At 45.8% G+C, this 60,948-nt stretch overlaps 2 protein-coding genes across 4 annotated transcripts in view; one reads left to right on the top strand and one right to left on the bottom strand.

Moving 5' to 3' along the window:
* Positions 1-5,852: 5,852 nt before the first annotated feature.
* Positions 5,853-29,195, top strand: sicily (NADH dehydrogenase (ubiquinone) complex I, assembly factor 6 homolog sicily). 3 transcript variants are annotated; one of them, XM_055062665.2, is made up of 10 exons: positions 5,864-5,931; positions 6,002-6,097; positions 6,167-6,266; positions 6,365-6,445; positions 6,505-6,603; positions 7,822-7,924; positions 19,312-19,445; positions 21,679-21,774; positions 24,430-24,486; positions 28,989-29,195. In XM_055062665.2, the coding sequence occupies exons 2-10, from the start codon at positions 6,024-6,026 to the stop codon at positions 29,115-29,117; spliced, it is 873 nt and encodes a 290-aa protein (XP_054918640.2). In that variant the 5' UTR covers positions 5,864-5,931; positions 6,002-6,023; the 3' UTR covers positions 29,118-29,195. The 3 variants fall into 3 exon arrangements, 2 of the variants coding, with proteins under 2 accessions (XP_050051301.2, XP_054918640.2); XR_008608958.2 differs by lacking the exon at positions 28,989-29,195 and adding an exon at positions 22,557-22,647 and having other exon boundaries at positions 5,853-6,097; XM_050195344.3 differs by having other exon boundaries at positions 5,856-6,097.
* A 29,791-nt stretch (positions 29,196-58,986) lies between these two features.
* The window catches only part of Ac76E (adenylate cyclase type 2 Ac76E), an 875,452-nt gene continuing 873,490 nt past the window's right edge, over positions 58,987-60,948 (bottom strand). The window contains exon 23 of the mRNA XM_050195342.3: positions 58,987-59,666. Within this exon, the coding sequence (XP_050051299.2) occupies positions 59,532-59,666 (135 nt within the window). The 3' untranslated portion in view covers positions 58,987-59,531. The remainder of the gene's footprint in view (positions 59,667-60,948) is intronic.

Below are 60,948 nucleotides of genomic sequence, written 5' to 3'. Positions count from 1 at the left end.
CTCGAAAGATATGCAGGACACCCACAAGACTTGCCAACAGGTCCACTGTTTGTAAAGTATTCTCTGCTAAGAGCTGATGAAATTTATTGCTTCAAGCTATTGCAGTATGTACAAAAACATAAACTACACGCATTTAGCAATCCCGCTGAAACACACACGCTCGCCCTTCGAAGGCAAGAGCGCAGAAAGCCTCGAACACGCACGAATTATGGAAAACAACATTTAAACTACCAAATTCCGGTGCTTCTAAATAAACTTCCAGATGATGTCGACCTCAACAAATCGATTAAGAAAAAAACATTCAAAACAATGGTTATCGAGAAAGAAATTCGCTACCAGTGACATCTCATTTAAAACCATATGTAGCGTTTGTCTGTAAAACAGTGCTCTTTTACTGTGTGTTGGATGTCGCCTTTTTTCTCTTTTTTCATATGTTCGCTACGATGATTGACATTTTGCATTTGCGTTCATATGTTTTTTTTTTTTTTTTTTTTTTTTTCCCGTTCTGTCACATCTATGACAAGAAATCTGTTTTATATATTTGTGTGCAGTGATATGAACTAGATCCTCTATGACATAGAACTGTGTAGAGTGTAACTACAAATGTGTGTGCTGTTTTTCTCAAATCTCTTTTGTAATATTGTCGAAACTGTATGCGGAGGGAGGGCCTCGTCAGGCTAGTAGCCTTTAGCTCTCCCTTCGCTTTTTCCTTGTATTGGAAAGAAACCAATAAACAAACAAACAAACAAACTCTTCAGGAGACCAATGCACCGATCTCCCTACCGGGTTACACGGCCTACCACAATCCAAGTATTACACACCGGTCCCGAAGGCGAACCAATGATGATCCGATTAGTTATCCTACAATGACGGTGACACTGGTGGCGAATCAACATACGGCCTTACACGAGGACCTCAGTCATATGAACAACGGGGAAGAGGAAAGCGTATTGGTTAAATGCCGCTTCTTCAAACGATACGACTTAACCATTATTAACACCTACCGTACTCCTAAAGGAGGGGCTTATCGCAAAGCATGGACGAGCTTGCTCAAAGAGCATGGCAAGAAGGACTTGCTATGGGTAGGCGACTTTAACAGCCACCATGAGGCGTGGGGCTACAATCATAGTACGCCAAATGGAAGGCAGCTCCTACGAAATGCAAGTGATGCCCACCTATCGCTTCTGAATGACATAGAAACTCCCACTCGTATGGAAAATTCAGTGGAAAGAGACACAAACCCAGACCTGACCTGGGGCCGGACAGCTAAGGAAGTGGAGTGGAAAAACACCAGGGAAACGTTGGGTAGTGATCACAGCATCATAGAAATAATCATTCCCGTACCACAGAAGCAATGCACGACTAAAGCAAATCGCACTACAGCCACAAATATCACAGACTGGGATGCTTTCAGGAGTCTTCTCCAAGGAGCGCGTTCTGATAACCCGGAAGAATGGGCGAAAACAATACGCACCGTGCACAAGGGCACAACCAAGACAGTACAAAGAACTGAAGACCACCCGCAAATAGACAGACACTTACTTAATCTATGGGGCAATAGGCACAAGCTACTTAGAAAATGGCGAAAGAACAAGCTGAACAAGCGCTTAAAATGCCGTATAGATAGCATCACCAAGGAGGCGCAAGAATACGCCGACAAACTCGCAACTGACAACTGGATGCAGATATGCGAGCAAGCCGGAAACAACATGCACACAAGCCGAGCCTGGTCGCTCTTTCGGGTGCTTCTTGGGCAACCCAGGAGAAAGAACCACCTGGAGGCAATCCAACTAAGGGAGGTAATCGGAGCGCACGATCTCGCAGAACAAATAGCCAACCATTTCTTCCCTTCGGCCACCTTACAGAAAGATCAGCGACAACTACCATCCACACAAGATTGCGGCGAGGTACCTGCAGACCAGCCATTTACAATTGGGGAGCTTAAAGCAGCCATCAATGCAAGCAAAAGACACACGACACCTGGAGCGGATGGCATCACAAACAAGATGCTACGCAATATGCCAGACACACAACTGGAACAGCTCCTGGCTATCATAAACCAAGCTTGGGAAAGCGGTGACATACCGGAGACCTGGAAAATGGCTACTGTGATCCCAATACCAAAGCCCAATAAGACCCCAAGCGCCATCGGCCACCTGCGCCCCATTTATTTAACATCATGTCCGGGAAAGATTATGGAACGAATGGCCCTAACACGACTCCTATGGCAGCAGGAAAGTTGCACTTCTATCGATCCTCGAGTCATTGGTTTTCGAAAGCACATGTGCACACAGGATGCGATGCTTGCCATACAAGAAATATACAGAGCACAGAGCAGCAGCCAACTCAGAGCCGTAGTGGGGTTGGATATCAAAGGAGCATTTGATAACGTTACCCATGAAGCGGTACTCGAAGGACTGCAAACCATACAACCAGGTCAAAAGCTTTACAACTACGTAAAAGGGTTTCTTACAAACCGCACAGTTACCGTGAAGGTAAACGAAGAAGAGTCCGAAAAAAGGTACCTGACAAGAGGTGTACCCCAAGGGTCGATTCTTTCACCCACACTATTCTCGCTAGCATTAAGCAAGCTGCCAACTCTCTTGAGGCGTGTAGAAGACCTTCACTTTACAATTTATGCGGACAACATTACGCTCTGGGCCAGCAGAGGATCTCCAGCTGAAATTCAAGAGACACTGCAAACAGGTATTAATGTCACGGCGCTATACCTTCAAGAAAGGGGCCTCGCCCTGTCCAGTGCCAAGTGCGAGCACATAGTGGTAACCAACCAAAGAGAACCGCAGGCAGAAGAGGAACGAAAACTAATAACACTACAAGTGAACCAAGATATTGTCCCGAGAAAAACGTATATCAAGGTCCTGGGCTTTTGGCTGCAGGACAATGGTAAGGCCGACGTTTGGGTGCGGCAAACAATTCGGCAGCTCCATGAAGTCAAGAGGCTACTTACAAGAACAACACAAAGGGTGAGAGGTATCAAAGAGCACCAGCTCAGAAGACTCACCATGGCCCTGGCTATACCTCGAATAATGTACCAATATCCATACTTACAAGTCACCAAAACACAAAAAGGCAAACTTGAAACCATGCTCCGGCAGATAACGAGAGTTATTCTAGGCACCCCTGCATATTCGCCATCCAACCGAGTTGATGAGACGGCAGTGCTGCCTAAACTGGATGAGCTGAAACAACTCCACCAAGAGGCACAATTTAGTCGCCTGAAGCTATCTAGACAGGGACGGGCATTTATGCGTGATCTAGGCTACGATGTCCCACAATGCCCAGACAGGGAACAACAATATCCCCCGTGGGACACGCTAGACCATATTACCGTCGACCCAATACCTCGAAATATGGGGGCAGACACACAACCAGAAAGACGACAAAGTCGAGCACTACACCTCAAGGACGACACCGACGACTGGATCCTATACACGGACGCCTCTCCAAATAATCGAGGCTTCTGCACAGGGGTGGCAACCGACTCTACACCTTTATCATGGGGCCTACACTGCAATATTACGTCACAACATCAAGCGGAACTTACAGCTATCGTGGAAGCCGCGACCATGCCAAATCCACACGAACGAAATCTGCTCATTCGAACAGATAGCCAGGCTGCATGCAGGGCACTCGCCGCCAGAAACGTTTCCGCGGCACTACACTCAGCATTAACAACGCACCTCAACGCACACCCTAACATTAGAGTGCGGATTCAGTGAATTCCGAGTCACACAGGGATCAGAGGGAACGAAGTGGCACATGCCACATCCCGCGCAAATCTCCCGGGCCCTCCTCTGTGGTGGCCGGACCCACTGAGTCTGAATGAGCAATATGCCTTCGCGCGGGCGGAAAGGCGCGAAAAACTTGATGATTTACTAAACAACTCCATGAAGTATCCACAAGCGGATACACACATGAATCGAAGAGAGGCGGTACTATGGAGGCGTGCACAGACGCACTCTCTCTTGTCCCCACACTTCCAACACTACATACAAGGTTTGCCTGGTAAACCTGCTTGCATGGCATGTGGCGGCTTCCCGGATAATGCTCACATTCTGTGGGATTGTCCGGGGAGCCGTCTCGCTATACAGGCTAGCCTTGCCAAACTCTCACCCATCCGTAGACCTACGACGCTTGAGGAGTGGCTGGCGGACTCCTCCCCCGACTACGTACGTGCCATGATCGAGCTCATCACGACGCTCGGCTTGGCAGAAAACTAGAACAAAGCGGGCGAACCCGGACCGGGGTTCTTGAATAAAGTTTATTCTCTCTCTCTCTCTCTCTCTGTATAGGTGTTCTGTGGTATTAATTCATAACACAAGCGCTAGCATGACCATATGTGGGCGCATGCTCTGCTGGCCTTGCTGGGACTACACCGATTCTAATAAACCTCAGTTGATAGTCCAGTCGTTGTGGTGTGAACCTCTCCTCTTGTCCTTTGTGTTTTTGACTGGTTTTTTTCGTTCGTTTAAAAAAAAGAATTGACTTTCGTTTGCACTATTGGCGGCGAGGAGTTGCGGAGTCGCCACCTGTCGGAAGCGCCTCGCTGGCGTAGTATGAGGGATCACGCGGCCCGCTTCTCATAGGTTTTTCTGTCAGTGCTCACTGAAATTTAAACACCACGCGCGAGCTCTCCCGGACATTTATGTAAGTACTTATGAAACGAGAGAAGTTTTTTACTGTCTAAATAATAATCTTGGGCAAACTGAAAGCACAGAATCGTTTACAGACGCTATCTCTTTACCGAATACGTACAGTGAACGCCACTGCGCGCGGTCACCGCGATGGAGTCTCCCGAACCGGCTTCTTGCGTGAAAGATAGGTAAACGCTGAGAGCAAACTATGTGAAATATGTTCTTATAGTGTTTCTATAACTAAATGGAGCGTAATAGAATGAAGCCTCAATGCAGCGATCGCACAGATTCGCAGCGACCGACTGCGCGTCTGCATGCTTGTCCGCGCACTGTTTCGCTTTCGCGTTTTCGCACCGTGCCATGAGCTTTAGGCCGCAGAATATGAGCATTTGACAGTATACAAGCAACCATTGTTGCGTGGGCGCTGTCAGAGCTGTTCAAAAATAATTTCATTGTAGAGACTTCGACGCCTGTGATGTGCCGTCGCGACGATTCAATCTTTTTTTTTTCTAAATTCTTGGACGTTTCAATATTATTTCTCGAGTTGCGTCGCACTGTATGTTTATCAGTGTTCTCAAGGCGCGATTTCCCGCTGCTTCTTTTTTGTAATGCAGTGTATTAATTCATAACACAAGCGCTAGCATGACCATATGTCATGCTTTTTTTTAATGTGCTTCTTACCGCTCCCTTTCCACTCCAGTGAATTTGCCAGTGCATCGACAAGTTCATAGACCAAACCGTCATGAGATTAGTCGGGCAAGCGTGGCAGTGCGCGTTTTCCGAACATCGCAGACCCGGCGCCGTAGCAGAAATCTTCCTCGCGTTTGTGCTTGCTGCATACCCGAGTTGTAGCCGATGACTGCTTGCCGGTTTTATGTTTCGCGAGCCAAGCTTCACGCAGCTTCTTGTCCTGCGGCTACGTGTGAATAAGCTAGGCTGACACCGGGCTCCGTTGCGTACGTCCGGCACTGCGGCACTGAGCAGTAGCCTACCATGTTGCGCGCCTTCAAAGGCAGCCACTACCTATTGTAGTGCTTTCAAGCGCTGTAAAGGAGACACTCGAAGCGGGAAAATCTCGCCACTAAATGAGGACCGCAGCGTACGAGGGAATTTAAACTCGTTTTCAGCTCGCTTCGGCGCTCCCGAAGCAGCCGACGCGGCCGCTATGGCCACGTGATCCCTAATAGCACGTCACGCCGACGGTGGCGCCAGCTTTTCCAGCAGAACAGCTCAGGGTCCTGCACATTTTATGGCAGTTGCATTGAACATTTAAGCAGTATGTTTCGGAACAGTTTAAGAACCACAGCTCAATATGGGAGCTTACAAGATAAATGTATTTATTATAGGTCACGTGTGAAGTGCACACCAATGTCCAAACTATTCAAGTCGTCTATAGCGGAGCGAGGGACATCTCCGGCTGCTTACTGTATGGATCAGGTGAAGTAGGTATCGGTAGCAATGCATTTTGGCCTGCTTTTCGTGGAACATTAAATGTGAGCATTATATTACAGGCAGTACGACTATGAGAATTATCTCTGCTCTCTTCTTTTGCCGGCTGGCCTGCGAAGGAGTGCCTTCGCTATCCGGGCGTTCAACGTTGAGCTCGCTCAGGTGATCGTGTCGCATTACATGTTGGCTTGTTGCAGAAGTGTTTGTTTACTGGAATATGCTCCCTAACCTTCAGCTGTTTCACTCCTTTCTGTACGCAGATTAGAGACATTGTTTCAAGAGCCGACATAGGTTTGATGAGGATCCGTTTTTGGAAAGATGCTGTCGAAAGGGTTTACAAGGTGGCACCTCCTCTTGCGAGTTTTGTGGCTTGAACTGGACATTGTATTTAAATTTACAGGGAAACCCTCCCGAACATCCAGTTGCGCAGGAGCTGAGCATGATGATTCAGTCAAAACAGCTGTCACGACATTGGATCAGCAGAATGATTGAATCAAGGGTGCGTAGCATATCTAATCTGCTATAACCCCGTGTTGATTACAACGAAAACTAAGCTGCTATACGCACAACACTCGTGAAACTTAAGTTTGCTTTATACGAGCCATCGGATACATTGTCAGAATTTACATATACACTGTGCACGCGAGGTATTTGAAAATAAAATGACGATTTCCGAAAAAGAAACTATTTCAGGCAATATTAGATGTACTTGAAATAAATTTTGTGGACGTGTTTCACTGCAGTTTTTTAGAACTGTTCAGTAAAACCACCTTCAGCCTCAATAATTGACTGAATGTTGCATCGGAAACGGTGGCATGCTCGCGTATCAGAAGATGCATGTTAATGTTGAACACGTCTTCCATAGTAGTGCAACTTTCAGCGAGTATTTCGTATTGCGTGGGGCAGCTCTATGGTCTTGTTAGTAGGTCATGTTAGTCTGCCTCTCAGTGACACTTCAGACACAGTTGTCTTGCAGGTTTACATCTGTTAACTGGAAGGTCATCATGGATGTGATATAGAATTTCACAAATAGCCACTATTGGGTCCCGCTGGTCATATCTAAGGTTGCAAGTTTATCTGTCATCACATAGGACTCCTTCCTAATGATTATGTGCATAGAAAGCCTGACTGTTGACTGCCACCTGGAGTGGCTTGGCAATGGCTATCATTGGCTCTCCATTGCTCACAATGGCCTGCACCTGCTAGACATACTCGACCGTCTAGAAGGCATCTGACCACTGGCTGTGCTTCTTTTTGTCACACATGACATGTTACTGTTCGAAGCCATGAGCTCTATTCTGACCTCCAAAACAAAGGGCTGTGTCATATTCAAAAAGGTGATCTCCAAGTCCCTGTGGATGGCAAATAAAACTGCATGCATTTTTATATCATGTGTCAGAAAATGGTACCTACTACCAAGAAACAAGTCAGCCATATAAGTGACAGAGGGGTTGATGAAAGCGAAGGAAAGCACCCAGTGCGATTTGCCAGAAGTGCTAATTTTTGTGGCAATCCAAAACTGCATTCTCAAATACTTCGCACACTTGTTACATGTCATTGGAACCAGTAGGAAACAGGTGTACTGGTTGTGTCTCATTGTATATCAGAAATATCTATTTTTCCTGACTGGATGATTGACTCTACCCTGTGCTGGTTTGATGTGCCTGGGAAGCATATAATGTTGCAATTATGTGAGCACTGCTTTTCTGTTTTTCAGGAAAGTATCCTTAGTGATAAGCCACATAGCACTGTTAATGAGCTTGAAGAATATGCTGAAAAAAGTGTGTCATCCACGCTGTATTTTATCCTGCAAGCCATGGGTGAGTGTCCTTGTGTTCTTATTTCTTTTTAAGAAAACTTCAAGTGTCTGTCTGTGCTTTAGGATAAATCCAATATTTGCATGGTTTTAGGTTTGTAAATATACTTAATGGAAGCCTTTCACTTTTCTTCCCTCGATGCTTGCATTCATGCACGAACTTGCAACATCAGGTGCCTTTCGAGAGCCACAGCTTGTTTCATTCGCAGGCAAACAAGATACACTGTTTACTGCTCAAAACATTGCATGTACTGAAGTGAGTAACGCAATTTTGCTGCAGAAAAATTATGGCAGATCCCACACACTGTGGGAATCATTGTTATGTCAAGCATCTTGCAGGTAGCTTGCTATTTAGCATCATTATGTGTTCCACGTAGTGATACTAGATGCTGCTACATGTCCATGTCCACAGTGTGTCTGATGTGAGTGAATGTGTGACAATTGCAGCTTGACTGCACGGCAATGACAGTGGCATGACAAGTGATTTATTGTGCCCTAGTGAACATCATACAACCTGTTCATATAGTTCAAGTTATCATTTTTAGAAATAATATTCCACACAAAATGTTTTCTGTGGCTTTTCAGTTCTGGTCACTGTGCTGCCATTCCATTCATTGTGAATGCAGTGCTGCTTGTAAACTTCATGTTATGCATTAAAAAAAGCAAAAATGTATATAAGATATAGTGAATGCTTTCTTATACAAAAAGCATTGTGCACTTAACAGCTAACTTACACGCAACAATTCGTCAACATTAGTATCCAAACTTTGCAGTAATGTGTCGTGGCATGCAGCTTTACACGACCTTCTATGCCAATTTAAAATTATAATTTTCCTTAATATCTAACATCCTGTTTGATGCTAGCAATATAAAACACATTGTTTTACTTTCCACCATAATCTTATGACATGTTTTAGTCATTTGTCAGTCCCTTCAACACTGCTGGAATATTTATATGCGCTGTACCATTTTTTTCCCTAGCTATTAATTTTCTAAGTCTAAACCAATATTTGTTGTGTTGCATATAAATATACAAGTCAAGAAGAATACCTGTGATGAGTGGTGGCTCAGTGGCTATGGTATTCTGCTGCCTGTGCTGCTGTTATTGGGCCTGGGGCCTTTTAACATGTACCCAACGCACGGTGCATGAATGTTCTTGCAGCCTGTCCCATAGTGTGTAGTTAACATGGCCATGTGAACCAAACCCGCGTTGCCATACTCAGTAGCAGAATGCCGTAGCCACAGAGCCACCGTAATGAGTAATACCATTAAAACAAATTTTTCTAGTAAGGCAATATCGTATACACTTGTGTAAGGGCCGAATTTTTTTTTGCTTTTGGCGATCTTGATGAGGTGCGGCGTTTACAAGGGGGTGGGTCATTTCAGTCCAATTTTTCCGGCCGCATGGGATCCCTGTGATCCCTTTGTACCCTAAAATTGAACGCTGTTCTTTTCATAATGCATTCATTTGTTCATGCATGCCACGCACCTAGTGCCTGTCTAGTCGTCACCACTGTCACTGTTGCCTTTGCTCAGTCTCAGTTGGTCAGTACACTCGTGAATGCAGTCCTCCCATGTGCCATCCATGGCTTTATAGATATAGATATATGCACATGACTTTAAAGCCTTGCACAATAATGTCCGCAGACATTGCACGCCACATGCAGTATCTTCGAACATATTTTTTCAATTTATTTAACATATATTTTGGGATGCTTAGTAGGGCGTGCGACTCTTACAAGAGTGCGTCCCTTACTGAGTGTGTGCGACTGGTTGTGTATATTTTCCCGTACAGGGACCTAATGCATGCAAACAAGTTGGCATAGTGAAGAGAAAGTTCAAAATTAGCATATTTTTTCAGTACAGAATGTGGAAGGTTAAAGGGTCAATAAGAAGCCTCGGTCGAGTGATTCCACAATCTAATGTCACAGGGAACTACGGAAATTCTGAAGTGGTGTCACGTCGCCACCTCTCATGCTCTTTGGCTGCTGAGCCTGCACTCTCCATTAGTTACCCTGTAAACTACTTAGAAATTGCAATGTACCAACCTGAATTTTATTTTAAGCCTACCTGTTTTATTTATTTTTAAATACTTTACAAAAACACCAATGAGGGGACAGTGTTATAGCTATCATTACGTTAGGAGATGAAGTTCAGGTGGGAGTAAGGTAAATTATTTTGGGAAAGCGTGCATCGTGCCCTTGTTAGTTGCACCTGTATAACACGTTTAACAGGTATAACAGGTAGCAGGTTTGATTCCTAGCTGCAGCAGCCGCATTCCAATGAGGGCAGAATCCAAAAATGCCTGTGTACTTAAAGTTTAGGTGGCCAGAATTAGTCCAGAGGCCTCCAGTATGGTGTCCGCTACGAAGCTATGGGGCAGAAAGCTCCACCAATCAACTTGTGGTTAGCTTATTTGTAATCGCACCTACAGTGTGTGCGTGGTGGCTTAAAATTTCATCTATGCTTTGTCCTCATAGTGATATCATAATGAATGTGCATGCATGCTTTGTTTTGGGGGTCTTAGTGTCTCTTTATTGCTTTGCGTTCATCTCTTTAACATTCTGCCATAAGTAGGGGTGTGCGAATATTTCAAAAGTTCGAATATTAATGAATATTATATTTTTTAATATTTGTATTCGATTCGAAAAATAGATATTCGAAAATGTTCGAATATTCGGTTCTATACTAATATTCGAATCACCTTGAATATATGGCTGGCTGTGCGGAGGAAAACACGGTTCTTAGCATTTGTTTCTATCCAATCGAAGAATATTGAGACGATCTTGTGCTGAATTTTGTGACAATTTCGTGCTGCTAGTGAAATTTTACCTTCAAAGCACACTTAGCCTCCAAACGTCTAAATATTGCAGGAAAGTCGGCCTCTCAGTAGCAAGGAGCACGGGTTTGCAGCCAGCGAGTGTGCACTTTCTTTTTCCTTTGACTTTCCCACTGCTGCTGCTGCTGCTGTCGTGCACAGATGCATGTAGATGACAGGCATGAGTAAGAGAGGAAAGGCAACTGGAGAAACTAGTTTTCACCCCACCGTGTCGAATGTGAATAATACCCTTTGGAGCTCCCTCACAGTAACCACATTAGCCGCTTGACAGCTGTAATTATCCGCGACTCCCCTCAGAAGCATTGCAGAAACTGCAGCGCTTCCCTTTCTACTAAGCTGGGAGGCCAGAGGGGAGGCAGATAGAACTGTAGAGAGGTGATGAGGAGAAAGAGAAGAGGCAGTTCCCATACAAGAGAGGGGGGAGGTGACGTGAGAAGGCAAGGAAACTCCACTACTATACGACAGTGGTTGCGGGGACACAGGATAAGCTTAAGTTCAAGGTACGGCACAGTACGTTGCTGCTATTTATGAAAAATAAATGCCATGCAAATGTGTCAAGCGGGCAGCTTACGCAGGGCGCGCGGAAGCAGAGCCGCATTAGTTAAAGCACACCGCAGGGTCCAGGAGACACTACTGAAGCGGTCGACCATCAAATCAACACTTCTGTGCCCGCCACATTAGCTTTGCGGCTATGGCATCGCTAGAGGTCGCGGATTTGATCCAAATCGCGGCAGCCGCATTTCGACGGGGGTGAAATAGAAAACGCACGTGCACTTAGATTTTGGGACACATTATAGGATATCACGGTTTCAAAATTAATCCAGAGTCTGCCACTACGGCGTGCCTCATAATCGGAGTGTGGTTTTGGCACGTAGAGCCACATAATCCAATTCAAGTTTAATGCTTCTGCCACAATCCAATGTGCCTTGTGAGGCAATGACAACGCTCAACCCTCTCAGAGGTTATAAAATATGGTGCACAACAACGCCTCAAGCAAACACCTCTCCCTGTGTGCTCTGTGTACTATGCATACAAACAGCAGTGTTGCACACAGGATAACGTTTAACATCAACTCACCACTCTTGTGTTAGCCTAAACATTGAAGAAATTAAGTTTTAACTGCCAACATCACCACTAATTATCGTCAATCAAAGCATCCAGCACGGAAAGCTTTGCACATCAATTCCCACAGTGCGTGGGATCTGCATAATTTTCTTTCTTGTTTTTTTTTTTTTTTTTTTTTTGCAGTGCCACCGCTAATTCTGAGCTTATTGCTTGAAAGTATGTGCGATGAGTGACAACAGGCACAGGGCCAGATGCCTCCGAGTTTACGGGCATTTGGTGCGGTATAATAAGGCACAGGCTGGCGAGGACAGCTAGTGGGAATTACTAAATTTTCCAAGATAACATGAGCCAAGTAAACAATGTTTTATTATAACCGCTTACTAGTCTAGTTTTTAACATTGACATGCAATTTCAATGTTCCAACTTAACAAATTAACCCAACTTGCTAATAAATGCATGTGCATATCATTATTCAGTATTCTAAACTAAGTATTTGTATTTGATTCGTATTTGAACATTTTGATATCCACACGCCCCTAGCCATAAGGCATGATGGCAGTGGAGGACGTGGTGCTAGTTCTCCTAGACTGAGGAAACGTAAAAGCGTTCTGTGTTGTTGGAAGGAATTCAGGGACCAAGATGGTTACTCCTCCCATATCCAATGTTTTTCATATCAAATGCAAAATTTCATTGAATCTGTGAATGTAAGTTACTCTTCTCTAGTTGAGTGCCCCGCAAATGCTAAAACAAGTACAGTACTTATAATTTTTTTTTAGAGGTTAGCTGTCATTCATTTTAATATATGCTTGCCATTAAGTTCTGTTTATGAGGTTGCAGAGTTCAAAGAAGTTTTGACAAATGGTCAGAGCCTGCCAAACCGTGTACAGTATATATTTTTTCTAATCAGTGGCTGCAGTGATAATATGGCTGAGTTTACTACAGTGATGTGTGTTAATTTGCATTTAAAATGTTTCAGTATTTGTGGGCATAATCTTCAAATGCATTGCTAAAACCAATGTGTGCATTTTCACATTTGTTTTCTTTCAGCACTGTCATTATGCCCGATTTCTCATGACACTTGACTGCTAAAGCATGCTAAAATGATCATCAGCTTGCAGTGCACACACTGCAGGCTGCATCATCAGGCATTAAAGATTCTCAATGTTCTTTGAACTGCCACACGAGTGTCCACAGTCACAGTTCTGCACTTCATTAAAATTTTTCTCCATTCTGCTTGATTCTTTAGAAAAGCCACGCCATAGTAGTTTTTAGGAACACAATCTTTTAGCAGCTTTCTGCTGGCAGATTGAAACCGGTGGTCTAATACTTCAGGCATAGTGACCAGCTTGTGTTATACAATACATAAAGACCTACTGTGTGCAATACACATCATGAATGTACCATGGCTGAGTGGTCAACAGTGGTTTTCCTTCTACACTCTCCAGGTTTTAATCCTGTGTGCCACCATGTTTATTAAAGCGAACCTTTCTTTGCCGACTCCCCCCACCGTTTTGTGTGACTGCTGGCTTGGTATCTTGCTTAATGCTCCTGCTTACATAAAAATGGAATTTTTACTGGCAAAGGGGTGCCATTGAGTGCACTTTTGTTCTGTGTAATAAAACATTAATCACAGCATAAAAGCTGTACATACAGTTAATGGCCTCCACCACGAATGCTTTTACACTGAAATGACCAGTGTAATGAAGGTATAATTCTGTCCCGGTTCTATTGTGAGCTGTGCAATGCGTGACCTTTACAACAAAATGAGTTGTATAACGAATTATTTCTAAAGCCCCAAGCACCTTGTTATAGAGGCATTCGACCATATTGTGGCTATATCTTCCGGTGCTGACACATTTCGCAAGTTGCGACATAACGACGCGCAGAGCAGTAGAGACCCGGCCAGAAGAACTGGCGTCGCACGCGGTCGTATGTGCGCAAAACTGCAAGGTGTGTCACCTTCGGTGCATCGTGAAGTTGTTCGAGAGCGACGGATCGCAGACGACGAGGAAGGACAAAGAGCAACTCAGGGCCGTCAGGGTTGATATTGCGGCGGTAGACGATGCCGTCGTGCAGCACAAATATGCGCCATGTGCCGTCAGTGCTGCCAGATTGCACTCCAGCAATGATGGACTGTAAGGATTCGTCGCGTTGTTGTTCAGCATGCATGTCGGTTATGTCAGTAAAAGCCATCACGCAGGTCACCGGATCCTGCACAGCAGGATCAGGGGGATCCACGGGGTTACGAGAGAGGCAGTCAGCATCCTTGTTGAGGCATCCAGTCTTATAATTCACAACAAACAAAAATTCCTGGAGCCACAAAGCCCGGTGACCAAGCAGTCCTGTCAGGTCCCGGAGGGAAGACAGCCAGCAGAGTGTGTGCTGGTCTGTAATGACCGAAAACGTGCGGCTGTACAAATATGGCCGGAACTTGGCGACAGCCCAAACTAAAGCCAAGTACCACTGCTCGGTGATGCAGTAATTTCTCTCGGCAGGTGACAGCAGGCGGCTGGCGTAAGCTATCATGCACTCAGTACCATTCTGCTGTTGAACGGGAACAGCGCCGATGCCATGGTTGCTTGTGTCAGTGGGGACTTCGGTTGGTTCAGATGGATCAAAGTGGGCAAGTATGAGAGGGGTGGTCAGAAATCTAATGAGAGCGGCGAATGTGTGAGCTTGCTCAGGGCCCCATGAGAACGGCGTGTTCTTTATAAGATCTGTCAAGGGCCGAGCAGCGTTGACGAAGTTTTTGATGAAATGGCACAAGTAAGAACACAGGCCAATGAAGCAGCGCATGTCAGAAGCAGAATGTGGCACCAGGAAACTGCGTACAGCGCGAACTTTTTCTGGATCTGGTTGGACACCGGATGCGTCAACGAGGTGTCCCTACACGAGACACCTCGTTGCACCCAAATTAACACTTCGTGGAGTTCAGTTTGAGGCCGGCTTTTTGGAAGACTGCAAGAATGGCAGCGAGTGGGGTAAGGTGGCTGCCAAACATGGGAGAAAAAACAATAAGTTCATCAAGGTAACAGAGACAGGTGGTCCATTTGTAGCCTCGCAGAAGAGAGTCCATCATACGTTCAAATGTTGCAGGAACGTTGCATAGGCCAAAGGGCACGACTTTGAACTGATATAAGCCATCCGGCATGATGAAGGCCGTGTTCTCACGGTCCATTTCATCAACTGAAATCTGCGAGTAGCCGGATCGAAGATTGATGGATGGGAAGTATTTAGCTCCGTGCAAGCAGTCCAAGGCGTCATCGATGCATGGTAGTGGGTAGATGTTTCTTCGGGTGATCTTGTTTAAATGGCGATAAACTATGTAAAAACGCCAGGTGTACCATCTTTTTTTTTTTTCACGAGGACGACAGGCGAAGCCCAAGGGCTGGCTGATGGTTCGATGACCCCTTTGCAGAGCATTTTGTCCACTTCTGATTGGATGACTCTATGTTCAGCATGTGATACACAATAGGGACGCCGACGAATAAAATTCGTGTCTCCAGTGTTGATACGGTGGTGAACAACAGATGTTTGTCCTAAAGGCCTGTTGCTGAAATCAAAGATGTCACGCTACAATTCGAGGAGGAGACGTATGTCCGTGGCCTGTGCAGAGGTGAGGTCAGGTGCAATCATCTTCGTGAAGTCATCCGTTGTAGGACCAGAGCTGTGAGCTACAATTGGCGCTAAGAAACCACTCTCGGCATCCAGACTTTCAATGTCAAATTCGGAAGTATTAGAAACGCTGGCCAAGAACATGCCGGCTGGAAGCACTTGAGGGCACAGGCTGAAATTCAGAAGCGGAAGAACGACGCTGTTATTAGTAATCGTCACCAGCGTATGCGGAAGAGCAACGTTCCGGTCACAGAGTAAGACATTTAGGAGGTGAAACTCCCGTCAGCGCGAGCGAGCGCGGGCGACCAGATAAGGTCACAATTGTTGCATGCGCCGACGGTACCGTATGCAGTAGCGGCGCCATGCGGCGCGTCGTAGAAGCCGCAAAGAAAAAAAAAAAGCAGCGTGCGCGCAGGCGGCTCCGGCGCGCTCTCCGGCCACTTCTTCCGTACCAGGCGCGCGCGGCCGAACGGGAGCAACATGCTCGACCGGTTGCCCTGGCAACCGAAACAGCGGTAATTTCTTTCCAGGCCACCAGCACGATACTGGTTCCGCGGGCTTGTGACCTTTTCTGGTCGCCGCAAACAGCGGAGTTTCCACTCCTAAATGTTTCTTGCTCCGTGGTTCCGGTTCAAAAGCACGTCGATGATTGGGCGAAGGACATATTCACCGTCAGGAATCTGTGGCTGTGCGGTCAAAGTGACGTAAGTGACTGCCTCAGGTGACAGACGCACATCATGAAGCGAACACAAGTGCAGTGGAGCGGTGCTCGGAGCATCGATGATTGAGGCATTTCCGGCTGAAAAACGCCAGTTGCGCAGTCGATGAGAGCGGAATGATGGGATAAAAAGTCCAATCCAAGGATAATGTTGTGAGGGCAGTTGTCAATCACAGCAAAGAGAACAGAACTAGGGCAGCCGGCTATACTTAAATGCGCAGTACACATTCCAAGGACAACCAACACGCCGCCGTCGGCCACACGAAGCACTCTGGCAGCTGCTGGGGTGAGGACCTTCTTTAAACGCCTACGTAGGCTAGCACACATCACAGATATGTGGGCTCCAGTGTCGACAAGTGCTTGGACAGGTATGCCGTCTATTTTAACATCAATTACACTTCTCTTTGTGGGCACAGACAGAGGATTTGCTGCAGTAGTAGGCAATGCAGCACCACCTCCGAATGCTGCATTTCCTACTTTTCCGAAAAGGTGTGGCCTAAAGCCACAGGGGACGAAAGGCGACGTGGCTGCGGCGAACGGGAAGATGGGCGACACGTTTGTGGTGAACGAGACTGGTGTCCGCGCGGCGATGGTGAGTGACATTACCACGTGTTCCTAGCAGAGTTGTCGGCGCCGTTAGACTCGGCGGTGGGCGAAACATTGCGGCTATTTCCATTAGAACGGCTCAGGTTGGTCGGCGTGCGAGGTGTTGAGGGCCACGAGTTGCGACAGTATCGGGCGACATGACCAATGCGGCGACAGGTGAAACATATCGGCTGGTTGTCCGCAGTTCTCCACTAAGCTGGATTGCGATAACGCGGAGAGAAGCCTTAGGGTGGAGCGAAAATAGTAGAAGGGTGTTCGTTAGCTCTGGGATTGGCGATAGCGCATACAGAATGTAAACCAATGTATTGAAGTTCCTGGCAAACGATGGCTTGTACGAGGGGAACTGAAAAAGTGGTAGCATCAGGGCTACGCAAACAGAAAGCTGCAGGCACCATCGCATCCAGTTCACGTCGAACCATTCGCACCACGTCCTCTGATGGCGACGCATGCTGCTGCGCGGGTTGATCTTCACACGTCGACGTTGTGGCAGTATTGGGAAGTGTGGCGAATGGTTGCAAGACGCCTGCTCAAATTATCGGCACTCTTTAATGATAGCATCAACTGTAGAGCAGCTTTTGCACATGAGCAGATTAAACGCATCATCAGCAATGCCCTTAAGCATGTGCCTGACCTTCTCAGCTTCTGTCATGTCGTGATCGGCTTTACGACAAAGTGCCACCACGTCCTGGATGTATGAGACATAGGACTCTGTGGGGGATTGGGCATGGGAGGCCAGTTCCTGCTTTACGGCAATTTTACGGCCGGCTGGTCTGCCAAACAACTCTGTCAACTTCTCTTTTCATTGGTCCCAGCTGGTTAGCTCCTCTTCATTGTTTTCGTACCACACCTTTGCCATGCCTCTTAGGTAGAACAACAGGTTAGCTAGCATAAGCGTAGGGTCCCATCTGTTGATTCTACTCGCATTCGTACATGCCACCCACTCTTCAACGTCGGCGCCATCGGTCCCGCAGAAAATTCGAGAATCCTTGGGTTGCACAATGACAACTGAAGGTAACAGCGACGTAGCTGGTGACGGTGACGTTGGAGGCGGCAACGACGTTGATACCGCGTGCTCACCGTCATTCAGGGTGCGGACGGTGATGCGATGTCCACTGTGGAGCTCCGTTTCCAGCCATGGTACCCAACACCTCCACCAATATGTTACGGGGATGTTGGGAGTATAGAAAGAGTGTATTTAGAATATATATACAAAATGAGTCAGAGTAGTTAAAATGGCTGACCACCAACAACACGCAGCAGCCAGCGTCCCATGATCTACTTCCTCTCTCTTCTTTCATCTTTCCGTAACAACATGATGTTGGCTTATAGGTATTGTTGAAGCACGCAGACTTCTTCATTGAATAGTGCATGATATTTAATGGCTTCCTTGATTTTCTTATATTTGGGCTACCTCATTTTGCTATTGGCTATGCGCAACTGCGATGCATCCATTTTTGTCCAATCCTCCAGGCAAATGCACAGTGGTACATGGGGGATAGAATCCGTAGATGTGTTTGTGTTGTGCGCCTCTGTGCATACACCACTCATCAACTTTCGCCTTTTGAAAAACATTACACATCGCCTTCGTCCTTGTGACATCGTCCTTGTTGCATCGGTGTCCTACATTGTGCATCCACCTGATTCGCTGTTTGCACTTTGGCATAACCTATGGACGATGTAGTGCATAAGCATAAACATTGCATGAGATTACGCATTGCATACAATAAATGTAAAGACAAATGCACGCTTTGCATATTATTAATTAGCATTTAATTAACCACTTCATTAAAGCTTTGCCCTTCATGGATTCCAACATGTGTGTTGGACTTGGATAATGTTTTCTCATATTATTCATTTGTTATCATAAGGTCATATGACCATCTTTGTCGGAAATGAAGCCACAATAACTGACTGAACTAGCTATAACTAGCTATGACAGGCCACGACAGTAACCTATTGTATTTTCCACTGTTAGTGTAAAAATCTTTTATGCCTTTGCTGTCAGCGGCAATCTTCCAATGGCAGACCTGGATAAAGACGGGCACAGCATGATCAGTTACTTATGCTTGATGATTTGGTGCTGTAACATGTTATTTTCCACAGCTTGAGCATGGTTTGTCGTAAGTTGACAGACTTCTTGGGTGTCCTTTCCTGGTCTAATTACAAACATGAAACAAAAAAGAGGGCATTCTTTAGCAAGTAGTTTAGTTTTAATGCAAATGCAGCATACAGCATGGCGATTGGCAGCCAGTTGAAACTTTTCAGCAGTTCAGCATTTCACTGGGTGTCAGCTTCTGCCAAAATAATGACAAATAAGCTTATTGATTAAAGCCTGTGCATTATTGCATTGATTTATGATTTATGTGAAAAAGCGTAATGTGTTTTATGTTCTTACTTATTTACCTGCAGGTGGCTAAGCAGGTGTTACAATATTGTGCAATTATTTTTACTCAGTATATATTTTTTATTGCATCTTAAAGAGGTGCAATGTAATGCTAATGCATTTCTCGCATTTGCCACTAAATTGCTACTGAATTTTTATTTTTAGGTGTGCAGGATGTAGCATGTGATCATGTTGCCAGCCATATTGGGAAATTGCAGGGGTTAACAAATCTGATAAGAGGAATCCCTTTCAATGCTGCAAAAGGTCGTGTATATCTTCCATCTGAGCTCATGGCCAAGGTAAGACTGCCTCCGCGGATGCACATTCTGGAGGTTTGAATCTGACTTATTACTAACCAAAGGAGATATACAATAAAGAGTACTTCAAAGACAGCTCCAAGGCATTATATCTTCCCGGTAAAATTATGGTCTATGTACCAGAAGGCTCATTGCTCTCAGCTGGCGTTTCGGTGGGGGCCCGGGCCCCCAGGGCCCCTTCTGGATCCGCCAGTACTTGTAAGTCAGTGCTGAAATATGCTGCTTCACTTTTAGTTGGGAAGTTTGCAGAAGTGTAAATGAGGCAAGGTGGAGCACCCAATGAACCAAGCAAAAGCCATATAGGCTTGAAGTAAAGTTGTAGGCAGAACTCCTGGTACAATATTTGTAATCCATTTGATGTTTTATTGTTATTTCTTGTGCTTGCTTGTTAAAGTGAAGAAGCTGTAAAGCTGAGACACTGCTTTTGTATATTCAATAATTAGAAAGGAGTGAAATACAAAGTGTACACTGAGCAATCACTGTGAATAGTGCATTGCAAATGTGCCACTTGACATCTGCTGATGAAAATAGCCACCACGTGCAGTTGCCTTTGTGCAGGATATGAATTTCTTGAGCAGTTTATGATTTGAGTGCAGAATACCACTCTAAGATGTAGGCTCAATCCCAGCCATATTTCGATGGCGGCGGAATGCAAAAGAAATTCGGTAGAACTATCTCAAGATGACTCTCAGTGTTAATGCATTTAGCATTAAATCAATATGTTGACACAACGTATTGCTACCGTCAAAACGAGTTATGCATGAGGCATGTACCGTAGCGGGATTCCTCTTTCGTGCTTCCCTAAGAACACTTGTGGCCATCTAGCGTTGCCACCATGAAGCCTGCACGTGGCATCTAAAATGTGTGGCGTGCTGGTGCGTACAGATGCTGAGAAATGCATCATGCAGAAACCAAGCTCCTTTCTTGCACTTCTTTCTGCACAGGCTGCACTGCCTAGGGGCACTGCCGAGAAGTCCGCGCATGGCTTCTGAGACTGGAAGCGTGGCACACCGGTGCCTGTGAATGCTGAGAATTGTTCCCTTGCTTGCCTCTGTGCTATGCACTGGGTGCACGTTAAAGAACGCCAGGTTGTCAAAATTAATTCGGAGTCCTGCCACTATGTCGTGTCTCATAATCAGACCATGGTTCTGGCATGTACAACCTCACAATTAAATTTTTCAGTATATTGCTCCGATACTCTTGGCATTGTCAAGAGAGGTGAAGCATGTCCTGCTTCCATACTACCGTATCTGTATGTAAGAAATGTGACCACAAATATAATGCGAGGGGGCACGTTCAGTCTGTCAGAAAAAGAAAAAATAATATATGTTATGATAATAACAGGAAGTGATGCTGCAGAGAAACAGAACAGTGCATAAAAGTGGATGCCAACAGGGCTTTATGCATTGTTTCTGCAAGATGCTGTCGCAAAATCAAGCGAAAGGACAAGTGCTGACGTCTTTGTCACTGTCGGTGAGAATGGCATCGTCCTCTGTGACATCCTGTAAGGTTATTGGACAGGCAGCACTTCAGAAGTGGCTGCGACCCATTTGAACTCCAAAGCCTTACAAAGATTCCGTGAGAATCCACCTCACATCTTCAAAGGCTGCTCGCTTGACTCGCCCATGTAACTGTGCTGATTGTCTTGCTCAAGGTTGTGAACAATACGCCATAACCACATTAATACAGCACTAACAGCGTTTTGAATTAGGAGAAGAAAGATGGCGTAAGTTACACAGTGGCAACTCCCAGCTTGCTGCTTTTGCATGATGCAAAGTGGCAGCAGGCACAATGGTGCCTAGTGGTTTAGCTCACTGCAGTTTGAAACACTAGAGAGAAATAAAAAAAAGAAAACAAGAACAAATGCATTCTAAGGCCAGAAATTTTGAAAAAATGTTGCATTATATTTGTGCAAATACAGTAAATTGCATAACGTTAGTAGAAACTATCCATTCTAAATCTGTGTTGCAGGGCTTTGTGAAAAAAAGTAACGATGTCATCTCAAAAGAGCTCTGTGTATCATTTTAATTTTGCTGTATGGTAGATTGGCTTGCTTATGTTGTGCGTTTCGCTTGAATTAGTAGCCATCCTTTGGGTATATTGCCACAGTTAACAATGTGAGCTTGAAAGCTGGAGACCAATTACTCTTAGTACCTTAAATTTGATGTCCTTTTGGAAGAATTTTACATTTTTTTCCTTTTTCCTTTCTATGCAGCACAAGGTGTCGCAAGAGGCAGTTGCACGTGGAAAAGCAGACCTAAAGGAAGTGATATATGACATTGCTTGTACAGCCCATCAACACTTAGCTACGGTACAGTGCAGTTTTGCTCATTACTGTATGCACTTAAGCTTCTTGTGGGAATGTACAATGGAGTCACTTTAGACACACAGGGTTTTAAGGTCTTTCTAATTACTATCTGACTATATACTAACAAAAGCAGTCAATCATTTTTATACGCTCTCTTATGATTTCACACAGTGGTACATGGTGAACAACCCAGTTTCAAGGCATGGCAGAAACAGGCTTACACATTCAGAGTATTGACTGTCTGAGTTCCTAGAATTTATTATTTTTCAAAATTTGATGGGCACTAATTCTGAACCTTTAGTTTCCTCAACACACTCTACATTTATTGATGCTATGTTATTTAATTTATTTATTTTAATTATCAGTATTCATTATTTTTTTTAGTGTCCTGTTTTCAGCATTTCTTGAACTTTTGGTTTGACTATGATCTGCCAGTAATTTACATTGAAATGGAAACCACATATATAATCAAGTTTTATTCTTGCAATATACTTAAAGGAAATTGATTAGAGTTTGACCTTGTTGCATACATTCCCATATACATTCATGGATTATTTTCTGATGGCTTGCTGCACACTTCTTCATTTGCACTTTAGAGGAGCTGTGCATTGTGTTGAAACTAGACCCAGTTAAAGCAGGCAGTTGTAGCGCTGCATCAGAGTGATGTGGGTATTTGAAACTGTGTGCATGTTGGAAAAGAAAATATGGCCTAAGGTCATTCCAGCGATATGTTCAACATATTCACTTTTTAATTCCCTTTTCAAAGGCTCCATTTTCTCTTTTAGTGTTCATCACCATCATGATGCGTTACCAAACAGTAAGCAGTAAGTTCAGGTTCAAATTCCGAAGGCAAGCAACAAGACGAAAAGAAAGTGGGTCTGTACCGAAAAGCATATTGAGACTCTGGTTGGGCTCCATTCTGTACAACTATTTCTCAAAAAGATTGTCTAGGCATGCCTGTGGGTGTAAGCTTGTTGCCCGGTGGCTGTAGCTAATGCATTGGCAGCCATCGTTATTGTGATTGGTCACGAATCTTAAATTCCGCACATTTAGTACTGCCCTAGCTGCTGATATTTAGCTACAGCTATTGTGAATTAAGTCATGGGGTTGTTGTATTTGGGTGACTGTTGTAGTTAACTAATTAAAGCAAAATTATTCAGTAAGTGCTTCCATGATTGACATTAGTATGTGCAGACTCAGCACGTGCTATGCATCTACGCACCACCTGACACACCACCATGACACGCGTGGATCTATGCAGCTCCAGAGGTGGTGTGTCAGCGTGATGTCATGGATTTAAAAGTATGTTTTCACATAAGCTGTTGTGGCCTGGTAAAAGTTTTTGAAAATTCCTTAATTCATTGGAACAAAACAGAAACGGCGCAACACAGGACGAGCGATTAAAGAGCACAGGACAGAGCACGGACTAGTCAGCGCTCTGTCCTGTGCTCTTTACTTGCTCGTCCTTTGTCGTGCTGTTTACGTCTTATTCCATTGATGAACCAACCAGCCCCTTTGAACACACTCCTAAGTTCAGTCTTGGGCATTCTTAAAATACAATTTAGTTCATTTTTACCGATGAAAATTTAACTAGGCCCAAGCAGATGCCATGAAAATTGATGACATCATGGCAGCTGATGTGGGAACTTCAATACGGCATCGCCACCTGTCTTTCGATCTTGTGTCTTGTATGGCTTACCAAATGTCTTCTTGCGGTAAGAGTGGCATTTTTGGTATTGTACAAGGGTAATTTACTTTCACATGTGAAATAATCTTTCTCTTTAGTGTCCCTTTACTGAACGAATCTGCTTTAAAACACCTGTGTAAAACACGGACAATAATTTATCTTGTTTTAAAGGTCTACTCATGTGCTCAGGAACATAAACTAATCGTAGCCTGTGTGCAAATGTGGCCGTTTGCTGCACATTACCAAGACTATGCTGCTATGGCATTGCTATGATGCTGCCACCGATATCTATGCAGTGAATTCACATAGCATCATGACACTTCCGCTCCTAGTGACCATTTGGAATGAAGCATGCCGAGATGCAGTCAATTTTTTGCATTTTTTAAGAGGCTGGTTTGCATGCTACGTATGGTCTTGAACGAGACCATGTGTACGAGATCTTCAGAAAATCACGTCACCATTTCAGAGTCAGCATTGAACTTCTGCCCATTCCTATCATACATTCCTATCACACTGTGTATGATGTGCAGTTGCCTTTCAGAACCAGGTGTCATTGTATCACTGGTGAGAGTTTGTTACATTGTGCAATCGAGCAAAAATTTAAAGACCAATGGGGCCGTGAAAATTTTGTTATTCTGTGCAGCCTGGTCATGCCAGCTTGGTCATGCCAGCTGAAATCAACTGGTACAGCCTGTGTGAGCATGTTTGACCAATGCAGTGTATTGTAGCAATTCCACATTGTGGAGCTGTACTAAAAGAAATTTTGATTTTTTGCTGATGCTATGGTTTCCAAATGTTTGCTCGCGAGTGTACACAGCTCACGCGTATGTCGACTGCCCACAGCATGCACACTTTCCCTGTGGTAATGACCAGCAGTGCCTTGACACAAGTAGCTTCTCTAAGGGTGGCTTCTGAAGGCAAAATTATGCTGCTTGAGTAACAAGACTAAACATCATTATGTGCTCTTACAGGCACGCAGTTTGAAGAAAGACATACCAAGGGATGTAAGACTAGTCTACCTTCCTGCGGTAAGTTGTCTCCTGTGTGCCCCTGGGAAGCTAGAATACACAGCATTCTCTTCCTATGATTTACTTGAGATACACTCAGAAAGAAATCATTGAATGCATGTCAGAGTTGGTCACCACGATAATTAACCCCATGGGAGAGCGTCAGTAAGACTTTATTATAATGAGGGTGTAATTTAAGCCAAAAACATAGTTAAATAGTATACTCGTCAGATCAAGGTCTGTGTATTTAAGCAGTGCAAGTTGCCCATGTTGTCAGAATAAGTCTAGTATTAGCTAACATGTTGTGGATGAGCATTTACAACAAATAAAATTTGAGTGGGAAGGTAGGCAATAATTTTATGATTGGTCTGTTATGTTACCTAGTCAAGTTTTGAGAACACATACCATTGAAAAGTATATCTTGTAGCCCTTGCTAAGAAAAACTGAATGAAATGCTGTCAGAATAATTGTTGAACTTATTAAAGATGATGAGAAGTAATAGTTGCATTGGTAATTGACAGTTATGGCTCCAAAATACTACTAGTAGCTTGTGCTAATGTAACTGCAGATAAGCATACATGCTGTTCTACAGGCTAGCAAGACCAGGGCTGGGCAAAGATACTTTGCAATTGTATCAACATGCAATACAAGATACTCAGGCAACAAGTATTTGAGATACAGATACAAGATACTACCACGAGTATTGTATCCAATACAATACTTTCCATTTATATCTTAAAATACTTTGTTACATTCACAAATTTCTTATTATAGATCTATATAATGTAGCAGCAAACGCATATGCACAAAAATGTTTGCTTGGGAATTTCTTAACTCTGACTAACCTTGTTTCATTTGAATGAAATGTCTGCTAGTATCTCAAAATTTTTGTCTTTCTTGCTCAATGTATAATATTTTCACTCCAAAACAATTGATTGGGGTTGCTGTAACTGTTTAACGTGAAAGCTCTTTATACACTACTCAGTCAGTAGTTTTTACTTGTCGCTTTTGTAATTGATGGGAGTCGCTGCTCTGCTTGCTGATCATAATGTATAAACAAGCGCTACACCCTCCCGGAATGTGCAGCTTTTGTAGCTCATTCATATTTCACAGAATTATCATGTAACGTCACCCAAAAAATTAATTTTGTTGCTTTCGAGCTACAGTCAAGTAAAAAAAAATAGCTGCCTTATGTAGAAGCCTTCCAGAAGCAGCACCATCTACACTTTGGTTCACAACAGTAAAACTTACATGCATGAGATCCTTCAAATCGCTCATGTGTGAAAGCCACAAGGCAACCCCATTTTTATTTCTTCAGACTTCGTAACAAAGCATCACACAAGAGAAACATTGATAACGACACTATAATGGCATCAGAATTTGCGCGAAAGACACCGCACGCATTGGTGTACGTAGCACAGTACAGTGGCTATGGGCAAGTGCCATGGTACTGATGCAACTAAAAACAAAATATCAAGACAATAAAAGGTCAGACGCATGCAGACGTTTGCGTGCTTCTTTTTGTCTGGATGGCGTGAGTGCTACCACGTGACTATGCTCCACCAAAATGGACACGCAGACCTCATTGCCTGTCCCGTCTGGAGGGCTCTGGCACAAAGATAGAAGAATGTTGCTACCTTTAGTTTTATTCAGGTGGCTTAGTGGCAGCAGTATCATATTGAGAAGTGGAGTTCAGCCAACATTTATAGTTTCGCATGGTGATGTTTCCAATAGCCAGTATCTTGTTATCTTAGGATACACAATACATTCTTTCATGTATCGGAAATACGGATGCTGATACAAGTCTTGCCAGACGTATCATGATACAGGTACAAGATACCCAAAGAGTATCTAAGATAGTATCTAAGATACTTGTATCTTCTATACTGCCCAGCACTGATCAAGGCAGTACTACATTAAGAAAAATTTGCTGTTCAAAAAGCTACTATATGAACTACAAGCTACTGCATAAATAAGTTACCATCGTAGAATTTTCTTTACATGATCAAATGTTGCATCATGTTCATAACAGCAAAACAGAGCATTATTGTGTGCACACGTGGTACATAATAAAACAGCAAGAGCCAACAAGTAGTGCAACATGTACCTTAATGAGATGTCACAAGGAACAACCCTATTGGTATATTATACCTGTAATTTGAGCACATCAGTTGTAACACTGAGCACCTGCTTGCCTTGTGTTAATGCATAGTCATCTACCCACAGTTGTCAAATTATTGTGCACATTTATCCATGTTGGCAAAGAGCACATTCTTTTTAATGTAATAGCTTAGAAAGACAGAGTTTACTAAAAATAATGCAGTAGGACTGACATCACGCTGCAAAAAGGATTGCTGGCAGGATTGGCTTGTTGTGTTGACTAGCTTAACATCCACACCTAGCAAAGATCTCGTGTAGTATCTGTATGTCTCTTAGGTTTCGGCAAGGGTAGAAGATTTAGTAAATGTATGCCATTAATAACATATAGCGAAAGTTTTCGAAGAGTGCAGTACATGGTAAAGTTGCACTGAGCACATATACGATATGTAATTTGAAGTGTTAAATAGAAAGTAAAGTAGCAGTGTTGGTGTATATGCACTTGAAATTTGTGCCGCAATGAGGCGCTTTTAAATCAGAGCTCACTGGGAGTGCCTTGTGCTTGTGGCAGCCTTCAGATAATGCAAACCTTTATATTACTAAACTACAAGAAGTGTTTTCTGCTTATGTAAGTAAGCGTTCTATTGCAGTGTGCAGTGCTTGATATCTTTATGAGCACCCAAAGCATGTGGCAACCCCGGGAATGCCTCTGTGCAGTGTGGTTTAATACTTTGAAACAAAAACCGACACTATGAATTCACATTATTTATGTTTTAGGAACCAGACAGGGTGTGTAGTTTATATACTTTCAGCTAGCGTTCCTGTATGTGGCTCCTGTATATACAGGGGCACTACTTTTGGCTTGCTTAGCACATTCAGATGGATTATGTAAAGATTCCATTGTCTACAAGACTAGGTAACCTGTGCTACATATTGATGCAGCTAACATGTTTAGTAAAGATGGACCCTTTCCTCTAATTTCTTGTTCATTTCACATGTGTCGTTATTAGAAGGACCCTGAAACGATTTTAACGGTTGTGTACAATCGCATTGTTTCCATATGGGAGCAAGTTGTGATTAATAAGGGCCAAGTTTGAGAGCTGTGCATAAATCTTTTACTGATTTAGTAATGGATTTTAATATGTCACGCCTTGTGATTGCAACAACACCTTGATTTGTGCGAGTTCATCTTGACAGCATTCTTAAAACAGCAATATGGATGAAGACGAAAAGTACACAAACGACAGGATGGGCGCTGAGCTTCCAACTAGCGTTTGTTTCAATTGGCCGGCTCTTTTATACGCACTACACATCAGGCACACATTATCATACAACAGATTGCACAACTCTATCGATTCACGTGATCTGATATCTGGAAATAAATAAGACTTATTTTTCATGCAGCGCCAGAGAAGTACAGCTGACGCATTTATCACCAGTTTTTCTTATATAGTACACTTCAACTATTTCACATTCTGTCTTAGTTTTTCTTTTGCTTAAAAAATTGTTTTAGCAAGCACTGGTATACATGTACACATTTCGCAGTGTTCAGCCAAGTGGCTTCTATATCCTTTTTAAATGTCATTATTGTGCTGTCTTGCCCTGTCATTGAAGCATTAGCTGGTCTGCCCTATATAAACGCATCTACAACTTAGCGGTATTTCATACACAGCATTCGACATGCATACGGTGTTCGGTGATTAGTCTCGCATTGCATACTTTTCCTGTTCTTTTGAAGATGGCACACTGATCACGCACAATGTTATGTCAGTTTCCTACTTTTTTGAGATTGTGTGATACCTTATGGAGGTATGGGATCACATGTGCGTATCTTTTTTCACATTCTTTTGTTTGACACTTCTAGATGGCACCAAGTGCTCTTAAGGAAACGCAATAGAGGAGTCCCGCTGCAGTACACATCTAATACTCATGCATAACTAGTTTCGATGGTGGTAATACATTGTGTCGCTGTATTGATTTAATGCTAAATGCATTACTCTCTACAGTCATCAGGAAATGGGTTCTGCTGAATTTTGTTCAGAGGCTGTGGTTCTCAGTTGCTGCATGTAAGGTGAATGGACATGCATTTTGTGGCAGCTTGACATTGTGTGGCGTCACATACTTTGTCGCATGCACTTCATCTGTGAGCAGTGCGTGTGACAAAGCTTTTCACAAAATTTTTTTCAAAATTCCCACTGCGATGCAATCGAGATGAACAGGCACACCGCAGCTCCACATATTCATTACCAGAAACCTGTGTTATGTGCTACTGAAACCAATAAACTTGGAAAGGAGGGCGCTGTTCACTGGTGAAGTTGTTTTTAGGTGCAACAAAAATAGTTTCAGGGGCTCTTTCGTGTCATAGAGGCTCTAGAACCTATATATATATATATATATATATATATATATTTCTTGTTTGCTTGCAGGTTGCTTCCAATGCATATTTAGAAAAGCTACGTCACGCCGATTTCAATGTGTATGATGGACGACTACATGTGCGCAATGGCATGCTCCCTTTATCCTTATGGTGGCATAAAGTAAAGAGAACTTTTTAGACTGCTAGGTTAGTAGTATATTTTCCTTGTCATCCACTCATTGGACATGTGTATTAAATAAACACTTCATTACAGTCACTCATATTTACTTGAGTTCAGCCCGCTGGCTCAAATCAGGCTTTCAGTGTGAGCAAGGTCATCTGGCTTGCAACCTTCTTTGTTTATTTGAGCTTGACTCTAGCAAACTTATGGAGCTTACGTATACAATCCTGAATGTATTAGACTGCACTCACTATGTATGTAGCTCTGTAAGTGCATGTGAGCTTGAGAGCTCTGTGTGGAAGTTGTGTTTTTACTGGAAAGGTAGAAGTGTAGCTTTAATGCTTAGTAATTTATCCATGGTTTTGGGCCCCACACACACTCAGAGTGGTGTTATCTGTGTATGTATTTTGGGAGACCATGACAGTTGCAATGCTGTAGCAGATGAGAATGACGTGTGCATTGTAAAGAAGTTCCTGAGAGCTTCTTGCACCTTACCAGTAAAAACACAGCTTCATGAAAAAGTATTTGTGCACTGGAGTGTGGATTCTACACTTCGCAACCTACCTGTAGCTATGGAGCACTGTTTCATTCTTTGCCCCGACACTTTTCTTGTTATAAATACACATGTAGCACTCTTTTTTTGCAAGGCTCGCTACCGTATTATGCATTCCTTTATTTGAGTAATGGAAATTTTCTTTGCATTATAATGTATTTGTTCTTGTAAAACCACCCAAGTCCCCCACAGTGGCTCTGTACCATCTTTGGAGAACGTCATCTTCATCAGATGCTGGTGACTGCTGTGCGAGCCTAGTGTTCCTGTATAAACCTTATGCAGGGACATTATGAGAGCTGGGTGCAGTCTCAGTAGTTGAGTTTGGAGCTGGAAGGATCGCTAAGCCTGCAGATTTTTTCCCCCTTCGTGTGTAGCTTGCTGACAGAATGTGCCGTACTGCTTCGTTGATTTGCTTTGACCGCTCACCTTCACTTCTCAGGATGTTTTGGTGCGAGTGGTGTCAGTAAAGCTAGTTGCATAGAAAACTGTCATGCAACAAAATCACACATTTAATAAATGCGCCTGGCAGCTTGTTTAAAGGAGTACTGACACGACAGACTTGCATGTATTCTGCTTTTCTTGCATTTTTAGGTAGACTCCATAATTACGGTACAAAGCCTGAATTTCTCAAGAGCACCGCAAATATTTAACTACAGCACCTTTTAATGGCCCATTCAAAATGCACGTTGAGCACAGCTCAGTTTCGTATGTGAAAAAGGAGACTTGACACGTCGCCAAAAGCAGAGGTGGCAGTCACATTGTATACAAACAACCAGCCAGCCAGGTACGGTGTTTGAAGGCCACATAATGACCGAGTTGCCAAAAGCTGTGAAATTGGCCCTGCCAATTGTGGGCTTTTCTTGAAAATGCAGGGTACCACACTCTCCCCTCTTGTCCTGTGTAGTGCAGAAGGGACTGTGCTTTCCACAGCACGGCCCAGTGGTATCTAGTACTGCGAGACTGCCACAGAAGATTTTATATGACCTTTTGAGTCTCCTGTAAATGTCTTGTCCAAAGCCGTGCTTCTATCAGTGCACTTTATGAAATTGTCGCAATAAAAGATAATATAATTAGTTATTTCTTAAGGTCTCAGGGAATTGAGGCTCCATAGCGACGTAGTTACTCTGTCAATGACTATCCAATAAAGAAATCAAAACACAACAAAATTTCCTGTCAGTGCACCTTTAATGGCTGTATAAACTTATTCCACTGCATCTATGTAATGCTTTTCATTGATATTAATCCATCTGCCGTTATAAACCAACTCGCTGTGTGTCGTCAACCATATTGGCTACATTGTCATTAGTTCCTAAGTGGAACCAGGCAATGCAAAAATAACAATGCACTGCTGATCACCAGTGCTGCACTCTGCGCCTAATACAGTTAAACCTCGATATAACGAAGTAGGTAAAGTCGGCAATTTGCTTCGTTTATTGAAATTTCGTTGTATTGAATTGTATTGAAATAAGTACAGTCGCCGATCGATTTCTCTCACATGCAAAGGGGCCGCAGAAGTTTCCAAATTATCGGGCAATCGAAGAAGAAGAAAATAAACTTAATTGGAAAGAATGGTCCGGCAGTTTTGGTCTCCCTGGAGAACTGACTCAGCTGACTGGGAAAAGTTCAAAAATCTTGCTTCTTTATCCTGGGACGACATGTGTGCTTTAAGCATAGACGCTGCAGTTAAATATTTTACGGTTTTTCTCCTTGACACCTCCTCCAAATGTATCCCTGTAACAAGTGGATTGTCCACAAAACGCCATCTTCCGTGGTGGAACGATGAGTGTCAAATAGCGCGTAAGAAGCAGAACAAGGCATGGGGTTTACTTCGGGATTCTCCGACGGCAGAAAATCTAGTCAATTCCAAGCAGGTCAAATCCCAGGGTCGGATAATGCCGCGACAAGCAAGAAGAGAGAGTTGGAGAAAGTGTATATCGGGCATTAACTCTTACACTGATGAAACAAAGGTTTGGAATAGAGTTAATAGAATAAAGGGTCGACAGCCTTACTTGCTGCCTTTGGTGAATACTCAAGGCAACAGCATGGAAGATCAGGCGAACTTTCTTGGCGCACATTTCGAACAGATATCCAGCTCGTCGCACTACTCTGAAACATTCCAAAGGTACAAAAGGCAAATAGAAGGAAAACCACTAGAACGGAAAATTGCAAAATGCGAGCCATACAATAGTACTTTTTGCATGGCAGAGCTTCAGGCAGCCCTAAACAGCTGCCCCCTGTTCTGACCGCATCCTATATGAAATGCTAAAACACCTGCCGTCTCAAACACAAAAAACCCTTCTTTGTCTTTACAATTCTATATGGTCGTCCGGCCACATTCCCTCTGCTTGGAAAGAGTCCATCATAATTCCTATTTTGAAAGCGGGTAAGGACCCTTCTTTGGCAAATAGTTATAGGCCTATAGCATTGACGAGCTGCTTATGCAAAGTTTTTGAGAAGATGGTAAACAGTCGCCTGGTACATTATCTAGAAATAGCCACGGCGGCCGCATTTCGATGGGGGCGAAATGCGAAAACACCCGTGTGCTTAGATTTAGGTGCACGTTAAAGAACCCCAGGTGGTTGAAATTTCCGGAGTCCTCCACTGCGGCGTGCCTCATAATCAGAAAGTGGTTTTGGCACGTAATACCCGATAATTTAATTTTTTTTAATTATCTAGAAATAAACAAGAAATTAGATCCATATCAATGTGGCTTCAGAGAAGGCAGATCGACGACAGATCAGCTTGTACGCATGGAAATGTACATCAGGGATGCGTTTGTCCACAAACAGCTTGTGTTATCAGTGTTTCTTGTCATGGAGAACGAGAAGAAACGGGGTTAACTGAGGGGCCCGATTTTTATTAGTCATATCATAAGAAGCCAACAAACAGGCACCAAGGACAACATAGGGGAAATTACTTGTGCTTAATAAATGAAATAAAGAAACAATAAATTAACGGATATTAAAGTGGATGAAAAAACAACTTGCCGCAGGTGGGAACTGAACCCACAACCTTTGCATTTTGCTAAGTGTTTGTTGGCTTCTTTTGACATGGAGAAGGCGTATGATGCTACGTGGCGCTTCAGGATCCTTCGGGATCTTTCTACAATGGGCATTCGCGGCAACCTGCTGAGAATAATTGAAAGTTATCTCTCTGACAGGACATTTCGTGTTAGAGTTGGCAACGTACAGTCTCGACCATTCATACAGGAGACAAGTGTACTGTAGGGTGGAGTACTGAGCTGTACATTATTTATTGTTAAAATGAACTCCCTCCACACCGTATTACCTCACACACTCTTCTACTCCGTCTATGTGGACGATGTACAGATAGGGTTCAGGTCATGCAATGTTAGCATTTGCGAGAGGCAGCTACAGCTTGGCTTGAATAGATTCTCAAGGTGGGCGGACGAGAATGGTTTTAAGTTGAACCCCCCAAAAAGCACATGTGTCCTATTTTCAAACAGGAGAGGTGTACTACCACAACCAGATATTAACCTTAATAGAGAAAGACTAACTGTCAGCCCTGAACACAAATTCTTAGGTGTTATCCTGGACACAAAGCTTAACTTCATTCCCCACTTAAAATACCTTAAAGAAAAATGCCTGAAGACCATGAACCTCCTCAAGCTGCTCTCTCGAACAACTTGGGGCAGTGACAGGAAGTGTCTGCTTAGTCTGTATAAGAGTCTCGTACAATCACGCCTCGACTACGGAGCCGTGGTGTACCACTCCACAACAGAGACTGCGCTAAAGATTCTCGACCCAATCCACAACCTCGGTATACGACTGGCAACAGGCACCTTTAGAACGAGCCCTGTTGAAAATCTCTATGTTGAGTCCAACGAATGGTCCTTACATCTACGCAGAACATTCCTAAGTTTATCATACTACACTAAGGTAAAATCACACCGAACATCCATGCCATTCCATCGTTAGCGACCTGTCCGCTGCCAGACTTTACCGTAACCGCCCACTTATTAGAACTCCTTTGAGCCTGCGCTTGGAAGCAATGGCAGAAGAAACAGACATCCACTTCACAGAAAATATTCTAATGCCTCCCACTCGCCTTCCACTGCCTTGGGAATGGCAGACCATGGAGTGTGATATGTTTTGTTGCAATAACGAAACATGCACCTGAGGCACACATACTATCACACTTCCTCGAACTCCAAGCGAAATACTGCTGTGCCGAGTTTTATACAGATGCTTCCAGATCATCTGCTGGTGTCGCGTATGCAGCTCTTGGGCCATTCTTTTGCACCTCCGGTGCTCTAAATCCCAACACAAGTATTTTCACAGCTGAAGCGTACGCGATGCTCTCAGCTGTAAAACATATCAGACAAAGAAATCTCAATAAGGCCACCATTTTAACAGGTTCATTAAGTGTAATAAGGGCCTTAATGAGTTTTTGAAAACATAAGAACCCTGTTTTTAATTAACTATACTCCCAACTATGCCTAGCCTTAATGTACAACCAAAACATCGTCCTATGTTGGGTACCTGGCCATAGGGGCATAAAAGGTAATGTAGCTGCTGACGAAAATGCAACGTCAGTCGCCTTTAATGAAACGGATATGAATAAACCCATACCAGCAAAAGAACTTAAGCCCTTCTTACGCCACAAACTAAGGAAGTACTAGCAGGACCAATGGGATAATGCAGTAGTGAATAAGCTACACGTTATCAAACCAAAATTAGGGAACTGGATATCTGAAAGAACAGCAAGATATAAGGAAGTGCTTCTGTGTAGATTAAGAATAGGACATGTACGCCACTCACTCCTACCTTTTGATGGGAAGTGAACCTCCGACATGGACCAAATGTGGCAACAGGCTTACAGTTATTCATGTTCTTATCCAATCCACTGAAATAGAGGCAGAAAGGAAAAAGTACTTCCCCTCCGCTTATCTCCAACACATGCCGTTACACCCAGCATTCTTTCTGAGCAATGAACCCCTTTTTACTTTTCAAACAGTATTAAACTTTTTAACTGAAACTGACACCTTAAATGTAATTTGGCCAGGCTACTTGTAGCACGGCCTCCACCTGGAGGTCGTAGCTGCAATGAAACCATTTTCTAGAGCACGTGCCTCCCAGCCCTTGCTTTCAAGGCCTTGCTGAGGCACTAGTGCTACAGCCATTACATATTTTACTGATCATCCATATCTCGTGAAACATCTATAGTCATCGCAGACACGATCAATCACTGTCATTTGTTTAATATGTATATACTTGCATTTTACGCACTTTCGAGCGAATAAACTTGCGGACCTTTTACAGCCACAGTGCACTACATGTATATTTTGCACTTTTAGCGAATATTTTTAGGCCTCTATACAGCCGTGTTTCATATACTCCCCGCAACTACCACTCATATATCATTGAGAAGCACAAATCATCGGCTTGGCGCTCTTTGGCCACATCTGGCCCTTGCGCCAATAAACGCTACAAATCAATCAATCAATCAAGTTTTGGTTGCGGTAGCTTCAGGTGGCGGCTCGAAGCCCTTGGACTCGGGCGGCAGCTTCTGCTTGCCGGACGGCCCATCTGGTTTTCCAGCTCCGAACTTTTGAGAGCCATCGAAAAAAACAAATTTGAATGAGAAAATAATTTATTTTGATGAATTTGGGGGTCGGCGACGAATTATATGGTTTCATGCCACGTCGACGATATCTTCACATAGGCGGTACGAATTAAGCAAAGCCAGCCTCGCTCTCGCGTGCACTCCGACCCCGCGGCTGATAGCGTCGCCCGCACTGGGACGACGCTACATGAAAAGCGTCGGCAGAGGGGAGCGAATACTTCGTCTGCCTGACGCAGTAACGGGTAACCGAAGCAGGGTTTTTGTACGGGCTAGTTAGTATTCCATTGTTTCAAACATCACTTACAGCGCGTACATAGGGACCAAAAGAACGATGAAGACAGCGCTTGTCTTCGTCGTTCGTTTGGTCCCTGTTTATGTACGCGCTGTAAGTGATGTTTGAAACAAGGCTAACCCAAACTCGAGATAACGCAACCTTCAATACTAAACGCGCGGGAAGACGGCTTGGATGATGCCAGGTCGTCTCGGCACGCCCACTCTTTGCACACGCCGCAGGTTACCTGTAAAACAAGGTGCGAGGCTGCGTATTCGCTCAGCCGCGCTTACAGCCGTGCGCAGCCACGGCCGTGACGCGTGCCAGAAATCTCGACCCGCGCCAACTTACCCTCCCCTCTGCACCGCCCCTCGCGCGCGCCTAATCGCGTTACCGCGAGCTCGCTCCCCTCCCCCTATTTCCCTTCGCGCGCGCGGGGAGGCGGCCACTCGTGCGTGAAGCCACTATCATTCTTTCTCACCTTCGCACACTCACACCTAAAGCACGATGTGCGCGCGGCGCGATAGGATCTTATCGCACTTGGACTTCACACAGAACATGATGCGGCTTCACTTCGGCGGTCGCTCATGGGTCGCTCTTGTCGCGCCGCCTGCGATTTGAGAAGTGAGTTTGCAAGCAGCCGCTTGTAATTAAGTCAGTTGACGAAGTTTCCATTTATTGTCTCGGCATTCCTTTACTGCGGAAGCGAAATTTCTTTATATTAAAATCGCATACACACTTCGTTATATTCAGCTTCTAATTACACCGTGTTCTATAGACAAGAGGTTATGAAAAGTGAAATACTTCGTCATATCGAGAATTTCATTATATTGAAGTTCGTTATATCGAGGTTTAACCGTATATTAATTCCAACACCATCCGACTCCTACATTGCTGTGCGAAGTGGTTAAATGGTCATGCCAGTAAGAACGATGCCATTTCGGGCATACACTGTATTGAAAGTGATTGATGCCTTAATTATAAATCGCGGTTGTCGGAAATAATGCGATGCACCATACATAAATTATCCACCAGCACCTCCATGAATGCATACCTCACACGGTTCAACATTTCTTATATATAAGATGAATGGCAGTGGAACACACGATCTCAGTACATATCAGATGTAAACTCAGGGATGACATTTTTACATAGTCAAAATCATATGCACACACGTAGCCACTGTTCTGCCCACTGTGCCTTTTGTCTCTAGGCTTTGCCGCGCTTGCATGGTGCAGCATGGAGCAAAGAAAAAAAAAATTGCAGAAACCATCCACAATGACTGTCAGTCTTAGCGAATATTAACGAGCGGATGAACAAACGAAAGTTCACGCGCGAAAGTCCCTCGCCTCCCCCCTGCAACTCGGTTGCGCGACAGCCCCCCTCCAACCCCACCGCGAAACTCGGTTGCGCAAAAGCACGCGCCCTTCTCTCGGCGCCTTTGTATCGTGAGGTGAGTACCACCGTCAATCGCCGACCACCGCTAACCACAAAAAGGGCGAAAGAGGCAAAGATATTCGCGTTAAAAAAAAAAAAAAAAAGATTTCTCCATGTGCGGCAGCAGTAAGGCACATCCGCGCTGGACTTCTCGTATAAATTTGCTTCGACCCAATGTATAGTTAAGACAAAGTGAGTCAGGCACGTACCCGGGATTTTTTTTCGGGGCGGGGGGGGGGGGAGAGGCAAGGTAACTCTTCCTATGCAAGTGAGGGGGGGGGGGGGAAAGTAGCGTTACTAGTACAACAAATGTGAATAATGCCCACCAATCACCATAAAGGCGCGTAAATCCGCAAAAGAGAACTGAAATAAGGTGTACCTCACAGGTACGCTTGTGAGATACGCCACTCCTTTACTTGGCAAACAAGGAAGCACATCAAATGGACTCGCGCATGACAGAAGCGCAGGAAGAACGCTGCCAAGAACAATTAGCCCTGGAAGAATTATAGAGAAATATATATTGTTACGCGCGAAGGAGACCGTTTTTTTAGCCCTTACGGATGAAGGGGACCGTTTACTTTAGGTCGCGAAGGTGAGTGCAAGAGCGGCCAGCTGGTTAAACAACTCAGCATCGTTCTCCCTTCCTCTACTCGGGACCGCAAGCACCTTCACCGGTCTTCGTTTTCTTCATGCGTAACATTCCCCTCGTCTCAGACGAAGCCCGCCGGGCGAGTCAATCCATTTGCCTTGACGTGAACAATTTCAAGCGGGCGACATGGACCACTTGTGTCTTGGCAGCTCTTCTACCACTCGCCGTGAGGCGAGCTATGTTATACGTGACTTCCGTGAGTCTGTTAATAATAACAAACGGTCCATCGTAGCTGGCCAAAAGCTTTTGGCATAACCCGCGTTTCTGTACTGGAGTCCACAGCCAGACTAAATCACCAGGGCGATAGGTTACCGGACGGTGGCGAATGTCGTAGCGTTCTTTTGATCTGTCCTGCGATGCCAAAGTGCGTAAACGAGCAATACGACGAGCTTCTTCGGCAAGGCAGAGAGTCTCGGCGACAGTGGGATTTTCATGACTACAGAAAGGGAAAATAGTGTCGATTGTGTACCGGGGTGGCCGTGCGTACAGCAGGAAGAAAGGGCTATAGCCGGTAGTTGCTTGGCGGTGTTGAACGCGTACGTGATAAAAGGCAGTACGTCATCCCAGTTCTTGTGGTCGGATGAAACATACATAGATAGCATGTTTACAATTGTTCGGTTGGTGCGCTCCGTAAGCCCATTCGTTTCTGGATGGTATGTACGTGTTGAGTGACGCAAGTGGGATTCACACAAACGAAGCAGCTCCTCTACGACGTCCGCTGTGAATTGTCGTCCACGGTCGCTGATGATCACGCGAGGCGGACCATGTCGCAGGATCACATATTGCAGCAGGAATGTTGAAACGTCAGTGGCAGTTGCGGAGGGCACGGCCGCCGTCTCGCAGTAGCGCGTGAGGTAGTCGACGCAAACAACTATCCAACGGTTTCCCTTGGCTGATTTTGGAAATGGGCCTACGAAGTCAATGCCCACTCGTTGGAAATGCATGCTTGGAGGCGGGATCGGCTGCAGGAGACCAGCTGGAACAGTAGATGGCCGTTTGTGGCGCTGACACTGCATGCAGCTGGCCACATACGTCTCAACAGACTGTCGCATACCAGGCCAATAAAAGCGCTCCTGAGTCCGGTAGAGCGTCCTCGCCGAACCTAAATGGCCAGACGTAGGGTCATCGTGCATAGCACTCAGAATCGCTGTGCGAAGGCTCTCCGGTACCACTAGGAGGAAACGTGCGCCAGTGCTGGAAAAGTTCTTATACAGGAGTCCATCACGTACACAGAAATGGTTTGCTGTCGTCGAGGCGGTCGCAGCCGTGAAAAGCGGTGTTAATTTATCGTCTTTTCGCTGTTCGGCTTTGAAGCAGTCGAAATCTGGAAAACGCGGCGACACAGAAGCCACGAGGTGATCGAAGTCGTCGGCGTCACAGTCCCTAGTGCTAAGTGGCATACGCGAGAGGCAGTCCGCATCAGCGTGTCGTCGACCGCTCTTATAAGATACGGTGAAGCTGTATTCTTGCAGTCGGAGCGCCCAGCACGCAAGGCGGCCACAAGGGTCACGAAGATTCACAAGCCAACACAATGAGTGGTGGTCGGTGACCACTGTAAAGGGGCGTCCATACAGGTAAGAACGAAACCGCTGAACCGCAAATATTACCGCGAGGCATTCTTGTTCCGTGACAGTGTAATTCTGCTCTGGCCTACTTAATGAGCGGCTTGCATATGCGATCACGTGTTCGCGGTCACCGTAGCGTTGAACTAGGACGGCACCAATACCTATGCCACTGGCATCCGTATGGCGTTCCGTATGGAACTCCATACGGATGAATCCGTATGGCATCCGTATGGAGCTCGCCACTCCGTATGGCATCCGTATGGAGTATGGAGCTCGCCACTCACTCCACAGAACTTTGAATCTTCGTCCCATTTAAACAAAACCTTTCGCCCTAACACGTGTTTAAAAGAGACACTCATAACCGAAATTGTTGCGCCTGTGTCCACCAGAGCCATCACAGGGACATTATCTACAAGAACGCGCACTTTGTTTTTCAGCATCAACACAGGGGGTATTTCTGTCAGTAGCATGTCTCCAGCGACCTCACCTCCATCGGCCGCGCTAGCTAGTTTTCCGGTGACGAAGGGGACGTGATGCGACGCCGCGGTGAGGGAGAACGGGGAGCACGACGTTGCGGTGGGGGTGTCAAACTCCTGTCAGATGCCGGGGAGCGATTCCGGGAGCTGCTCAGCCAATACTCGTCGCCAGATGATACGTGTGCAGGCCACGGGGCACCGTGTGGCCGTTCGGAGGGCCGAGAAAACTCTGAGGGCTGGCCATACCACGTGGTCATACGCTGGTTGCAAAACCGCGATATATGACCCGGGACACCGCAGGAATAACACACCGGGAGAGGTCGAAACCTTGGTTGTTCGTCGATGAAGCGGATATTATTTTCCCGCGTGTAGTGGGTTGGTTCGTGGCGTGTGTCACGACGATGCATCGGGCGTCGAGGAGGCGTGCGTTGAGCGCGTTGGTCATAGCGCGGAGTCGGAGGGCGTGTTGTCATCCTCGACTGTGGGGCTGCGCTGTACTCTACGGCCGCTGCGGTAACCATCGGTTGCCAAGGGGCCGAATGTGGCGTCGTCATAGCCTCACGTGACGTGTACACGCCATGGTGGTCAGCAGTTGAATGCAACAACTCCTCGCGGCGGGAAAGTTCCTCGCGGACAATCTGTCGGATGGTGGAAGGAAGGCAAGGACTCGTGTCCACACTGGCAACCGTCGTAACGTTTGCCAACCGACCAAACTTAATTTTGGCGCAATCCGACGCATCTTGAGCGTTTCAAAAGTTCTGCAGTGCCGAATGACGTCAGGCACAGAACTGAGGCTCTCCTTTCCAATTAGAAAATTGTACAGATCCTCAGCCGGGCTTCGGGCTTCTCCGGGCTTCGTCCTCCTCCTCGCCGGTCCTCGAGCTACGTGCTAAAATACGGTGCTCTCGCCTGTCTTGTGTTCGACATGGTTCTTTAACATGCATCCGAATATCAGTACACGAGCGTTTGTGCATTCCGCTCCCATTGAAATGAAGCTGTGCGACCGGGGAACGAAACGAACCCGGGATCACGCGCTCAGCACTCGAACGTCATATAATTATAGTCGATGAGCAACTGTGGCGGGTAGAGCAGGCATTTTAATGCGATTAGCATTCTTGGGGAAACTTTACCCGCTTTGCGTTATGTATGTATGTATGTATGTATGTATATGTATGTATGTATGTATGTATGTGTGTGTCTGTGTGTGTGTGTGTATGTATGCGTGTGTGCATGTATATTCGGGGTACGGCCGTATCTAACCTAGCTCTTGCTCTTTCACGCCTCCCTTCAGTGCTAAAAAATATTGTTTAAAAGTTATTCGGTACTGAGCAGCATCGAAACCGAGACACACGGGTCCCTGAAGCACATCAACCCGACGCTTAGCGCTGCGTCACGAATGCGCGCAGGCGACGAGAAAATTCTCGGCGTTCGCACGCACCGGCACGCCCCGCACTTAGGAGGCCACGCGCGTACTTCGCGGTGGCGCCGCTAGATGGCGTAGCGTGCTTAGAGGGAAGCGCAAGAGAGGAGTCCGGCTGCAGTACACATGAAGGAAGGAAAGGAGGAGGGATAAGCTTATATTGAAGCCCAGGAATTTCGCGTGATGGGCAGCGTCCGCAGTCCAGGCGCCCGAAATGGTGCAACGACTACTGTCAATGCCTGCTGCCCTTTTCACCTGTTTTAATCGCTCGACCGCTACTGACAGGCTACGCGGTGACATGCAAAAAGACTCGAATTCACTCTATTGGAACGTGTTGCGCTTTTTTTTCTTTTGTACGGCTTCATCACTAAAAAAGTTGTATCACGGCACTACCGCCAGCTTGTAGCTGCATGCGTTTAACCAAAGAGCGTATATCTTCGCACACTCTTACTGTGGTGCACGCATAATTCCACTGCATGTATGTATGAAATGAGTTTTCTGGTGGAACGCCGACGGTACAGAAAACTTTTCATAGTGCGTCAGCGCGGCGTTTTGGCGTTTTTGCATACTGTCATCATATCACCGCACTGCCCTGCAACTTTCGTTGCAGCGTTGGGCCTCGGTGACGGTTTTTCCGAGGTTTCCTGCATTAATGTTTCTCGCTGATGTAATATTATAATGAACCAGTTGCTTTATTCCAGAACGTTCTGACTACAATTATCTAGTCGAGTTACATCGCATCGTTAAGCCTCAGAGACGATCTTTTCCGTGGATATAAGCGTGAAACAGGAACTTCCGAACGTAAGGCATTGTCTGCTCGCAATGAGCTGCCGTCGTTGAAAACGCATTGCGAGCATAAGTAGGAGACACATGGTACGATCCGGCGTCCGTCTTGTACCAACAACCACACAAGTCACAACAGTTATTTACAACCAGTTCCGACAAGATGCGGAGTCATATTCGACGCTCTACGAACAAAAATGTGCCCTATACGACGGCCAATCACAGCGCGGATTGTGTGTGACGATGTCTGCCACAGAGGCGACGCCGCCGCGGGCTGGCTCTTCGTCGGTCCGACAACTCCGGGCGAATAAAAATCGGCCGTAATTTGTTTCTGACTCCAGATACCAAAAGACTAAAGTTGTGTCGAAAGTGGGCCTGTTCTGCAAAGCAGCGCCCAGTATTAAATCAATAGCGAGATCAAGATGCGCGATGCAAGGGCATTTTGCAGGCCGGCACACCGACCGTCTCAGCGACGCAGCTCGCTTGGTTTGCACGTTTGCTCTTCGCACCGACAGCGCCAAGAAAATAATTGTATTGTTACAGGCCATTCCCGTACATTGGAGAAGGCACCAGCAAGGCAGGAAGACGACGATCGAAGAAGCGCACGTGTGGTGGTTGTTCCGCCTTCTCTCTGTATATACAGTCAAACCTCGATATAACGAAGTCAGTAAAATCGGCAATTTGCTTCGTTATATCGAAACTTCGTTGTATTGAAATTCGACCTTTTATGCAAGTAAGTACAGATGACGATCAATTTTTCTTACGCCGAAAGGGACCGCAGAATTTTCCGAATTATCGGACAATCGGAAAAAGCAAATTTGAATGACAGACAGACAGAGAAGAAACTTTATTTGGTCCTAAGGGACTACATTGCCGTAGTCGTGGGCCGTACCCGTGCTGGGGGCGGGAGACCGTGATTTTCAGAAGAAAGCAATTCCTTTTAAAGAATTTGGGAGTCGGCAACGAATCACGCGGTTTTATGCCACGTCGACGATATCTTCACAACGGCGGTACGAATTAAACGAAGCCCGTCACACTTCCGCGCGCAATCCGTCCAAACGGCTGACAGCGTCGTCCGCACTGGGACGACGCCATCATGAAAAGCGCCGGCAAGGGATAGCGATTGCTTCGTCTGCCTCTCGCTCGAACGGGTCACCGAGACTCGAGATTATGCAACCTCCAACAACAAACGCGCGGGAAGATAGCTTACATGATGCCACGCCGTCCCGGCACGACCACTCTTTGCACACGCGGCAGATTACTTCTAAAGTAGGGTGCGCGGCTGCGTATGCGCTCAGCCCCGCTTAAGAGCCATGCGCAGCCACGGCCAAAACGAGCGCGACAAACCGAGACGCGCGGCAACTTGTCCCCCATTCCGTCCCCTCGCGCGTGCTTGATCGCGTTACCGCGAGCTTGCTCCCCTCCCCTCTTTCCCTTTGCTCGCGCGGGAAGGTGGTACTCGTGAAGCCATCTTTCTTGTCCCACCCTCGCACGCTTTCACTCGGACCTAAAGCACGTAGCGCGCGGGGCGCGATAGGACCTTATAGCGGTTGGACTTTATACGGAACATGATGCGGCTCCACTTCGGCGGTCGCTCCTGTCGCGCGGCGCGCGATTTGAGAGATGCGATTGCGAACATCCGCTTGTAACTCAATCCTCTGACCATCTGCGTCCGCTGTTAAGAACGGCCAGCTGCAGTGCAAGTTTTGCCACCCGGTTGCGACTATGGCGGCAACATTCCGGGAGCGTCGCCGCACACCTCTAGCCACGGCGTGACTAATTCGACTGTGTGTGAACAATAATACGTGCGTCCTCGACTCTTCGTCGTTGGAGCCGAGTTTGACGAAGTCGCCATTGTAACTAAACTGGCTCGGCGGACCAACTATTGTTACTGAGCCGCGGGAACTTCAACTGACACCCCTTCCCACGCGCCGACCAAGACGCCAGACAATGGGCGGCCGGCGGGCGCGCTGCAGTTCGGGGAATAAATGCCCCTACGGTGCCTCGTTCTCCCCTACGGTGCCTGGCCAACTCACCTGCGGTGCTTGGACGGCCGTTTCCGTTCACCTGGGTATCAGGGGAGGACCGAGTGTTTAAAAACCGCTGTTGTGCGGCTGCTCAGGACACTCTTTCTCAAGCAGTCATGTTAGACTGATGTACCTTCTCAAACAGTCATGTTAGACTGATATAAATACTGTAAGTAAACCCATATTCCTCGTTCTCGATGAGAAGCAGTCCTTCCCTTCATCAACGTCCTCAGCGTGGATAAGTTGGACAACGGCATGGGCCAGCTACCTTCTAATTGATGCCCGACTCCAATCTTGACAACGGATCACGAGCGATGGGATTGAACCCCCAATCATAACTGGCTGACAGCGGTGAGATGGACTTTGCGACGTGGTGCTGTGACTGCGGTGAGTGCTTGGTTCTTGCTTTGACTCTCTAGGCTTCATTTTGTGGTTGTTCTGTTTAGAACAGTAGGGAAGCTAGATTGTTGAGTGTTAGCTAGGTTGTGTTTTCCTAGCTAGATTTAGCGAGCAGGATCAAGGCAGTAAATCAGCAATCATGCATTTAAGGAGACTGCTGAGAGACGAATTGTTGATTGTTGGCGAGGAACTGGGCCTAGATGTACGCAAGGAAATGCTAAAATCGGAATTATTGCAGCTAATTTCCGAACAGGTCAGTGAGGAAGAAATTGAAATGGGGTTGGAACTTCTGAAAAAAAGAGAAGAACGGGACAGAGAGGGAGAGGAACGTGAGTTAAGGGAAATGCAACTTGAAGTTGAAAGCAAACGTTTGGAGTTGTCTCAAGGAAATGAAGGGGCTCTGGGACAATCAAGTGAGGCAGAATCGTACCGCATGGACAGGCTATTAAAGCCATTTGAGGTCGGGACCGACATAGGCTTGTACCTAAGCAATTTTGAAAGGACTTGCGAGAAGATGAACTTCGGCCCGAGTACATGGCCACAGCGGTTGCTGTCTATGTTGCTGTGTGAGGCGGCGGAAGTAATCGCCAGACTGAGTGCACAGGATGCATATGATTATGCAAAAGTTAAGGCTAGTCTCCTGAAGAAATACCGCCTTTCAGCCGAAGCTTTTCGGCAAAGGTTTAGAAGCACAGGCAAGAAAGATAGCGAGGGGTATCCGGAGTTTCAATACGGCTTAAAGGCCAACCTAGTCGAGTGGCTGAAAAGCGCGGAAGCGTACGACAGCAGAGAAATGATCATTGAATGCATGTGTCTAGAGCAGTTTTACAAAACCATCCCCCAAGCTGTGAAACTGTGGGTGCAAGACAGGGGGAATGTAAACACTGTGGAAAAAGGCGGCTGAATTAGCCGAAGAGTACGCAACCCGTAGAAAGTTGAACGCCGAGGACGGAAATTGGGACGGTCGAAATGGACCGCGGAAACCATTTCCGTTCAAAAAGGGTTCGCAGACTAGACGATCGGAGCCTGTAGACGTGGAGGAAAAGCCCACAGAAAAGAGCGAGGAGAAACTTAACGGGGAAACCGCACAAAAGGAACAGAAAATTCGAATCTTTTAGGCCGACCCGCTGTTATAAATGCCACAAACTGGGACATACAGCTGTGAACTGCGGGAAGCCTAGCGTAGTTTTCTCCTACGTGGAGGAAAAAGACGAGAATATGGAACTTTTAAGCCCCTATCTTCACGACCTGCAAGTTAATGGCAAACCATGCCGAGTGCTAAGAGACTGTGCCGCCACGATGGACATTGTCCATCCGTCTTACCTGACGGTAGATGACTTCACCGGAGAAGTAGCATGGATCGAACAGGTTGTAGAAGAACACAGCGTATGTCTGCCCATGGCCAAAGTCAAAATCAGTGGACCATTCGGAGAGCTAGAGACTGAAGCTACAGTTTCCAAATTTTTGTCACTGCAGTACCCTTACATCTTTTCGAAACGTTCGAATCAGTTACTGCGTGACAAAGGGATTAAACTGGGAGAGGGCATAGTACAGGCATTGACCCGCGGCCAAGGTCGTAAAATCGCGTCGCTTTCGGCCGAAAATGCACAAGCTGCTCCAGCGGAAGTAGCAAAGGAGATAGCTGCCATAACCGAATCCGAGCTAGGCTCGAGTGATGAAAAAACAGTTGAGGAAAGCCTGCCAGCTGACCAGTTCAATGAGAGCGTAGCACTAGAGTGTCAAAGTTCAAGCCTGCAGGAAGAGCAAGCTGACGCACTCACAAGCGAGACAGGGTCGTTATTATCACCGGCCTCAAAGAACTTTGATCAGCTCTTACGTGTGGATAGAGAGTCATTGGCAGCCGAGCAAAAGAATGATGAGAGCTTAGCTAAATTACATCACACAGCCAAAGAAGGCATTGCTAGGCGCAACGTGACGATACATGAGAGAGGAGGATTGTTGTATCGGCACTACAGAGATCGAAAGGGTAGGATTTTAGATAAGTTAGTCGTACCTACTAAGTATAGGGAGGACCTTTTGAGTCTCTGTCATGGAAATGGGTGGTCCGGCCACCTGGGCATAAACAAATCAAAGGAAAGATTGCTTATGGAATACTACTGCCCTGGCTGTTTCAAAGACGTAGAAAACTTTGTAAGATCATGCGACGCCTGCCAGCGCTCGGGTAAACCAGGAGAGACATGGAAAGCCCCACTAAAGGTAGTGCCCTTAATAACAGAGCCTTTCAGACGACTTGTAATAGACACGGTAAAGCCTCTTCCAAAAACAAAATCGGGCTACAGGTACTTGTTTACCATGCTGTGTCCGGCTACAAAGTTTCCAGAAGCAATCCCTCTGAAAGAGCTCAGCTACACCGAAGTAGTAGACGCGCTTTTGACAGTGTTTGCACGAGTTGGGTTTCCAGCCAAAATTCAGGCAGATCAAGGGTCAGTATTTACGAGCGCACTGACTTCCACATTCTTGCAAAAGTGCGGGGTAAAGTTAATACACAGTTCTGTCTATCACCCTCAGTCAAACAGTGTAGAGAGGTGGCATTCGGTGCTTAAGCGAGTTTTGCGTGCGCTCTGTTACGAGCACAAGGAGGACTGGGAGAACTGTTTGCCGGCAACATTGTTTGCTTTGCGAACGGTTCCACATGAGGCTACAGGGTTCTCGCCAGCAGAACTAGTGTATGGGAGGGCACTCCGTTCTCCACTGAGAATGTTAAGGGAGATGTGGGAAGAAAGAGGAGAGAGTCCAACAGTGGTTGAATACGTGCTAGATTTGCTGGAACGGCTAAGCGCAACCCAAGAACTAGTCGAAAAGAACATGGGAGAGGCGCAAAAGAACGCCAAATTCTATTACAACAAGAATGCGAGGCTTCGTACGTTTAACGCCGGAGATCAGGTAACGATCCTCAAACCTTCAAGAAAGAACAAGCTTGAAGTTCACTGGGACGGGCCCGTTAAAGTGTTGCACAAACTTTCAGATACTAACTATGCTCTGAAAATGCCCGGTCGCAGGAAGGAGGTGAGGATATATCACGGCAATTTGATGAAGCCGTATATAGAGCGGAGCGGAGTCGTTAACTATACTATCGAAGAGCAGGATGGCACTAGTACCAAGTTTAAGGAGTATAGGGCGACCTCGAACTCTGAAATCGGCCTAGAAGAAGTAGTAAAACATTCGGTAAGCTCGCACGCTCTAAGACCCGAGCAGCTAGAGGACCTAAAAGAGGTGTTAGGGGAATATATTGACAGCTTCAGAGATCGGCCAGGTAGAACCGAACTAATAATGCATGAAATAGAGCTGACATTGACCGAAACCGTAAGATCAAAGCCTTACAGGGTGTCTCCAAGACAGAGAGAAATTATGGAGGCAGAGATACAGCGCATGCTAGAGTTGGGAGTTATTGAGCCCGCTGAGAGCGACTACACGTCACCGCTAATACTGGTAGAAACCCCTAACAAGGACCCTCATCCGTGTGTTGACTACAGGAAGTTAAATGCCATCACTAGGGATCAGCTGTGCTCGATACCCAACATTGAGGAACGAATTGAAAGAGTTAGCGCTGCTAAATACATTTCAACTATAGATCTCGTGCGAGGGTACTGGCAAGTTCCCCTTTCAGAAAGTGCCAGCCGCTATGTCGCATTCATCTCACCTGTAGGCACTTTTCGCCCTCTCGCACTCAGCTTCGGGCTGAAGAACGCGCCGTTTAACTTCTCTAAGTTAATGGATATTGTCCTAAAAGACTTGCAGGAGTTTGCCTTGCCATATCTGGAAGATGTAGCAATTTTTTCGGACAGCTGGTAACAACACGTATCGCACCTCAAACAGGTGTTCTCACTTTAGTAAAGCAATGAAGGGGGCTAGTTGGTGAACGTTCATGGTTATATTGCGCTCAGTTTTACAAACACGATATTAAGGAAGGACAGGACGTGGACGGACGCAGCGCAAACTACCAACTGTTTAATACTGTTAAAGAACGCGCTTATATACAAGGAGATGTGGTGCGGGGGGGGGGGGGGGGGGTTACATATAAAAAGATATGACAAGGTGACGACATGTGATCATAGTTTGGGTCAGGCATACATCGTTCACATGCACCCGTTCGCACTGGCAAACTCTACCTCAGCTTTGATAAGCGCGATAGACGGAGTGCTTACGCACATCTCTTTTTCTTTAGCTATCGCAAGCGCCTCCCATATTTCTCGCTCAGTTTTTGTTTTTGATGTTCCAATGACTGTGGTGCTTTCTAGTAGCGGGGAGCATTTGCAGTGTTTGCAATGTGCGGCCAAGTTGCTAGGTGCTGTCAGAAGTTGGCACGTGTATTTGTGCTCCCGTAATCTATCATTTAGACAACGTCCAGTTTGTCCAATGTATACTTTCCCGCAATCTAGTGGGATTTTGTAAACAACTGATGTAGCGCATTGCACGTACTTTTTGACGTGCTTAGTCTGACAGACCGTAGCACTGGGGTTGGCCTCTGTGGGTCCTGCGTTCACCCTCTTGCACATGCCTTTTAGTTTTTGCGGGGCGGAGAACAGAACTTGAACATCATGGCGTTGGGCTGTCTTTCTTATTCTATGTGACAAGCCATGGATGTAAGGCAACACCACGCGTTTTTTCAATTTTTTCTGTGTTTTCTGCCTTTTCCTGTTGGCTCTGATTTCGGGCAACAAGTTTTCACAGATTTGCACCACCATGCTGTTCGGGTACCCACTGTTTCTTAAGCGGCTTACTTGCAAATCGATGCTCTCCCTCACAGCATGGCGGCATGATTTTTCAATTGCTTGACTGATGCAAGCCTTGGCGATGCCTCTTTTTATGATTTTAGAGTGGCAAGAGTCATACCTCAGAATTTCTTTTTCTCCTCTGGTTTTGTAGCACCAGCAGATGTGGGAGCCTCTGAGCCTAATGTTTATATCAAGGTACTGCAATCGACCATCGGTAGGAGTCTCGTACGTGAACTCTAAACCTTCATGCGCTTTTTTGAACATGCTGATGACAGTTCCTACGCTAAATGGGTCGGTTTGGTTTTCTTTCATGCACACCAAATAATCGTCAACATATCTGAAACAGGTAGTTATGTTAGTTTCTCCAAACAAGGCGGCAAGTTTCCTGTCTCCCACACTCAAAAATAAGTCGGAAAGCACGGGAGCTATACAAGAACCAATAGCGATGCCATCCTTCTGCTCATACACACTGTCACCATATTCGATAAACGCACCATGTAGATAAAGTTTTAACAAGTTCACAAAACTAGAAATACTGCACTTGCACACGTCCTGAAATTTGGTGTAGCCCAGCGTGTCGATGGCTTCTTCTACTGCTTGTACCACCGCTGGCCTCGGGACACTGTAGAACAAGTCCTTCACGTCGATTGAAATACAAGACGTCGGCGGGCTACTCTTTAGTGTTGCAATAACTTCGTCAGAGTTGCGGATCAAGAACGGGTCGTCGAAAGGTAAAGAGTTCAAGCAGGCCTGAAGGTAGTCCGCGATGCATCTTTGCCAGGTACCGCGATCTTCAACGATCGTCCTAAAAGGGATTCCCTCTTTGTGGGTTTTTACCGTGAAAAATGGCTTCAGAGTGAGTTCTTTGCTCTCTTTCACGCGCTTTGCCAATCTTGTCAAGCCCATGCTTTCACATGTTTGGCCTGCTTCATTTTTCAGTTTTGCAATTGCTTTGTACGTAATGTCGCTTATTGCGAAATTCTTGCGGATCGCTTCTTGGGCGGATTTTTCGTATTCAGGAGCGTTCATCACGACAAACACGCCTGTTTTGTCCGAGAGGAGCAGTTTTAGATTTTCTTTCTTGAGGTACCTAGTCACTCTGCTTGTTCCTGCAGGTTTGGGTTTTTTTTTGTGTCGAAAAAGAGCCTAGTAGAAAAACCCAAACCTGCAGGAACAAGCAGAGTGACTAGGTACCTCAAGAAAGAAAATCTAAAACTGCTCCTCTCGGACAAAACAGGCGTGTTTGTCGTGATGAACGCTCCTGAATACGAAAAATCCGCCCAAGAAGCGATCCGCAAGAATTTCGCAATAAGCGACATTACGTACAAAGCAATTGCAAAACTGAAAAATGAAGCAGGCCAAACATGTGAAAGCATGGGCTTGACAAGATTGGCAAAGCGCGTGAAAGAGAGCAAAGAACTCACTCTGAAGCCATTTTTCACGGTAAAAACCCACAAAGAGGGAATCCCTTTTAGGACGATCGTTGAAGATCGCGGTACCTGGCAAAGATGCATCGCGGACTACCTTCAGGCCTGCTTGAACTCTTTACCTTTCGACGACCCGTTCTTGATCCGCAACTCTGACGAAGTTATTGCAACACTAAAGAGTAGCCCGCCGACGTCTTGTATTTCAATCGACGTGAAGGACTTGTTCTACAGTGTCCCGAGGCCAGCGGTGGTACAAGCAGTAGAAGAAGCCATCGACACGCTGGGCTACACCAAATTTCAGGACGTGTGCAAGTGCAGTATTTCTAGTTTTGTGAACTTGTTAAAACTTTATCTACATGGTGCGTTTATCGAATATGGTGACAGTGTGTATGAGCAGAAGGATGGCATCGCTATTGGTTCTTGTATAGCTCCCGTGCTTTCCGACTTATTTTTGAGTGTGGGAGACAGGAAACTTGCCGCCTTGTTTGGAGAAACTAACATAACTACCTGTTTCAGATATGTTGACGATTATTTGGTGTGCATGAAAGAAAACCAAACCGACCCATTTAGCGTAGGAACTGTCATCAGCATGTTCAAAAAAGCGCATGAAGGTTTAGAGTTCACGTACGAGACTCCTACCGATGGTCGATTGCAGTACCTTGATATAAACATTAGGCTCAGAGGCTCCCACATCTGCTGGTGCTACAAAACCAGAGGAGAAAAAGAAATTCTGAGGTATGACTCTTGCCACTCTAAAATCATAAAAAGAGGCATCGCCAAGGCTTGCATCAGTCAAGCAATTGAAAAATCATGCCGCCATGCTGTGAGGGAGAGCATCGATTTGCAAGTAAGCCGCTTAAGAAACAGTGGGTACCCGAACAGCATGGTGGTGCAAATCTGTGAAAACTTGTTGCCCGAAATCAGAGCCAACAGGAAAAGGCAGAAAACACAGAAAAAATTGAAAAAACGCGTGGTGTTGCCTTACATCCATGGCTTGTCACATAGAATAAGAAAGACAGCCCAACGCCATGATGTTCAAGTTCTGTTCTCCGCCCCGCAAAAACTAAAAGGCATGTGCAAGAGGGTGAACGCAGGACCCACAGAGGCCAACCCCAGTGCTACGGTCTGTCAGACTAAGCACGTCAAAAAGTACGTGCAATGCGCTACATCAGTTGTTTACAAAATCCCACTAGATTGCGGGAAAGTATACATTGGACAAACTGGACGTTGTCTAAATGATAGATTACGGGAGCACAAATACACGTGCCAACTTCTGACAGCACCTAGCAACTTGGCCGCACATTGCAAACACTGCAAATGCTCCCCGCTACTAGAAAGCACCACAGTCATTGGAACATCAAAAACAAAAACTGAGCGAGAAATATGGGAGGCGCTTGCGATAGCTAAAGAAAAAGAGATGTACGTAAGCACTCCGTCTATCGCGCTTATCAAAGCTGAGGTAGAGTTTGCCAGTGCGAACGGGTGCATGTGAACGATGTATGCCTGACCCAAACTATGATCACATGTCGTCACCTTGTCATATCTTTTTATATGTAACCCCCCCCCCCCCCCCCGCACCACATCTCCTTGTATATAAGCGCGTTCTTTAACAGTATTAAACAGTTGGTAGTTTGCGCTGCGTCCGTCCACGTCCTGTCCTTCCTTAATATCGTGTTTGTAAAACTGAGCGCAATATAACCATGGAGGTGTTCTCACGGTTGAGGGAAGTCGGCTTAACGATGAAAGCGGAAAAGTGTAGATTTGGTTGTTCACAGGTTACTTATCTGGGCCATGTTGTCGGCCAAGGCACGAGACGGCCGGCCGAGCTGAAAATAGCTACGATTGGACAATTTTCTCAGCCGCGCACGAAAACAGACCTTCGTTCATTTTGGGGACTTGTGGGGTACTATCAACGGTACATTCCGAATTACTCGCAAATGGCAAGTCCATTAACGGACGCCCTCCGAAAGGGAGCACCAAGTAGCGTACACTGGGATAAGGACAAAGAGAACGCTTTCCAAAGTTTGAAAACGCTATTGGTTTCTCGTCCTGTGCTTCGCGCGCCAGACTACACAAAGGAATGCATAGTTCAATGCGACGCAAGCGACAGAGGTATGGGCGTGGTACTTAGTCAGGTCGGCGACGATAACGAGGAGCATCCTATCCTCTATGCCAGCCGTAAACTAAATGTACGAGAGGAAGCCTACAGCGCTTCAGAGAAGGAATGCGCTTGTTTAGTTTGGGCCGCCCAGAAGTTGTCGTGTTACTTGTACGGAGCGAAGTTCATCTTCGAGACCGACCACTGTCCTCTGACGTGGCTCAATCAAATGTCACACAAAAATGGCCGCTTGCTCCGATGGAGTCTCACTCTCCAAGAGTACAACTTCTCCGTTAGATATAAGAAGGGAAAGTTGCATAGCAATGCGGATGGTTTGAGCAGACTAATTTGAATTCTGTGTTTGAGGGTCCCGCCTAAATTTTAGGGTTACTAGTGTTAATGTTGTTAAGCCAAGAAGATCCCCTCTCATTTAGCAGGATTCCCTCCATGATTGCTGAATTTGTCAGCGCGAAATTGCTTCAGAAATTGGCATAGCGAAATGCATCATTTTTTTGTTTCTGCACTTATGTTTTTTTTTTTTTGAAGCCTAGCGGGTCTAAAGTGAAAGCCAAGGTACGTCATCTCGGCGCAGAGCCGTGTTGTGGGGTTCATCTTGCAGTTGCCTGTCCTTGTTGGATGTTTTGGGGCGGTGACATCATTACACCAGTGGTCGCTGCGAGCCAAGGCATCACCCCCTGGCCACCAGCCGTTCTCTTCCTGCCCAGCGGTTGTCAGCGCTAGACAGTCGAGATTTTCCGGGCCATGGAGGCGCTGTTAAGAACGGCCAGCTGCAGTGCAAGTTTTGCCACCCGGTTGCGACTATGGCGGCAACATTCCAGGAGCGTCGCCGCACACCTCTAGCTACGGGAAGACTCATTCGACTGTGTGTGAACAACAATACGTGCGTCCTCGACTCTCCGTCGTTGGAGCCGAGTTTGACGAAGTCGCCATTGTAACTAAACTGGCTCGGCGGACCAACTATTGTTACTGAGCCGCGGGAACTTCAACTGACACCCCTTCCCACGCGCCGACCAAGACGCCAGACAATGGGCGGCCGACGGGCGCGCTGCAGTTCAGGGAATAAATGCCCCTACGGTGCCTCGTTCTCCCCTACGGTGCCTGGTCAACTCGCCTACAGTGCTTGGACGGCCGTTTCCGTTCACCTGGGTATCAGGGGAGGACCGAGTGTTTAAAAACCGCTGTTGTGCGCCTGCTCAGGACACTCTCTCTCAAGCAGTCATGTTAGACTGATGTACTTTCTCAAACAGTCATGTTAGACTGATATAAATACTGTAAATAAACCCATATTCCTCATTCTCGATGAGAAGCAGTCCTTCCCTTCCACAGCGTCCTCAGCGTGGATAAGTTGGACAACGGCATGGGCCAGCTACCTTCTAATTCATGCCCAACTCCAATCTTGACAACGGATCACGAGCGATGGGATTGAACCCCCAATCATAACAACGCGGAAGTTTCCGTTTACTGTCTCGGTATTAGTTTGCGACGACAGTGAAAATTTGTAATAATGAAATCGCATACAAACCCACTTTGTTATATTGAGGCTCTAAATATACGGTGTTCTATGGACAAGAGGTTTAGAAAAGTTAAATACTTCGTTATGTCGACAATTTCGTTATTGGAAGTTCGTTATATCGAGGTTTAACGGTATTATGTAAATACATTTTTCGATTTGTTTTGCCTGCTGTTATCCCCGTCACAGTATTAATGCGATTAGCATCTTTTGCCTAATTCAGGCACTCGTTGTGCCTAATATGTTACATCTAGCCTCTTATGCCATCCATGTGGCCTAAGTTCTCTGCTAGCTTGGGTCACTAGGTATGTGGTCGAGGTCGTGACATCGTCGTAGTCGTTGCATCGTCGTCATTCCAGCTTCGTCATCCGACTCTCGTCATGACGTCGTCGTCACACCTGTTATGCTCATCGGCGCCATCTTGTCTGATAGTTCGGACCACGTACGTGCTCGTGGTCGTTGCATAGTCATCGAACTCGTTATGCAGTCGTCGTCACGCCTCTTACGCCGACCTAGTGGCCCAAGTTGTCTACTAACTTGGATCACTAAGTGTGTGCTCGTGGTCGCGATACCGTCGTGGTCGTTTTTAGCATCTTCGTCATTCTGCAGCTTTATCGTTCGACTCTCGTACGTCGTGCCTTCGTCAACTCGTTGTCACACCCTTCTGCCGATCCAGTGGTGGGTTATCAATAGCTCTAGCCACTAGGTATGCCCTCGTAGTTTTAAAAATAACTAAACTAACATATGGGGTTTTACGTGCCAAAACCACTTTCTGATTATGAGGCACGCCGTAGTGGAGGACTCCGAAAATTTTGACCACCTGGGGTTCTTTAACGTGCACCTAAGTCTAAGTACACGGGTGTTTTCGCATTTCGCCCCCATCGATATGCGGCCGCCGCGGCCGGGAGCCCTCGTAGTTTCGGTACTGTCGTTTCGTTGCTTCGTCGTCATTCCAGCTCCGTCATCCGACTCTTGTCATGCCGTCGTCGCCATGCCATTGCCGCAATTAACCCCATTATCCTCATACTGTTGTCATGCCATCGTCGTCATTGCGTCGTCATCATGCATCCGTTGTCATACCACTGTCGTGATTCCGTCGACCGTCGTCATTCCAGATTTTTCATGCGACTCCCGCGATGCCTTCGTCGTCACGCTATCCTCGTCATACAGTCGTCGAAATTCCATCGTTGTCGCGCTGTCGTCTGACCATCGTCATAATTTCGGGATAATGGGGAGGGACTTGCCCCACCCATTACGTCATTCGGCACGTATATAATAAAGACATCCATGTACTTCGTTCAGTGTGATACATTCTCGCCTTTCTTTTTTCTTTTTCGGCTGGCGAGTGTTCGTTTTCTTCAACCATCTCCCAATGTTTACGCGTTTTACACCGCATTTAGCTACTGCGCGAGGTCCGGGACCTCTGTCAGACACTCATTGCCTTTGTCCTTGCATCGTCTTGAAATTTTATGTATAGTTGCAAGAAATAAATGCGAATTAAATGGTTTTCCGGGCCCCCATGATTCTCCATGTGTGATTGATAATAGGTTTATGCCTGTCAAATATAAAAATAACTGACTGACGCATTTGCCGACTCTGTCACTTAATGTAATAGTAATTCGCAATATATATATATATATATATATATATATATATATATATATATATATATATATATATATATATATATATATATATATATATATATATAGTCAAAGAGAGAGAGTCAGATGGTTTACACCACTTCAGGACCATATATGTCGAGCTTGCAGGCTTTATAACTCCTGATCAGCACCAGTTTGAATTTGATGAATTATACTCACTATGACATAGTGAGTTCTCTCAAACGCGACAAGCTACGCTTCGCTGTCGCCTTTGGTTAGGAGTTGCCTTCACAAAAAGGCATACTCTACATTAATTGGAGTGACTGACAGTGCAGCATGCGAGGTCTGCGGCACCGAAGAAAATATCGACCACCTGCTGTGCCACTGTTCACGATATGCCCCAGAAAGACAAGAACTTGCTAACGCTCTCCAAAAACTGGACAATCGGCCGCTTTCTATGCAGGTGCTGCTGGAACACCACCCCCATCGCTCGTCGGCCCATGAAGCGGTGAAGGTGCTTTTGTGCTTCTTAAGGACTACGGGCTTGCGCGACCATCTGTGAATATTAATGCAATTTCTATAAGACCACACGCGTCAGCGAACTCACCGCAATTTTCTTCTTTCCTTCTCTCCTCTCTCTCCCTTTTTTTTCGACCATCTGGGGTTCTTTAACATGCACCTAAATCTAAGCACACGGGTGTTTACGCATTTCGCCTCCATCGAAATGCGGCCGCCGTAGCCGGGATCCGATCCCGCGACCTCGTGCTCGGCAGCCCAACACCATAGCCACTGAGCAGCCACGGCGGGTAATAATAATAATAATAATAATAATAATAATAATAATAATAATAATAATAATAATAATAATACATATACGCCATGTTACCAGTGAGTCAACACACGATGATTGTTGAGTGAGGCAAGCCGGCGTTCTGATAAAAGCACGGCACCAGCACTGTGAACATTCGAACCGCAGTTGCCGCCCTACAACTAATGTCGGAAGTCTCGGCGATGTTTTAATCTACCGGTATGTATATCGCAGGGCTTTTACCATTGGCTGAAGAACGCGTTAGCGCATGTAGGCAGAACTAACTGTACGGCTACGTGGGGTCAAACAATAAGAGGAATGTCGCCACAAAGCCCGTCGGGATGCATCGTACGAGACCAAAGCGATACACACGCGGTGCCGCATTATGCACAACTCGCGGGTTTCACTTTCTTGCAGGCAGATGAAATCTTACGCGCTTGACAGAACGTGTTGCGTCCGCTTACCTTCTGCCCGGAAATTTTGACCACCTGGGGTTCTTTAACGTGCACCTAAATCTAAGTACACGGGTGTTTTCGCATTTCGCCCCCATCAAAATGCGGCCGCCGTGGCTGGTATTCGATCCCGCGACCTCGTGCTCATCTCAAATTTATTTGAAGTGGCGGCCGGTAGAGAGGTCGCTTACTGGAAAAAGCTCCATTGAAAGTGTAAATAGAAAAGCAAGAGCCATCAAAAAGAAAGTTAGAGAAAGATTGGCGGTAAATTGGATGCAAGGGGAGGAACAAAAAAGACCACGGAGATCTACAAACGTGGCAAGAAAGAAATCAGGAGGGAAAAGCTGTACGATAACACAAAGGGCAGTGCGTTATTAATGGAGGCCTGTCCGAGGACAGAAACATACTGGAATAAATATTAGCAACAGGATAAGGCATGCGTCTCTTGCAGCAAAAGTCCGGAAACGACTCGGCACATCGTAATGCAATGCCAATATATTCTCTCAGCAAGACGTGTAGGAAACGTCCACCTTCCAGAAGCGCTGGATTTCAAAGCGGACGGAAGTATGAAATGGTCAGCAGTCGAGATAAGCAAGAGACATTTAGAGTATTAGTGGAAAAAAAGCAGAGACGAGACTGATAGAGCCAGTGTCGTTGCATGCACATGTAACTGTAAAATATAGAGATAACGGTTTTAATGACGAAATAAGACATCAAGAAGAAATAGGCAAAATGCTAGATTGCGAGAGATGATGCAACACCTGATTAGCTCAAGCAGGCTAGCTGACTATTTGTCGCCATCCTGTTTCAAAGGGGACGCCAATAAAGATCATCATTATCGTCATAATCATTATAATCCACAAGGGCGCAGCTGCGAAATTACCTGGTCGCGTTCTCCGCCGTGGCGGGTGGCGAGTGTCAAAGGCTAAACTAAGGTCGATTGCCTAAAATATTCTTACACCACGCAGAATACAAGCAGTGCTTTTGATCGAACATCGTAGCGTTATCGCGAAGTGCGACGCTCTAGTTTTGGCCGCCTTAGCATTGTTTGTAGTTGAGTTCTTGATATCGACATGTTTGCACAGCGCGAAGGACAAGGACTGAAGGAAGAACACAACAGCGGCGCTGACTTCAACTCATCTTTATTTGCGAAATCGCCAGAGCTATACACATGAGCAAAAGTAATGAAAAAACAACTTTTATATGAAGTCACACATGAACCCCTATTGCATTGATTTCGTTTTTTGTGCGGGCAATAGACGACATGCTGATGCAAAGGTCGCCCAGCTGCTCTTTTGATATTTTGCTCATGTGTACAGTTCTGGCGAATTCGCAAATAAAGATCAGTTGAAGTCAGCGCCTGTTTTGTGTTCTTCCTTCAGTCCTCGTCTTTTACGCTGTGCAAACATGTCGATATTAAATCACCAACTCGCCCAAGCTTCCACCTGATCTGAGTTCTTGAGTACTTGAGTTCATTAAGTTGTACTTGAGTTTCTTGCTTATATCTAGCTAGGGGTTGTCCCAAGAAGTTCGAGCGGTGCGTTGCATAAATTCTTTTGTGTGGACTTATCGTGAACCTGCAGGCACCCGACAGCGACAAACAACGATGCTTAAGCTGAACTGTGTCCCCATTTGCCACGTTATCTAGGTGTGTCGCGTCGAAGGCGGTGGTTCAATGGCTTCGGAAGTAAAAAAAAAGGAGAAGGGAAATCTCGCTCCCTCTCCTTCATGAACTGTGATGTGGTGTGCACGTGCAAACGTTCTGGCCGCATCTCGCTTAGCCACGTGAAAGTACAGCGACTAAGTCGGGCTAGTAATAGCTGAATACCCCGGTCCGACCTATTTACCTTACACTTCCAGTGATCCTGTGGCAGAAATAGGGACAGAGAGTGGTTCCGTAGCAGAAAATAGCGCCTTTTCTCAACTTACTGTGTTCTTGAGTGGCCCTTGTTTCTTGAAGTTTTCACTCTCTTTTCTGTATGGCGCGAAACGCACGCACAAGTGAACCACTGAGTGCAATTCGTCGTGTGCGTAACCAGTATAGTAGACATACACACAAGTGAAATACGATGAGAGAAAAATATTTAATGTACGATGCTTAACAGGTTCATACTACAGGATGGTAAAGCGGTCCTCTGAAGATAAATATATAGTTTTCCTGATTCCTCCAACGTTGTACACGCTATACGCGATACTTTGCTCACAATATTAACAATAAGGGCAGCCGTTAAACAACGAATGACTACAGAGTCATCAGTGCGATCATAAATTTCACTCGCCTGTCTTGCAGTGGCAATTGCTTCTTGATGTTTACATATTTTCAGTCTGTGCTGGTTGTCTAAGGGGCAGCTCTTCAGTCCATTGTGGCTACGTCACGCGGGTGACCTCCTGGAAGGTGTGTGGGACAGCAGGCAAGTTACTTTCACCCTGCTAGCGCGTACGCTACTCTGCACCGCTGGAAGGCGTTGTGCTGCAGAGGAACCGGGCATTCGATTTCGGACTCTCATATTCCACTCGGCGGTCTGTGCGTGCCGAAGCAGAAACAAGGGGTGGGCCAGCTGAAATGGCTGCGCGACTGGCACGGAGCCGGCGGATGCGGGGAGTGGTCGCTCACGAGTCGTTCCTGTCGAACTGCGTCTTGACGAAGTACGTGGTCAGGGTGCCTTTCCCCTTGACGTAAGTGGATCCCCGGCACTCACACTCGTAACCGCACTCCTGGAGCTTCTTGGCCGTGTCTTCAGTGACCTGCGAGAAAGAAAAAAAAAAATGCTTGCGATCGCGAAAGTTGGCGGTACATGCAAAGCTAAATATTGCAATGATGTAAAGGGTTCAAAATTGAGTAAACGCGATAACGCAACGGTTCTGATGCGGACATTCCTTGCGCCGAACATCACCCAAGTATGCGATCGTCCGTAACAACTCCTTGAAATCCGCTGTCGACAGCGGCACGCATACTATTTGTCAACATCGCCGACGTCTTGATTCGGCCTTTGTGGCCCGCAGTTCTGCACTCTGTGAGCAGCGTTGACCTCCTGCAGCCCCGGACAATCCCTCTGGGGGCAAACGACCAGCTGCTAGAATCTTACCCGTGCCTATACCTCACAATGCATGGCAGCCGAAAATCAGTAAATGTCTCCCATTTCACGAAGAAGCGCCTTTGAAAGTTATGAACTTCGACAGTTTCGTGAAAAAAAAAAAAGAATGTTGGGGATGTCGAAGCTGAATAATCTTTTTTGGTAAGACCCTGCAGAGTGCACGCGCTCTAGCGTGTGCGTGTGTGTGTTTGCATGCGTGCGTGCGTGAAGCAGCCTCTTCGAAGCTGTCCTGAACAACGCTTCGTTGCAACGCAGTTCTGGTGCGCTTAGTAACAGTAAATGCAAGGAGGATTCATATAGGTCGTGAAAGTTGGAACGAAAAGCGTGCCAAAAACATATTGCTAGAGACATCAGTAATGCAGCGCAATTGAAGCGCGACTACGTTAGAGGGGAAAAACTCTGAAATAAAATACACCTATGGGGAGGAAAAATATGTTGGCAACTATTTTAGCGCAATACTGCCAAATGAAGTAACATTTCGTTTTGGCATAATTTTGGCGCCCTAAAGAAGCAACTCTACGTTTTCTCCATTTCACAGTATAAAAGATGGTTCTTGGTGACCCCTGCAAGACTAGTGCTTTTGGCACAAAATGTAGCCGGTCTGCGCGAGCCTCTGTACAGCTTTTATTTAGAATGGCGTCGCTGGATTGAACATGACGCTTGGGTCCAATTTTTTTTTTTAGTTTCTTTGCGTGTTATCTCAATGCGTGTCGTGCTCTTCACTTTTTAAAATTTGCCGGAGCTAGCAAACGGCATTTCTTGGTAGAGTAAAATGTGACTGCAGACTGCGTTATCGTGAATATTTATGCTGCTGCACCCGACGTGCTGTATGGCGTGCAAGAAATACCGTGCAATTTTTGTTCACCTTGCTAGCTCTGAGCACACTACAGGCAGCAAAGTTGATTGGTTGAAATGCTTTTTAAATGATAATA

This window comes from Dermacentor andersoni, chromosome 1, assembly GCF_023375885.2.
Source record: "Dermacentor andersoni chromosome 1, qqDerAnde1_hic_scaffold, whole genome shotgun sequence".
In the NCBI taxonomy this organism is placed as follows: Eukaryota; Metazoa; Arthropoda; class Arachnida; order Ixodida; family Ixodidae; genus Dermacentor; species Dermacentor andersoni.
This window is presented reverse-complemented; position numbering and strand designations above follow the sequence as displayed.

What these genes read in the sequence shown, in the direction of transcription:
- sicily (XM_050195344.3), top strand. Translation starts at nt 5,934, where the DNA reads ATGTTTCGGAACAGTTTAAGAACCACAGCTCAATATGGGAGCTTACAA. An exon ending in CTGTCGAAAGGGTTTACAAG is followed by an intron (nt 6,446 to 6,504) that starts GTGGCACCTCCT and finishes TTAAATTTACAG; the next exon opens with GGAAACCCTCCCGAACATCC. An exon ending in GACTAGTCTACCTTCCTGCG is followed by an intron (nt 24,487 to 28,988) that starts GTAAGTTGTCTC and finishes GTTTGCTTGCAG; the next exon opens with GTTGCTTCCAATGCATATTT.